Source organism: Ictalurus furcatus, chromosome 17 (genome assembly GCF_023375685.1).
Source record: "Ictalurus furcatus strain D&B chromosome 17, Billie_1.0, whole genome shotgun sequence".
Lineage (NCBI taxonomy): Eukaryota > Metazoa > Chordata > Actinopteri > Siluriformes > Ictaluridae > Ictalurus > Ictalurus furcatus.
Genome location: NC_071271.1, coordinates 23,565,739 through 23,637,827, shown reverse-complemented (window position 1 = coordinate 23,637,827; position 72,089 = coordinate 23,565,739). Strand labels below are relative to the sequence as shown.

Here is a 72,089-nt window from a genome sequence, read left to right as displayed (position 1 = left end):
CTTCAGAGACTGAGATACTTAGTCCTTGTTCTCGTATCCCATCCGAAGTTAGACTTTTTTTCTTTTCCTGGAAGAGGGACGAGTTAATTTATGGTACGTGACAGCTTTATTGTTCGAGTTGGACGCACATCTCTATCCGTATCACTTCATTACAATTCATTACTTCGAATGTTTGTTATGTATCTACGTATGCTGTAATACCGACCCGTGATTTATTGCTTACAGTGCACCTCATAAGTAATTATAGAGTAACTACAGCTTTACAGCGTTGGCTCGGCACTCCAACACGATGGATTTGAACAAAACAATGACCATGTGATTAACGTGTAGAATGTCAGGTTTAAATCAAGGGGCTTTCCATCGGGATTGTGTGAACCAGAGTCAAAATCACTAGCACAGCCGGCTATGATTGCTATGTGGTTTCCGTGCTAGCGGTTTGTCTCGGCATCGTTATTTCATGCACAAATGAGAATTCTCAAAGGAGAATTGATTTTTAGATGTAGCCTTAGGGTCTGTGTATGTTTCATCCAAAGCAGTTTGATGTATCAAGAAAAGTTAGGATGCGGAAAACAAAGAAACAATATTCACAATTAAGCTTCTTATGTCCCCCCCCCCCCCCCCCCCATTATTAAGCATGTAAACAACATTAAAAAATACATAAGCAGTCATTTCTTGATGTGAATTTGAATCTTGTTGTTTTTATTTCTGTAAAAGCCGTGCATTAGCAGACCTTCTCAAGAGCATGTTGTTTTCCTTCATGGTTTTTAAAGGAAATATAAGAGTAAACTATCATATAACGAGGGTTAGGACGGATGCAATCGCAGTTAAGAGCTTTATTGAAGAGCGTATATTCCAGAGGGGAAGGCAAAAACAACAACAAAGACAGGCAGAGGTCAGGCGATCAGAAAAACAGGCTAGAGAAGGTAAGGCAGAAATCAAGGTCAAGGGTGATGCTGAATCGTTACCAGAATAACAACATAATAGCAAGGCTTGGTAAACGACAGAGACAATAACAACTGAGCGTATTACTTCGGAAAGACCACCGTGCTTCACAGTTGGTATGAGGTGCTTCTTCTGAAAAGCTGTCGTTAGACTGAGCCAAACATGTCTGCTGTTACTTTGATTCATCTGTCCAGAGTACATTATTCCAAAAGGCCTGGTCTTTGCCTGTATGCTCATTGGCAAACATGCAAAGGCTTTTTCCTGGCACGCCTCCCATGAAGGTCAAATCTGTGCAATCTGGTGACAGTTTCATGGGCTCCCAAGGCTCACTGATGATCGTGAGGAGCGAAGGCTAGCCCGTCTGGTCCGATCCCATAGAAGACCTGTTGTAGCACAAAATTGCTGAAAACGTTTTGCACTCAAGTCTCCATCAGTGAAAAGTTGATAGCGTCAACCGAATAGACTTCCTGTTAAAACTGTAATGAACTTCCTGATTACACAATGGCACTTTTTGACCATGTAGTACACAGTTATAAAAGGGAATTACTTATCATTGCACTATTCGTTGTCGCCCAGATGACGATGGGCTCCATTTTGAGTCTGGTTCCTCTCAAGGTTTCTTCCTCATATCGCCTCAGGGAGGCTTTCCTCGCCAACGTCGCCTCTGGCTTAATCATTAGGGGTAAATTCGTACATTTAAAACGTATATCCTGAATTGATATATTTCTCTAAAGCTGCTTTGTGACAATTTCAATTGTTAAAAGCGCTAGACACATAACATTACATTGAACCGAATTGTTTTGTCTGCTCTGTTTAATTGAATTCAAAATAAAACATTAACTTGGGCTTTCATCCACAGATATGTACTACATCCAACAACTTCCAAGAAAAATAAAGGTCTGTAAATGTTTTTTTGGAATGATTTGGACTTCAGGTTCCTAGAAAGCGATCTGATCTTAAAAACGATGCCTGTGTGTCTTAATGAACAACACATTGCCTAGTGCTTAAGCAATAACTGTTTTGAAAAATCAGGGTCAATGCTGTATTTAGCAACTAGTCAAATCTTTAAACTGTTGCCTAGAACTTTGAGCAAATTCTTTCATTTGTCTTGCATGTTGATTTGGAGGTATTTTGGCCCAATTGCCTACACAAAGCTGTTTCAGGTCCTGCATTTGAATGAGACTGACGTCAGGACAAAGTACCCTAAAATACACCGTTTCTTGTTTGAGCCAGTCTGTGGTGGATTTACTGCTGCGCTTTGGATTGGTGTCTTGTTGTATAGGACTCAACGTACTTGTTTCCAGCGAACACGATCTTAAACATGACTTTCTGAAGTCTGAGACTCTCTGCCATCTTCCCTGTGATGGTCTGTTTGGCCTGTCATGTATCCCTTTTCACTTCCTGCGTCTTTTTCGGGGCTTTTTGAAACACATACTGTACTTATTAGGGTCCAAAACCTTATGATTGCTCCAGTGAAGAACATTTTAGCCCCCCAAACCGTCCAGATATCTTTTTGCAGCATCTAAAATTCAGACATTTGGTTGGATCTGAGCAGTGTAAACACTTCATAACTGATTCTGCTGCTGAGGTCTGCTGTCCGACCCTTCAATAAACATGACTGGTCAGATATTTCTGCCCAAGCAAACATGCTTCATATGTTTTAGGTCTCACCCTCTTAGAAACTCTTTGTATATATCAATTCTTTATTTCAAAGTTATTGTTACCTCAAAGTTGATTATTTTCCAATTATACCAAAACAATCCCACAGAAATTGACCCTTTGTCCATTTATAGTTACATTTAATGTTGTATAACAACACTATTTGGTCTCTTTAAGGTTCTTCAGTTGTCCTGCTCTGGAAATCCTAGAAATCTTCAACATTGTGTTTTCCTATCAGAATTTATTCCAAGTACAAACCTTCTAAGAGGTTAAGCACCCTTGATTATCCAATAAACCCTTAAAAGAACCACGAATAACCCATTTTTCTAAGATTGCACCAAGTACCAAGACAGTTTAACAAAATATTTAACACCTGACAGGTTCTAGGCATTTAAAAGAAAATAAATACCAATAATTTGGAGTCTAACCCAAAACATAACCAGTTAATACATATATATACATAATATAATATATACATAATATAATACATATATTTGCTACAGCCTTACATTTAGAAGCTTTAAGGCGTTTCCTTTGAGCCAATAGCAAATAAATTGTCTTCTAAATATACGTCGACGTTTGAGTTTCACATTCGTTTGCTGCTTACGTATCAGACTCTGCTATTTTTATGAGGTGCAGAGGGAGAATGTCTCGCTTTGTGTGCTGAATATTGGGCTGGCAGTAACAGGTAGAACGTCAGCAGGTTTTGATGACAGGAAGGAGTAGAGTGTTTACAACTCGCCAATCAAAGTGCTCTTTATGGAGCAGCCCTGGTGCCTGGCGTTGTGGTTCGAGAGGGTCATTTAAGTTCAGAAATAAACCTGTTTACGCGTTCAGGGAATTTAGCACTCGCCTTAATGGATGTTTGTTGGTAACTTCTAGTAACCTCTGCCTTAACATTGCCTTAACACTGCCTGTATGTGCTGTCAGGATTACAGATTTTCCTTGTTGCTCTGTTGGAAACAATTCTTAAATCACACATCACTCAAAACACTGTATGAGGTGTCCTTATGAATAAGAAATTTCTTAAAACAGTAAGTATTTCACATTGCTCTCATACTGGCATTTAATATACAGTATAAATGCGCTTCCCTTTAATCGAATCGATTTTTGCATAAAATCACAACAGGGTTAAAAAAAGAAATTTGCAAAAGAGTCCAGGCAACATAACCCATCTAATTTGTGCATCGTCAGATTGAGTACGAGCACAGACACTACTTATACTGCATTTGACTAACTTCCGACCTCTGCTCGGGAACTCACGAAGGTCTACTCAACTCCGAGTTCAGCAAGTGACTCAAATCAACATGGCTGCTCACAGCATCAGCAGAGTTATGCCATATATACTTTAGTATTTGCTTTAGATCAATCAAAATACATACATATATATATATATATATATATATATATATATATATATATATATATATATATATATATTCGCTTGTTAAATCTATAACACTGACTAAACAGTTCGCCGTTTCGAGGACGTAAATGTGCATTACTCGTTACATCTAGCTGGATTAGCTTGTTGCTAACAAAAAGAAACATGTAGGTGTCTCTGTTTTTTTCCCACTTTGTAGCTCGAATGCAAGGAGGTTGAAAAATGACATAATTCCTATCTCCAACTTCCCCCTTCTGAGGCAAGTCAAATGCAGACTTAATAAAAATGGGTATTCCGTATGCCACGCCCCTCCAGTAAAAAGAGACGATCGCTTTGTGGTAAAGATGTAAGCAGAAAGTGCTCGGCTTGTCACACAGTAACAATGATGCACAGTTATATGATACTTTGTTTCGTAGTTAAAGAGAGACAAGCATGAGCAACTGAAAAAAAAAAAATAAGTTTGGGGCTAGATTTGTCCAATTTAAACCACCGTCTTATAAATCCATGTTTGAAAGATCTTGTTTATCGATATTGGGTTTATGGGTCTCTCCACATGTTTGTACAGTATGCCTGAGGGACCCAGGGAACTTGGCCAAGATGGCCGCCGAGTGGACAGACTATACTAGGAGGACTCTAGTGCTGTTGTAGCAGTGGAAACAGTAAACTTGCGATGCAAAGACTGAAGTTCATTCTCCTGTCATTGCAACTCTCCCATGTGTATGATGGGGTGAAACTGACTTCTAGCTGCTGCAATTTCTGAATATGGAGCAGGCCGATATCAGAGATATGCTATTGACAGCTAGACAGCAGTGTGTGGATGGAGAGTGTGGTGATGGAGAGGATTTACATTCTTTGGTTGTCATATTTTTTTAAGGCAATGTGAGGTTTTTCTATTTCTATTTTCAATTTTTCATGACTGCTCCTGTACCATTCTGTGTTTATACTCTGTCATACTAACACAGTTCTTTATCCTTTTGATTTTCTTGGTTTAACCATTGATAAGGAATAAAACACTTGGGCATGCTGTTATAGGAAAATAATCAATGGACAGGATGGTGTGATAATTCGATTATTGTCCAATAATATTGACATTTTAGGGCATTTGGCAGACACCCTCATCTTATATTCATCTCATTTTTATACAACTGAGCAGTTGAGGGTTAAGGGCCTTGCTCAAGGACCTAACAGTGGCAGCTTGGAGGGATTTGAACTCATGACGTTCCAATCAGTAGTCTTAACCACTGAGCTACCACTGCCCACATCCATCCATTTTCTATAGCACTTATCCTACACAGCCTGGACAGGGGGCCAGCCCTGCAGGGCACAATCGCACACACATTATGGATAATCTGTAAATCCCAATCTGGCTACAACACAAGTCTTTGGACTGGTGGAGGAAACCGAGTAGAGTACATCCCCAAAGCACGGGGAGAACATACAAACTCGGCGCAAACAGGGCGGAGGCAGGATTTGAACCACCAACCTTGGAAGTGCAAGGCGAACGTACTAACGTTCGGCTAAGTCATTTGGACATTTTGTTTTCATTCGTGAACGAATGCCATGTGGTACTTTTTATCCACGGTGGTTACCTCACTTTCTGTTGAAGTTAATAAAAGAAGGAAATGCGGCTTGGTGCATAGAAATAAACTCAACTAAACTAAACACATCTTCCACCATGTAGACTTTCCTGTGTCGGAAAACTTAAAGTTACTTAAAGCTTTTTCTCAGACTGTTACAAAGCGTTGACACTGGAGACTCCTTCCTTGACTGTTACTCCATACAAATCCCAATGAATGAGCTGTTACTATAGAAACGATAAAGTCAGATAAAGCAGCCGAAACTACTGCCAGAGCCACTTGTATATGTAATACAAAGCGTTATGAAAACAATCAGAAGCGAGAAATCATCCACAGTGTGGTTTTAAATGAAATTATACCCTCGACTTGACGACACCTTGCAGCTCTGCTGTTTTTAAGGCGAGCTCTCGCTGGAATGTGGACCCAGACAAGGGGCTGGAGAAGGGAGAGATCCGGGCGTCCCTCCAGAGTGTAGCTCATGCACTCTTTTCAACACCACATTAGAGCTAATATTTTGCTAACGGCGATTGTATATTGCATCTTGCCCATTTGGCTTGAGGACAGTTTTACAGTCTTAAGGTTATTGAGGTTGTATGTGGGCTTGGAGCGGGAAATAAAGAAAGCAATATCGTTGCTCTCAAAGAGGAGAATAAAGCTGTAGTTTTGGACCAAGTACGCATGAACATCTTAGTCTTTGTGGTACATGGAGCATTGCAGAACACAATGAGCCATTTATGAAGCAGATTCAAAGCAGATTCAAAGATAAATGGCGCGGCTCGAGTCTCGAGCGTGTTTTGACTCGGGCACCTCGAGGCAACGGATGTCCCTGTGTGCGTACTAAGAATCCGCTAATGTCTTCGATGTTTGTACCTGACAAATCCGAAGACAGATGCTATTAGAGATGATTGATAGAGGATCGAGGGATGGAGATGTTAAAAAAAAAAAAAAAACGAGACGAGACAAGCGAGAACGCACGTGATACGATATCGGCAAGGTCTGACCCCGGATTTGCATTTTAATACCTAATTTATTCTGTAGCGTGTCATTCTTTTGAAGGACAAAATAACTCACGTGTGGCATTGTGTAAGTTATTGTTCGGAAACACAGAGCTGCATTCCAGCGAATCATAATAGCTGTATGGTGTGGAGAAGGTCAGTGTGTGTGTGTGTGTGTGTGTGTGTGTGTGGACAACCGGTGTTGTCTGAAGGTATGGATAGGGCTTTTGTATTGCTGTCTGAAGCCGTGTCTGGCTCCTTCCACTTCCCCCTGCAGCAAAGCTCAGCCTATTACCATTCAGCTCCCGTCACCTGCCTTTCCCTCGCTGGCACTGTGTACCGAGCTCTATGACAGAGAGATGGATGATTATACGCAGGAGGACACAGAGAACTGTGTCTCTGTCTCGCGCTGACTGCTTTCATCCTTACAAAACCCTGAAGTCATCGTTTTAATGATGTAGGATACTTCTAGCACTTAACGCAGAGTTAGCTAGATATCGTATTCATTATTTACTGCAGTATTTTAATCTCGGTTTGTTGAATTCTCATGTTGATTCATTTTCTACAACAGCAGCTCTGACAGACATTCTGGCTGCACAGGTCTATAACGACTTGCTTGTTTTAATTCGTTATCGTTTCTACAGTAACGGCATATTAATCGGGGCACCATGGTGGACGATCCATATAAGCTAAGACAGATTTTTTTTAAAAGCCGGAAAAAAATAATCGTTTGATGCGATGAAGTTTTCTGTAAGGAGTGAGAGGTTTATTTAACCATTCATGGAAGGAGTCTCCAGTGTCAGCGCTTTGTAACGGTCAGTAAGTTTTTAGATACGGTGATGGAGGATGGAGTCCGTGCTCGCTGTAGCGTCAGATTCCTGTTCTTAGCTGACACGAGTGGAAGCCGACGTGGTCGACTGCTGTTGCAGCTCGTATTCCTCAAATTTCAAGATGTTGTGCGATGTTCTGAGATGCTTTTCTGCTCACCACGGATGAAAAGAGTTGTTATTTGAGTTACCGTAGCCTTCTTGTCAGCTCGAACCAGTCTAGACGTTCTCCTCAGATCTCCCCGAGATCATATTTTCCTCCATTCTGATGTTTGATGTGAACTTCAGCTCTTGGATTTTATGCATTGCACTGCTGACACATGATTGGCTGATTTAAATTGATGATTGGCTATATTTCAATTTAAATAGTGAAGTTAAAGCCTATTAATTGAATTCAAATTAAATTGTTTCCTAGAACAAGTAGTGTTCCTTTAGAAGTTAGGAGAAGAAGTGAGCAGCATCTTAGGTTGAGAAGATCCCCATCATCAGAAACACTGTTAAAGCGCAACCTATTATGCTTTTGAAACGTGCCTAATTTTGTTTTAAAGCTCTCATACAATAGATTTACATGTATCCAAGGTAAAAAAAAAACTTTAATGTGCTCATAATTTAAACTGCAGCATTACCTTTTTTCCCAAATGTCACAAACGACTCCGTTCTAACGATTCACTCTAAACTCCTCCTTTCAGAAAGCATACTCTGCTCTGATTGGTCAGATGTCCCAGTCTATCGTGATTGGTCTACCACTGTCAGCGAGCAGCCGATGAAGACCAGAGGCGGGGCTTTTTGTTACAAACCTACATAGGTTAGTACAGGAAGTAAATTCTGGAATCACTAACGACTCGATTCAGCTCTTCAGAGCCGGTTCCTTCGTTTGGGAGTCGGTAACTCCGTTTGTCGTGCGCTTTGATTTTTGAAATTTTGCCGACTTTTTTACATTCGCAAACAGCTACGTATATAACGCACTACATGAAAGGTAATAATCGAAAAACCATAAAAGGTGCACTTTAAGAATCGAAAGCATAAATGTTTTGATTTGTTTTGCACATTTCTTAGTCACTGCGTCGTTTCATACATAAAAACATTTCTTCAAAAAAAAACAACAAAACATATTCTCGTACTTGGGACGTCTATTTCACATGCTATTTCCATGCTTTTTTGTGTGTGTGTGTGTTTTTTTTTTTTTGCCACTAAGCTGTCGTAAAATCTAACATTGGTTTTAAGAAATCCGATTTAAAGCACGTGTGTCCAGTGAACATTTTCGTTTTTGCCCCTCTAAGATTTGTTCAAGGGCCCCTTCTCCTTAGCATGCATCTAATAGAGAGTGTCTGGTTGTGTTTGGCAAGCACACGGGCAGGGACGAACTCACTGACCTCGCAGCTCATCTGTAGGGGGACGTGCTGAGTTTCACTTACACACGCACACACACACACAAAGGCAGCCTGCGAAGGAAACACACGGTGCTGTTTAAGCAACGGCTAAACACATACATCACCTAGAATAGCCCTTCGCCCGGGGCACTTCAGTTCAAACTCACTTATCCACTGTGTTAGAAGAAGCTTAGTGTTTTGGCGTTAAACTTGTCTGCGGTAAAGCGTCATCTTAACCGGCATCACGCTTAAATAAAGCTTACACATGTCTATTAAAGGTATTTTTCAGATAGATAAAAGTTGTTGGCAAACATCCCCTATAATTGCAGTTGCGGGCAAGGCGGGCCAGCGCGTGTAGTCAGCACTTAAGGGAAATATGTTGGCGGGAAAAAATATGGCCTTGCGGTTGGGAATGTAAATGCAAACAATATATTTGGCCCGGGGAAAATGATGAGGTGTTCTGAAAAACACATTTATTCAAGGTCATGTTTATTCGGTGATTTCCAATCGAGGCGTTGTTGAAGTAATTTGGGGTTGGGGTTGGCGGTTGTGTGATTTCAGAGAGTCGTGAGGCGCTGATCAGAGTTTAGAGAGCTGTAATCATCTGCATCAATATCCTAAAACAGCTGAGAGGGTCAAATCGAGAGTCTGATGCTGTGTGGATCAGGGTGTAGAGCTCAGTGCTGGGGTTGTTCAGCAGGGGGAGCTGAGGAGATACACACTTACACACTACCAGCATCAACAGTCTTCTCTTCTATACTGATCTATAAACAGGTTCCTTCAGAACAATCCCCAGTCCCGAGCCCAGGTACAGCACCCTCGCTTTATTTTTTACTCACATCACAACGAGACACAGTGAAACCTGTTTAAAGTAAACAAGACGATGTTTACATTAAAATAGTTTTTTTTTTTTAATGCATTAAATATTCATATTTGGCAAGTGATCATTAAATATGTACTAATTTGCATGTTAAACATTTTAATACATTGATTTAATGCTTTGTTTTATTATGATTGCACACGCGGTCAGACTTTCACAGAACGGTTTACTATAATACTGTGATTATAGTGAATTTTTATTGAGAAGTCAAAAGTAATTACAATAAATAAACAAACAAACAAATAAATAAATAAAGCAACAAACTAATAATTTTCACAATCTATAAACAGTGATAATAATAATAATAATAATAATAATAACAATAACAATGATAATAATAATAATAATAATAATAATAATAATAATAATAAAAATAACAACAATAACAACAACAATAATAATACAAATTAGTATTATTGTTACTATTATTATTATTATTATTATTATTATTATTATTATTATATCTTTGGTTTTTAAAATATATGAACCAGAGTGTGAAATTCTGCAAGCAAACAAACAAACAAACATACAAACAAATACCAACTGCAACATCATCATCAACAACAACAACAACAACAACAATAATAATAATAATAATAATAATAATAATAGTAAAAATTCTGCCTTTCAAACCTTTAGGACCAATATGTGACAATACATAAATAATAACAAAACAAACCAAGCAACAAATAAAGATAGATAGATAGAAAGATAGACAGACAGATGGCCAAATGAATGAATAAATAAATAAATAAAGGCCTGATGTATTAAAAAAGTTCCTAATTTAAAAAAAAAAATGTCCGACAAACATAACATCAGAACCGGCAGAAGTCCAAGAAACAATGAGGCGTCCTCAAGATCATCAAAGCAAATGTCTAGATACTGTATGAACTCCATTATATCTTAGGAAGAGGCTTTCCAAAATTCTACAAATAAAAATATATAAACTTACAGCTCAGAGTATACAAATATACAAGATTAATGGAGTTAACTGAGATAGTGTCGACAATTATACATGCAGAATATATGAAAATGTTCAAACTGAATCGTTATTTGTGCCTGCTGTGCAAAAAGAAAATAAAACGCATCTGACGAGTTTAAACCCTGGCCGTAAAACAAGGAGAGAGAAAGCATGAGTCTTCTCCAGTAAAGCAGTGTGAAATCCCCGTGAGACAGCGCCGGTGTGTTTTATCTGCTGCAGTAAAGTCCTGAAATTTACCGAGCACTCACACGCTTCTTATTTGGAGACGTGAACACAGAGCAGAGATTAAGAGGAAGGAGTGAAAGATGAGAAGAGATTTCTTGTGAAATAATCAGACATCACCCGACACGAGTGTTTAGCTGTATGCGTGTGTGTGTGTGTGTGTGTGTGTGTGTGTGAAAGCGAACCGGTACTGCGTCCTTATTTGACTCTCATTTAAGGCATGGAGACACTAAATGTTCTGTTCAGCACAAATCTTTTTCACAAGCATTATCCCCCCTGACACATCGCCAGTGAAACGCTTTCCTTCACCTTACCATCATTTAAATACACACTCCAGGTGGCTCATGTGCCGGTGCTGCACTAAGAAAATCACTCTGCACTTCTAATCCTGCTTCTTTACTCACCGGAAAACCTATTTCTGACAACACTTTTTTACATAAAATATATTTTAATTTAACACTGTGAATTTAACTTTTATGGAAGGAGTCTCCGGTGTCAGCGCTTTGTAACAGTCAGTGGTAAAGCCGTAGCTGAGATTTCGGGACAGAGGGGTTTTCGCTTTCCGGGTTATTTGGAAAAATTTCTCAAATCTAGAAGTTTTTTTTGTTTTTAAATTATTATTTCAAGACAGAAGCTGCTGATGGAAATGTTTATAGCCGCTATAACGTAAGCGATAACCTTTTTTTTTTCCCTCCGGACATTAAATGGAACTATAAATGGATCAAATAAGCATGATGGTTTTTTTTTTTTTTTTAGTTTTTGGCAAACTGCTGTGGTATGAGTAACAAAACGATTCGGGACACGTTGTTATAGGAAAACGATCAACATCTGGGAGGTAACAGTGGCTCATCTTCATCACACCATGCTGCCATTGAGTCATTTCCTATAAAAGCATGACCCTGAATGCCGGGGAGGACAAAGTACTGAGAAATTACACTTAACTGATTGTATTACAGTAGATAATAAACAAAAAGAGGAATTTTCCAGCCAAAAAAGTCAAAAGTCGCTACTTTTAAACGTACTCGAGCATTAAAACGTGAAGGTTTTTAACTGATGAATTTACACTAGTGTCATGGTTTCCTGTGAAACGTCAATTTTATTACTTATCTAAACATGTTAGAAGATCATTCGACCTCAGTACATTTGCAATATTTCCCATTAGCTAGGATTTGACTTGCTGTCTAGCCAATTTATGTTAGCTACTGGAATCGATGCTCTGGCGTTAGGAAAGACAACAGGCTCGCTTTTAAAATATTAATGCAAGTTAATGCTAGCAAATTAGTAAACCTTACCTCAACATGCTTTTTCAATTTAGATTGAGTCTATGCCTTCTACAGCAGTAAGGGAGATGCCTGTTTTCATATGGGACTTTGTTTAATCCAGTATACAGAAACATTTTGGCTTAGTGGTTAGCATGCTCACCTCACACTTCCAGGGTCGGGGGTTCGATTCCCACCGTGGAATCTGTGTGTGCGGAGTTTGCATGTTCTCCCCGTGCTGTGGGGGTTTCCTCCGGGTACTCCGGTTTCCTCCCTGAGTCCAAATACATGCATGGTAGGCTGACTGGCGTGTCTAAAGTGTCCATACTGTATGAATGTGTATGTGTATGTGAGTGTGCCCTGCGATGGATTGACGCCCTGTCCAGGGTGTACACCAGCTTGTGCCCCATGCTCCCTGGGATAGACTCCAGGTTTCCCCGTGACCCTGAAAAGGATAAAGTGGTATAGATGGATGGATGGATGGATTATACATATTTAACCCTTTCTCGCAGTACACTGGTGTTCCGGTCCGCCCAGCGGAATGTGAATCGACTTATCTGACATTTTCAATCAGTATCAAAGGATGAGTCAGGACACTGTTGGATTTCTGTGTGTAGAGTATCTTTACGTTGTGTTTAGCTGAAGGTGAGCAAGGCGATGGGAAACGGGAGGGATGTGAGCCTTCTGCTGGGCCAACAATTCACTCCTCTCCACGATAACACTGGTACAGAGATGAAACAGACAGCACGACTCAAGCTTTTCTGATAGTATAACACTGTGCACAACTGCCACAATAAAATTATAACACTTCAACCTAGGCGACCAGGTAAAAAAAAAGAAATACTGCGAAAAACTGCAAATCCCTTAAGCCTCGAGTGTCTACTTTCATATGAGCCGTTAACCACTACTGTGGAACGTGACATCACAAATAAATTCAATGCTGAACGAAGGAACGCCCCAAATCAGGTGGAAATAAAATGGTAAAAAGCGTTAAATACACATGGGGAGCTATAGTGCTAACGATATTGTGTAGGATGAGAAGGTCACTTCAGATGACGTATTAGAATGATTCTTGATAGCTTTCTTCTGATATTGATAAATATGGATAGTAAAGTGAAACTGAGCTCTTTTAATTGATATATATCATGGGAATATGATGATATATCATGGGAATATGATGATATATATCATGGGAATAGGATGATATATCATGGGAATATGATGATATATGTCATGGGAATAGGATGATGTATATCATGGGAATAGGATGATATATATCATGGGAATAGGATGATATATATCATGGGAATAGGATGATATATATCATGGGAATATGATGATATATGTCATGGGAATAGGATGATATATATAATGGGAATATGATGATATATATCATGGGAATAGGATGATATATATCACGGGAATATGATGATATATATCACGGGAATATGATGATATATCATGGGAATATGATGATATATCATGGGAATAGGATGATATATATCATGGGAATAGGATGATATATATCATGGGAATAGGATGATATATGTCATGGGAATAGGATGATATATATAATGGGAATATGATGATATATATCACGGGAATAGGATGATATATATCACGGGAATATGATGATATATATCACGGGAATATGATGATATATATCATGGGAATATGATGATATATCATGGGAATATGATGATATATCATGGGAATAGGATGATATATATCATGGGAATATGATGATATATATCATGGGAATAGGATGATATATATCATGGGAATATGATGATATATATCATGGGAATAGGATGATATATGTCATGGGAATAGGATGATATATATCATGGGAATAGGATGATATATATCATGGGAATAGGATGATATATATCATGGGAATAGGATGATATATATCATGGGAATAGGATGATATATATATATAATGGGAATATGATGATATATATCATGGGAATAGGATGATATATATCATGGGAATATGATGATATATATCATGGGAATAGGATGATATATATCATGGGAATATGATGATATATATCATGGGAATAGGATGATATATATCATGGGAATAGGATGATATATATATAATGGGAATATGATGATATATATCATGGGAATAGGATGATATATATCATGGGAATAGGATGATATATATCATGGGAATAGGATGATATATATCATGGGAATATGATGATATATATCATGGGAATAGGATGATATATATCATGGGAATAGGATGATATATATCATGGGAATATGATGATATATCATGGGAATATGATGATATATATCATGGGAATAGGATGATATATATCATGGGAATATGATGATATATATCATGGGAATAGGATGATATATGTCATGGGAATAGGATGATATATATAATGGGAATATGATGATATATGTCATGGGAATAGGATGATATATGTCATGGGAATAGGATGATATATATCATGGGAATATGATGATATATATCATGGGAATAGGATGATATATATCATGGGAATATGATGATATATATCATGGGAATATGATGATATATATCATGGGAATATGATGATATATGTCATGGGAATAGGATGATATATATCATGGGAATATGATGATATATATCATGGGAATATGATGATATATCATGGGAATAGGATGATATATATCATGGGAATAGGATGATATATATAATGGGAATATGATGATATATATCATGGGAATATGATGATATATGTCATGGGAATAGGATGATATATATCATGGGAATATGATGATATATATCATGGGAATATGATATACCTCTCACCCCCTATATGAGATATTGGGGTCCCTGAGCAGCTCCATCAGCAGCAGACTGCTGCACCCTCAGTGCAAAAAAGAGCGCTACCGCAGGTCCTTCATCCCTACACCAATCAGACTCTTTAATGTAACAACAACATAACGTAGCACTTCTAGCTGTTTTGCATCATCAATCTAAGCATTATTATTATTTGTTGCTCACCCATCTATTGTTAACTGTGCAATAATCCATTTATGTATATAAACAAGGTGTTACTCATCTGTATATATGGAAATGTGTATTCATCTGTACATACACTGAGGTGTTCATAGAGTAGATATTACCATTATTATTATTTTCTTACTACTTTTTATTCGTATTTTTCTATTCCTATTGTATACATTTTTTAGATACTTCTTTTTTTCCCCCCTCTCTTCAATTCTATTCCTATTTAATGTGTATTCTTGATCTGTTTTTGGTGTAATTGAGCTGCTGTGACGAGGGAATTTCCCCAGTGTGGGATGAATAAAATTTATCTTATCTTATCTTATTTTATATTGCGTACTGTCATTAGCTGGAAGAGCGAAGAAGAGAACTTCGATGTGTGTAACGAGTCATTTGAAAGTCTAAATAAATATGCAAGGGTTAAAAAGTACGTTTTATTATTTTTTTCACCCCGAACATGTAATTAAGTAAGAGTACAAGTATCCAATTATAATAATACTTGAGTAAAGTGTCAATTTGCCAAAATAATACTTCAGTACAGCAGTGAAGTACAATTACCCCTGTGTGTATTATTAAGTGTTTCATTCCATACGCAGTGTGAGCTCTATGCAAATGCAAATTAACATGGAGCTTGATAGAAATGAAATGTTTTTGTGTGAAATGTATGTATATATATATATATATATATTTATATATATACACACTTATTAAACTTTTGAAAGGTTTTATGTTTAATAGTTTTACATGATATGAAGATACAGAATCACAGGGAAACATTCATTTACAAAAAAAAAAACATACAAACAAGCAAACATTCACTTCAAAGACTCATTTTAATTAGCACTAGCCGTCCTAAAGATTACGTTTATTCATTTTGATGTCAGCTCACATTATTGTTATTTTGTAGCATTTCGACGTACGTACACGCATGCCGCAACCTTTAAGCATCCTGTGTTTGTTCCTGTTAAAACATTATCTGATATAATTTCCTGCCTTTTTGTCACAGTGCTAACAAGCTACAGTACATGTGTAAATACTTTCACCTCTGAGCTTTAGCTCAATCGATTGTCTTCATTCAGCGGGGTTTTATTAACATGGAAAGATGAACAAAAGATAAATACATAAATAAACCAATTAATAATAAACAAACAAACAAACAAACAAATAAATAAATAAAGGCCTGATGTGTTAAAAAAAAAAGTTCCTAATTTAAAAAAAAAAAAAAATGGCCGACAAACATAACATCGGAACCAGCAGAAGTCCAAGAAACAATGAAACGTTCTCAAGATCATCAAAGCAAATGTCTAGATAAGAAAATAAAACGCATCTGACGAGTTTAAACCCTGGCCATAAAAAAAAGGAGCGAGAAAGCATGAGTCTTCTCCAGTAAAGCAGTGTGAAATCCCCGTGAGACAGCGCCGGTGTGTTTTATCTGCTGCAGTAAAGTCTTGAAATAAAAAAAAAAATTGTAAAAAGATTTTAAAAAGTGCAATTAAAGAACTATTCTAGATTTAACTTTTTTTTTTTTTAGGATTAAAGATAGGTGGATGGATGGATTTAACTTTCACATAGACAGACAGATAAATAGATGGATAGAGAGATGGATAAATATTTTAATATAGACGGACAGACAGATAGATAGATAGATAGATAGATAGATAGATAGATAGATGGATAGATGGATGGAAGGATGGATGGAAGGATGGATGGATGGAAGGATGGATGGATGGATGGATGGATGGATGGAAGGATGGATGGAAGGATGGATGGATATTTTTATATAATTTTTATTAAGACAGACAGATAGATAAATAGATAGGTGGGACGGATGGATAGACAGATTGATCTGACTTTCAAACAGGTTCAGTTGTAATCAAAATGATTCACCTCCCTTTGCAAATCCAGACTTTCAGCTGTTTGAAATGAACAAATCAAACAAAAGCAATTGAAATAGTTAAACACAGTGAATGCTTCAAGTAGTTTCCCCAAATTCAACTGAAAATGCAACTGATAATGATTTCTCCAGTCTCAAAATTATTCAACCCCTTCATGGCGAGCATCTTTAGTACTTAGTAGAGCTCCTTTTGCTGTTATGACCTGCTGCAAATGAGATGCATAGCTTCTGGCAGTGTTCCTGAGGAATCTTATCCCAGTCCTCATGAGCAATGGTCCAGTTCAGTAATATTCTTGGGTTTGCGTGCTGCAACCTCCTTCTTTAAATCAGATTTTCACTGGGGGTCAAGTCAGGTGACTGTGACGGCCCTGTAGAATCTTCCAGGACTTCTTCTGTAACCAAGCCTTGGTGGAATTTGAGGTTTGCTTGGGATCGTTGTCCTGTTGGAAGATCCAATGACATCCAAGCTTCAGCTTCCTCACAGACAGCATGATGTTTTCTCCTTGGATTTCCTGATACTTCAGTGAATCCATCTTGTCTTCCACATGCTGTAGATTTCTAGTGCCAGAGGATGCAAAGCAGCCCCAGAGCATCACCGAGCCACCACCATGCTCGACTGTGGACAGAGTGTTCTTTCTTCATTCTTCTTCCTCCAGACATACCGCTGATCCATGCTGCCGAAAAGTTCCAGTTTTATTTCATCGCTCCACAGAACAGAATCCCAAAACTTCTGTGGTTTATTTATATGATTTTGAACTGACTTTTCTTGTGCTTTTGGATCAGTAGTGGTGTACGTCTTAGCATGGAAACCTTCTGCGTTTAGTACGCGCCTTACTGTGCTCACTGAACCCTCAGTGCCTGTTGCAGGTCTTTTGCAGTCACTCGAGGGTTTTTCACAACCTGCCTCTCAGAAATCTGCTTGCAGCCATTAATAACTTCCTTTTTCTGCCCCGTCCAGGTATTTCATACATTTTCTACCCCTAGCCAGTTCAGGTATTTCATGTGTTCCAGCTCAAGCACACCTGCTGCAACTAATGAAGCGCTTGATTAGTTATATCAGGTGTGCTTGAGACAACATCTGTTTTGCATATCTGTGCTGTTGTGAGGGATTCTATTCAGGGGGTTGAATAATTTTGAGACTGGAGAAATCATTATAAGTTGCATTTTCAGTTGAATTTGTGGAAACTGCTTGAAACATTCGTTGGGTTGAACTATTTCAATTGCTTTTGTTTGATTTGTTCATCGCAAACAGCTGAAAGTCTGTACATCTTGACAATAAACCTGATTTACAATGGGGGTCAAACAATTTTGATTGCAACTGTAGATAGATAGATAGATAGATAGATAGATAGATAGACAGACTGATTTAGCTTTTAGTTAGACAGACAGACAGACAGATAGACAGACAGATAGATAGATAGATAGATAGATAAATAGATTGATTGACAGACTGATTTAACTTTTAGTTAGACAGACAGACAGACAGATAGATAGATAGATAGACAGATAGACAGATAGATAGATAGATAGACAGATAGACAGACTGATTTAGCTTTTAGTTAGACAGACAGACATACAGATAGACAGACAGACAGACAGATAGATAGATAGATAGATAGATAGACAGACTGATTTAACTTTTAGTTAGACAGACAGACAGACAGACAGACAGATAGACAGATAGATAGATAGATAAATAGACAGACTGATTTAACTTTTAGTTAGACAGACAGACAGACAGATAGACAGACAGATAGATAGATAGTTAGATAGATAGATAGATAGATAGATAGATGGATGGATATATAGATAGATGGATAGACAGGCTGATTTAACTTTTAGTTAGACAGACAGATCGATAGATAGATAGATAGACAGGCTGATTTAACTTTTAGTTAGACAGACAGACAGACAGACAGATAGATAGATAGATAGACAGACTGATTTATCTTTTAGTTAGACAGACAGACAGACAGATAGATAGATAGATAGATAGATAGATGGATGAATGGATAGATGGATAGATAGATGGATTTAACTTTTATATAGATAGACAGACAGATAGAGCCACTTGACCCCATTATAATTCCTTAACTGAGAGGTCAGGCTGTGTTTAATAACTGTACCTCAGTTCTTACAGTTTTTTCTGTAAACTCTCTGTGCTTTAAATCCTCTCCTGTGTAGTCCATATGTTCTGTTCAGTGCACTTTAATGAGAACCAAATGTCTGGCAGCGAATCCTCTGTATTACATTCATATTACATTCCTGTAAATTCTTCTTTTAACACACTTCATGCTGCATTAGTTTGCTTGTGAAAGAGTCACAAAATCCATCTCTGGTTACAACAACTACACCGCCTGTATGAGCTCTAACCAGAGAGATGCTCGACTGATCACTCTCTGAATAAACCCATGTGTTATGACTAGAATTCAGATTCTTGTTCTTGTTGAACCCTTGACATTGTTTATAGAAGCTGCCGATCGATAACTGGCGTTTTGCAGCGTATTGCTCGTTACAGTAAATCTGATAAATATCTGATAAATATCTTCTGTCTGTGTTTTGCGTCCGGCTTGTGGTCGGCGTCGCTGAAGCCCTCCACCCGAGCCCCAAGTCCCAGACCCGTGATTTTTTTGGAGAAACAGCTCACGAGTTAGGGTCTCAGGGAACAGGAGAAAGGCAGACGTGAGCGAACACACGTTCATCCGCCGTCGCTGAGGCTGTCTACCAAGCCAGGAGTCTTCGTCTGGTCTGTGACTGCCGCACTCGTCCTGTGTTAAAAAGAAAAGAGGAGATGGAGAAGAAAGGGAGAATCATCTCTTTTCCAGACTTAATGCTAAGAACTGTTGAGATGCAATGCACCAAATGGAAGAATAAAAATGAAAGAATACCAGCAGCTGGATTTAGTCTAGCCTTTTTCTTTTCCAATGTTCCAATCCGAATGATGATGTCAAGCATGTCTGTGCAGTTAAAGGTCTGCAGCTAGAGCTTTCCCATCACCCCATCATCACCCCCACCCCCTTTGCTTTCTCATTCTCCTCCAGACGGCCAGTCCTTCCCTTTTGTCTTCTTTTAATTCGTCCTGCCCTCTAACCCTGGTCTGGTCACATCCACCAGAAGCTCAACGTGAAATCCGTCATTGAATCGTCAAGATTAAACAAGGGTGACCGAGGACACAGAATCATCATGCGCTAACGCATTTTCTTTTAAATCAATCCAAACTCTACGAGACGTCTCGAGTTGTCACTGCAGGTGCTGGCACTTAGACAACCAATCAGACAAGGTAGTACATACAGCTGTGATTAGCAGCTGCTCGGATTTAAGCGACAACCAAACCCCCCCCCTCCCCCTCCCCCCACCACTTTCCCCCACACCACCACCACCACCACCTCCAAGCTATTCCATCAGTACTGCTCAATTATGCTCAGAAATTATGCTCATCTGTAACAGCGACCTAACCAAAACAAAAGTGATGCTATTCTCATCACCTCTCCAGCTCCTCCCCCTTTACCCTCTGGCCCCCACAGTCTTATGGTTTATACTCCCCTGAGGCTCAGCGTGGTGACTCTCGATGGAATGACCAGATTATCGTCAACGTATCATCAATTTACCTCTGGATTCCTGACCGATTTACGAGACGCCGTTGTCGTCATCGTCAGCACATCCGTCTTTCAGGGACTCGGGTTTGGAGGTGAGCGCTGGAGCTGGAGCTGGTTGCTGAATCAGACACAGTCTGGTCTGATGATCTGTTGGGGGGGGTGTCGGGGGGGTGGCGTAGACGGTGGACTGAGCAGGTAGTTCCCACCCCTTCGTCTGCAGCTATTGGCTCACACGAGCCATCCATCACCCTGTCCTGCAGCGTCTGGAGGTTGCAGCGCGTCGGCGAGACACGAGCTGCTTCTCAAACACAGGCACGCGTCGCATAAAAAGCCAAGAGCATCTGTTTCATAAGCTCTTTTACACCTTCTTGGATTTTTAAAGAGCTTTTTCTATGAAGACTGTAACAAACTCCCTTCTCAATCTATATATTCTGCTTTTTGACAATCACACAGATTTTCCTCTACGTCCAGATGGCTCAGGAGAGAGTATGTCTAAATGACAAGAAATGATAAATAACTTGGAAAAAAATTCTTTTCTCGCTGTTAATTATGAGAACTTATTACAATTTCGTTTTCGTCTTGTGTCGTGTGTCTTATTTAGGTTTGGTTGTTTAGTTATGGTTAGATTTATTGTTGGTTCATTTGATTAAAAACGACCCCTACTGAAAAAAAAAAAATGAAACCTAGAAAACTAGAAATTTCCCCCCTTAATAGTTTCAACCTTAACATCCACTTACACCACAGTGGTGTTCGAGTGAGTTCTCCACACTGATTGGTCAGAAGGTATTGCGTAATTTTCTATAACAGCAGCTGTGACAGTAGCGTAGCTGCAAATCACAGGCTGATAGTAATGTTCAGTGTGCATTTAATAATGGTACTCTAGTATGCACACATACACACACATATACTCTAGTATAAACACACCCACCTGACGGGTTTTTGGTGGGGCATTATGAGGTATGCTAGTTCTAGCTCACTAGCATTATATTAGCCTAACATTATTCAACATGACAGTAACAGAAGGTTTTTTGGGGTTTAAAACATTATATATATATATATATATATATATATATATATATATATATATATATATAGAGAGAGAGAGAGAGAGAGAGAGAGAGAGAGAGAGAGAGAGAGAGAGAAGATACTACTAATAATAACACTGCTACAGTCAATAGCATTTAATAATTTAATCATTGTGTTATTTATTTTTTATTTTTTTAAATAAACCAAAACAACAACTTGTCTTTGTTCTTGTGGGTTTTTTTTAATTTTTTTTTTTTAAACTTCTCCAGTCGCATCACATCAACCACCAGATCCTTCAGGTTTCTTCTTCCTAACATCAGAAGATTACAACTTTTTCTGACTACATGATGTTTTCAACTTTTTAGACAAGCTCTAGGTATGTCTACACTACTTCATTTCTCTATTTCAAGATTTCTTCTATACAGAGCATTCAGAACAATGCTCAATTGGGTTATAACCTCCCAAAGTTCTCGAGGTCACCCCACTGAAAGAAAACAACAACCCTTTTTTAGTGCAAAACACGCTCACGTTAAGCATCGACTTGTCATTATATAGTACGATTCAATTAATTCTCTGCTTCATGTGCCCCTGAGGTATACAGTGTATAAAGTCCTCTAAATGTCAGTGTGTAATTTTCACAACGCCATGTGACATAACTCAAGTCCAAGTTCATTTTCTTCCAGCTTGCACAGCCTGAAGTCTCCACAGGGGCCAAAGGGAATATTAAAGCAAATGAAATCAATATGAGCTTTAAACTAGTTGCTGTAATCAATCAACTCTATTATTGCCTCTGCCTCGATGTCTGGAAGTCTCTGCCCTCATCTTTATACATTAACGGTTCATTGCATCATGTATATTTCAGTTCTACCCCCGTTTTCACCTCTGAGTTGTATTTCTCTGTAGCTTTTCCATAACTACTTGGCCTTGCATAGCTTTATATACTGAAATCATTAACTCCATCAGTCAGTTTTCTTAAACAGCTCTCTATCGATACCAGGATCTCATTTGCCAAATTTGACCTGGCGCTCGTCTCGTCTCCTTGTGCGGTCGACTAGAGTTCAAGGTACCAAATGTGCAAGTGTGTGCTACAACCTTAAAATCAGAAAATGATTTGGAGCAACAGAATGGAAAGGACTAATGCTAAATTTCATCTGTGTGTAAGGCAGGAAAGTACACTGGAAAAAACCTCAACGTACTGGCAAGACATCATGTTAAAATCCCTTTAACGATGATTTTCTATGACCTGCTGCAGAACTACTAAACTATCTGCAAAATGTTAACTCACAACACCGCCGAAATTCAATTTCAGTCTAATTGTTCTTATCGCAAACAGTTTGTGTATTCGCACAAAACACGCCTTTTTTCTTACTTATGGTTTTATTGGATCTTTACGGCGTCTGTTTGTGTAGGTCAGCGTGCCGTGACTAATGAAACGGATGAAAACGGAAACCTTGACAACGCTGTACAATTTATTTAGTTACCACAACTGTTTAGGATTATTTACTAAATGATTCATCTTTTTATTAGTCTTGATGTTTTATTACATTCAGGATTCATTAAAAAAAAAGAAGTTAGTAAGCATTAATCAGTTAGCCATGAAACAATTAATATAAGATTACTTACTGCACTTTTGTCATGTAGTCATTAGTAATTATTGTAATATATATAAGAATGATCAGTAGCTATGGTAACACTTGGTTATGTACTAGTAATTAGTAAGCACTTAAGCATTAATTAAGTAAAGTGCTACTGATAAACTTACTAAGTAAGCTTAGTAATATTGATGTTGAGCTATATTCTATTCTGTTTTTTTCTTTTCTCTTTGCCATAAGAATTATATTTCACTGTGACAATAGTGAACCTCCTCTTGAGCGACTCGTTACTCCAAAATATTGGCAAAACGCGCAATAGTTCAGCATTCTGCGGCATTACTGGCAAGTTAATAAGGTTAACATTGACAAGTTTTTGGGGCTGAATTACTCCTGCTTTAAAGTATTATGTTAAGGTGAAATTTGCTGTCGGTGATGTGTGCTTCCACTTATAACCTTGTTGATCCCTATAAGTAACCAATTATGAGGTTTTCTATTATGTCTATTATTTGTTATTGCTTTTATTCTTTTTAATATCAAGAAATGTGTCAAATTACTTGGTACATTTATTTATTTATTTATTACACACAATAATTACCCAATATTAGGGGTGTTACACCACATATTTACTGAGTTACTAGCTAAAACTATTAGCTATTAGCTGTGTGTGTGTGTGTGTGTGTGTGTGTGTGTGTGTGTCTGAGCTTAGATGAGGTACTAAATAAATGGTGGTGTAGATCGTAAAATCATTCTTGCACCAGAGACCCTGGACACTGTTGCACATGCACAGTTACAACTGGAGCCAGTGTATTATTTCTTTCTATACCACAGCGCTGTTGAATTCTCAGTTCTGATTGGTCAGAAAGTTCATTTTCTATAGTTGTAGTTCAGCAGCTAATCACAGGTTTGAAATAAATGCGCTTGTTTTAACGTGTTATCTTGGGTATCTTCAGTACTAACTGATACAGAAATGTATGGTAAGACTTCGCAAGCAAACACAGAACCAGCGGTGTATATATAAATAGACAAACTAATTAAGGGCTAAACACCAAGCAGGTGCACACAGTTCGAGAGCAAACTAATGATATGACAGGGATGGAGCCAGGAGCAACCAAGTTACAACCAAGGCACATGGGAAAACTGGAAAGGAAAAAAACAAACAAAAAAAAACTCGGGGTAAACTGGCGAGCTGTATTACTTTTGTCTTATTAACTCGAGAGAGAGAATGAAAGAGACGCTGGTGAGGGAATGACTATTTAAAACTGATATAACGTAAGTGATAACAGACATTCCACAACATTAAAGATGACTATATACTGTTTTTTTTGTTTTGTTTTTTTTTTTTTTAAAAAAAAGTATTCTTTACTAAGTAAAAAAAAAAAAAAAAAATCTTGGCAAATTGCTGTGGTATAAGAGGAGTAAAACACTTCAGGATATTCTGTTATTGGAAAAGAATAAACTCGGGCTGCATGACATCACCTGCCATTGATTTTTGTCCTATAACAGCACCTTCTGAAGCGTTTTATTTTAGCCTGCCAGTGGAAAACAAACGTCCCCCATGCAATCCCAGTTACTGCAGCACACATTGGCGATACGCAGGTGACTTCCAAAGGCGCTGCCCAAGATTTAGCCAGAGCATGTGTAGACTACCAATGCAGAGATGAAGTCATAAAAATAACAAATCCCTGTCTCCTTGCCATTCTCTCAAAAAAAACAAAAAAAACAAAAGCAAACCCCTTTCAGTCACAGCAGTCTTCAGGCTCTAATAGTGTTCAGCCTGGTCACATTAAATGCCCTGCCATTCTATCAACTGAGCCAAGATCCCTCCAGCTCAATCCAATTGATTTATTTGAGAGGTTAAAGGGCAAGTCTACATTGATCTGTGAAGCTTTCTGACACAGCAGCAAAAGGTCTCGCTCCAGACAAATCGATGACACCTCCGAGCCGCCCAAACATCTCGCTTATAAAGTGAAAGTAACGCGACTCATCTGAACAAACGACCCTCTTACAAACCGCACAACTTTCAGTAATAAAGGACAAATGTGTCAAGTTCACCGGTACAATGTTTCAGAAATACAATCTGCTGAACAGCTTTATGCACTAAGCGGATGCTTAATTATCTAACTTTTCGGGGAGAAATGCTTCTTGTTTGGTTTGGTGTATGTTAATTAACCTTAACAACAACAACAACAAATTTAACAACAATAATACTAATACTATTACTAATACCACTACTACTAATAAAAATATAGATACATTCATACTGATACTGGTAGTTTTGTAAAGGTCCGATACCGCATTTGTTACTCATACTTGTAAACCATCTGATCAGGACGTATTTAAGGATTAACGATCAAAAGGAGGAGCTACAACATCTTCCAATAATGCAATCTGGTGGTCTTTAAACAATATCTTCAATAAAGAACGCCATGAATTGCCCAACACAGATGTATTTGCAGGCATGGAGCAGTGAAACTAGCGTGCAGAGAAACCGTTGCATGAGCACTTCATTTCAGCGAGCACTGAGCACTTAAGACATGCGCACTTCATTTTAAAGATACTGTTTAAACAACATATCATCTTAAACAAACAGAAACAAAAGCACAAGCAATACATTGCTAGCCAGAAAATGCAACTGATTGCGTAATACTAAGTAGGTTAGTCATGTTTGGTATCGACAAGTACCAAAAAACATGTTCGTGGTCTGGATTTTTGCTGTAGTGAAGTCTACTTACAGCTACTGCTATATCAGACAGGTACAGTACATTCAAGGTAAAGAAAGTAAATCTGTAATTATGTATATATATATATATATATATATATATATATATATATATATATATATATATATATATATATATAGTTGCCAGAAACAGAAGGAATCCAAATATAATAGTCTTCATGTCAGTCAGTTTATAAAATCTATACTTTATTACATTTGAGTGCAAAAGTTTGTATCCCCATAATATAATTTTAAGATTTTAAAAATGAAATTTGCGTGTCTCCAACAACAAGATCCAAAAATATAACACAAAATCAACAGACAAGTCATTTGAAAAGATCTATCTCATGGCCCTGTGAATCTCCGGTCCTGATCTGAAAAAGGTAACACCTGACCGTCTGGCAGAGTTACAAGAAAAAAAAATGTGCAGAATTTTACATCTGAGAGAATACGAAAGACTTTAAAGGCAGGTATAAATGCCCAGGAAGGGCCTGGAGGTTATTTGCGAATATCTGATATTATTTAGATTTTTTTTTTTCCACTAGTAACCTGTCTAGTACTAGTACTAGTAACTAGTAATTTGTTTGTGTTTGTTTATCATGACTTCCTGTGACCACTGAGAGATCGTTTTCATAGATGCTCGCCAATAAGTAGGAACTAAAACACTTGGGTGTGTGCTGTTATAGGAGAATAATCAACGACTCACTGTTTCCACCTCAATTAAGTTTCAATTAATCCAATCAATTTCCATGTCTCATAACGTTTTATTCCTTTTATGAAACAGCAATTTGCCAACGATTATATTTTTTTATTACTTAAACAATGACATACTTTTTTTTTTTTTTTTTTTTTTTTTTTTTAATCTGTTTATATTGACATTTAACGTCCTGGAACATCCGTGAAAAAAAAGTTAGTACCCCTTACCACTTACATTATAAACAGCGTGAAGTTCTCTGTCCTGAAATCTTTCCTGTTTCTGAAAATGTAGTGTTATGAAGCACTGAAATTGGAGCTCAAGCGTTCACCGTCACTATATCTGAATAGCAGGAGAAATTCATACAGTACCGAACTACACTTGGACACTATTACATTTGCACAAACACTTATAACCATAAATGAAAAATGCTGCATATATTTACACTCCAACCAAGCGTTTGTTTTTCCACTGTCTTCTTCGCTGACTTTAGTGAGCTCCAAGGAAAGCTAGAAGGTTGTACAGTTAACTCCCAAGGTATCATTCGAAACCATACAACCTACTACCTCAACCCGGATACACACACTTCACTCATGATCACGTTCTGTTGTGTGTTTCTGTATCACATGTACTGTAGGATTAATGCGTGCAGCTAAAAAAACATCTGAGTGAAACGTAAATATATCCCGTTTCGTGGTCTTTGGCTTACACTAGTGTGGCTCACCATAAATGAAAATACATGAACTGTTTTAAGACGTATATAGAAAGACACGAGCCAGAAGCTGGTCTACCACAGAGACAGGGACCCATAGAGACGAGCTTGCGTTGTTAAGTAGCACAAGATCGGATCTACGGGTTAATGACAAGTGGCTCCTCACTGACTTCAGATTTGAAAATTGATTGAAAATGAATAAAATTGTTTCAAAGAGATCAAACGTGAAGCTCAGTGAGAACTGGCAGAGATATAGGAGAGAAGTCAGTTCTGTGCTCAGTGATTCATTTACATTAAATAAAGATAGGCTTGTGAAAAAATGAAAATAATAAATAAAATAAAATACCCAATAGAAACCATCACAGAAATTCTAATGGTTTCCACTATAAATACCATTACAAACCATCAGCTAGACATTAAAACCAGTACCATGTACCGCTAGACATAACATGCTACCCATAGAAGGCACCAAATTACCAGTACAGACCCACAGGGACAATTACAGTTTCCATTAAAACCAATACAATTCCCATTAAAACCATTAAAACCATTACGAATTCAATCAGGGTTTCTATTGTATTTTTTCAGCAGGGGTGTGTGCACGTATGTTGTGCGGTTTAACATCGGTATACGCCAGTACGAGTTATTACTCCAAAAATACGCCAGGCATTGTCTCTAACTGGCATCGCCTTGAAGCCCCGCCCCCGTCCCGCCATCTTAAATGCTCTCGACGGGGCACGCTCGATTTCTACCAAAAGAAAAAAAATGGAGAATATTTTGAGTTCATTCATTAAAAAATAAATAAATAAAATCTATAAACGTACGTCTGACCTAGCTAGCGTTAGACAAGCATGTATTCAATATCAGTTCAATTATATTTATTAGAGATGGCAAAAATAAATAAATAAATAAATAAATAAATAAATAAATAAATAAATGGCTGAAATTCACCACAACATCAGCAAGCCGTTCCCGGCTGCACAGCTGGTTATACAATATCGTGGATAGTTCGAAAAAGGATCAACACTTACTTGAAGATCAGGTCTTACCATTGTCTCTTACGTGATCATCTCTCGAACCTGAAAGAAAAGGTCAAAGTTAACACATGAGTGTCGATCTCCTTATTGTGGCTGTAAGTTCTCCTAAACGACAATGTGATTAAATGGAAAGAAAAGACAGATTTCTGTTTAAGTCTCCTCTCGCACAGATACCTCAGATTAAAAGAACGAAAAACACATAAATACAGTACTCTCAAACACCTCACACTGTTCTCACATCTGTCAAGTTAATGACGTGCCAAGTCCACTTAATACAGTTTACTACAAGCATACTAATGTAGTATATTTGCAGAGATGTATAGTTTACTTTGGGTATACTGTCATGTTTAAGTATACTTATGAAGTACACTACAGTATTTTTGATGTGCTAGTCTAAGTATATTGGAGAGAAGTACGCTAGTGTAGCTTTTATATGCTAGCGTTTGTAAGTATACTTGGGTAGAAGTACGCTAGTGTAGCTATTATATGCTAGCGTTTGTAAGTATACTTGGAGAGAAGTATGCTAGTGTAGCTATTATATGCTAGCGTTTGTAAGTATACTTGGAGAGAAGTACGCTAGTGTAGCTATTATATGCTAGCGTTTGTAAGTATACTTGGAGAGAAGTACGCTAGTGTAGCTATTATATGCTAGGGTTTGTAAGTATACTTGGGTAGAAGTACGCTAGTGTAGCTATTATATGCTAGCGTTTGTAAGTATACTTGGAGAGAAGTACGCTAGTGTAGCTATTATATGCTAGGGTTTGTAAGTATACTTGGAGAGAAGTACGCTAATGTAGCTATTATATGCTAGCGTTTGTAAGTATACTTGGGTAGAAGTACGCTAGTGTAGCTATTATATGCTAGCGTTTGTAAGTATACTTGGGTAGAAGTACGCTAGTGTAGCTATTATATGCTAGCGTTTGTAAGTATACTTGGAGAGAAGTATGCTAGTGTAGCTATTATATGCTAGCGTTTGTAGGTATACTTGGAGAGAAGTACGCTAGTGTAGCTATTATATGCTAGCGTTTGTAAGTATATTGGAGAGAAGTACGCTAGTGTAGCTATTATATGCTAGCGTTTGTAAGTATACTTGGAGAGAAGTACGCTAGTGTAGCTATTATATGCTAGCATTTGTAAGTATACTTGGGTAGAAGTACGCTAATGTAGCTATTATATGCTAGCCTTTGTAAGTATACTTGGGTAGAAGTACGCTAGTGTAGCTATTATATGCTAGCGTTTGTAAGTATACTTGGAGAGAAGTATGCTAGTGTAGCTATTATATGCTAGCGTTTGTAGGTATACTTGGAGAGAAGTACGCTAGTGTAGCTATTATATGCTAGCGTTTGTAAGTATATTGGAGAGAAGTACGCTAGTGTAGCTATTATATGCTAGCGTTTGTAAGTATACTTGGGTAGAAGTACGCTAGTGTAGCTATTATATGCTAGGGTTTGTAAGTATACTTGGAGAGAAGTACGCTAGTGTAGCTATTATATGCTAGCGTTTGTAAGTATATTGGAGAGAAGTACGCTAGTGTAGCTTTTATATGCTAGCGTTTGTAGGTATACTTGGAGAGAAGTACGCTAGTGTAGCTATTATATGCTAGCGTTTGTAAGTATATTGGAGAGAAGTACGCTAGTGTAGCTTTTATATGCTAGCGTTTGTAGGTATACTTGGAGAGAAGTACGCTAGTGTAGCTTTTATATGCTAGCGTTTGTAAGAATACTTGGAAAGAGGTATGCTAGTGTGTCTTTTTTATGCTAGTGTTTGTAAGAATACTTGGAAAGAGGTATGCTAGTGTGTCTTTTTTATGCTAGTGTTTGTAAGAATACTTGGAGAGAAGTATGCTAGTCTGGCTTTGTTATGCTACCGTTTGCAAGTATTCTTGGAGCGAAGTCAAGGTCAAGGTTTCTTTATGAGTACCCGAGGGTAAAGGAGATTCAGCAATCCATAGTTAAGACGAATTCATAAAACATCGAAACGTACTTTAAAAAACATGTCCATCATAACATCAAAAGGGTAAAAATATAAAGACTCCTAAGAATGTCACGACAAAGTGCCTCTACACACACACACACACACACACACACACACACACACACACACACACACACACACTCACCCACCACCTCAAAAGCTTAAAGTGCCATGCATAGCGAAGTGCATCATCTCATACTATTTTTATTTAGTAGTGCAGTGGCTGCAGGTACAAAAGAATTCCTGTACCGTTTACTTCTCCACCTAGGGGCCACAAACATGCGGCAGGAACGAAGAGACTGCAATTCGTTATGAAAAGGACAGGAACAGTCTTTAGTAATAGAGCTCGCATTACGATGTCCCTTTTTACATACTGTCTCACAGCTTTTCTCGAAGTACAATCTGGAGTCTAGGACTGTCCCGAGATACCTGTAGCTCCCTGCGCAATCCACAGCCTGGACTTTAATGATCGTGGTATCGTAGATTGATGCATGAGTTCTAAAATCTATCATCATATCCTTTGTTTTGCTTTGTTTATGTCTCGCTCCAGGATAGATTCGTCACACCAAGTGACCAACTCATCAGTGACTGGGCCGTGGCTGGACTCATTATCATGTAGCAGACTCACAATGACTGTATCGTCTGCAAATTTCAATATGGTCCCATTCTTATGATTATTTTGGGACGTGATTGTGTACAGAATATAAAGTAAGGGTGAGAGAACTGTCTGCTCAGTTTCCCTATCAAGCTTTTCATTACCGGAGAAGTGATGGCAACTGGGTTAAAGTCATTAAAGGCCTTAGGAGTACTGCCTTTGGGAACCGGAAGTACACTATTATATGCTAGTAAATGGGAGTATGCAGTATTTGTGAGACGTAAACTAGGTGTCAGCTAAACTCTAAATAGGGCAGAACTTACAGAATCGTTTATCCAAACACCACCATGGAGTGAAGTCGACTCGGCCGTTTAACGTCAAACTTCCAGTAGAACTCCTGTACTATTCGACCACAGGGCAGTGTTACAAACGCGGCAGAGTCACTCGGTTCATAACGATTACTCAAACGTATGACAGGACTCATGACTCGTGCACTCCATCGCATTTCACCCAGTTAAAAAGACTCGGCAAGATCTGAATCCTATTAAAGTCACACGCACATGCAAAAATGAAAAATCTGGAAGATGCATCAGTCTTTTCCTAAACTGTCTGGCTCATAGCCACAAGCAAGGGGAAGGAAAAGAAAGAAAAAAAAAAAAGAGTTTGGACCTCTTTCATGACAAATTGAGAAAAATGCGTACGTAGGCCAGAGCCTGGATTGACAACTGGGTTAATGGGTTCATGTGGACTGTTCCAGGACTCGTTTTTTATTTCCCTTCACTCTAAATGCAATTTATTGACCCATTGTGTCTGAAAGGGACTGGAAAAAGTGCACGTCTGTCTCTAACTATCTTATACTGTATATATCTCTATCTATCTGTAGCTGAGACAGGAGAGATGATGGCAATGTTAAGACCTGGATAAAGCCCCATATTGAGCAGTGCTGCTGTCTTTTAATAGCATAAAACACAACAGAACCATTAATCAATAAATCATAGGGTCTGTATTATTATTACTATTATTATTATTATTATTATTATTATTATTGTGTGGAAAACAGGTGCATTTCTACATATTATGCCCTGAGGTAAACACGTGACATGATGTAAATAATATAACATCCGTTCACATGAGAAAAATAAAACATCATGTACTACATGTACTAAGTCATATTTCCTTCGATTTAGGTAACATGTAATACGCAACATGTATTTATTCACATGTGAAGTTTGCGTAAAGAATGAACTAAGTTCTGCTTTACGGTTAAGAACGAAAGATGTTGGTGTTTTTTTTTAACCTCGATCACTCGCTCATTTGCATTTGATTTTCTAATCCGACCCCAAAAAAATGATTGTTTATATCATTTTCCTAACCCAGATTCATTTGATTTTTGCTGTCTGAACATTTGCTTCAGTCTTGCTGCGGAGATGCGATGTAGCGGCAACGGACGTCCCAAATTCATATCTGGAACTGTCCATACCCTGCTCCATACCCTGTTCCTGTGTCCATTTCCCATCACACCACATCACATCACACATATACCGTCAGAGGCGGGTGGACGTACGTGTGAATCATGCAGTCGGAATAAGCAGAAAGTTCAACAAACAGGCAAACACGGAGATCACGGCATGGAGAAAGCAAAAACCTGGTGGCAAAACTTTACAATGAAGAGAACAGAAAGAGGTCCTTAAATACACTGACTAGATTGAATTGAAACAGGTGTATTAGAGGTCAGGTGTGTGTGAGTGTAGCAAAGTCCAGGATGGATACCGTGGTGTCTCATGGATCGGCAGTGAAACCGGAGGTGAAATATACTACCGGCCTGAATGAACGTACATTTCTTCCTTGTCTTAAAGATAATGGCTTCCATCTATCCATGCATCCATCTATCTTCTATACCGCTTGTCCTTCAGGGTCGCGGGGAACCACGGAGCAACGGGCAAAAGGCGGAGTTCACCCTGGACAGGGTGCCAATCCATCACAGGGCACACACACATTCATACACTACGGACACTTCGGACACGCCAATCGGCTTATCACGCATGTCTTTGGACTGGGGGAGGAAACCGGAGTACCCGGAGGAAACCGCCGCAGCACGGGGAGAACATGCAAACTCCGCACACACAGGGCAAGGGCGCGAATCGAACCCCGCGACCCTGGAGGTGTGAGGCGAACGTGCTTATGGTGTATGGCTGAAATTTGTTTTGGAGACTAATTCAAATCATGAAGAATCGAACAGAAATTGTTTTCGGGTTAAGGACATTTTAAACACAGGTAAAAACGTCCTTCATAACCACGTGCGTGCGTGCTTCAGATAAATCACGTAAAAAAAAAATAAAATGAATCAAACCTACAACATATTCAGTGCTTAGAAAACTGCACTGACCCTGCTCAGTATAAGTACGCTTTACCTTGAAACTCTAATTATTTCATTTCAGGCTTAACATATCTTTTTTAAAGTCCATTATAGGTTACGAAATGTACATTTTAATTCATTCAGTCCACTCTGTTCCTGAATGCAGTCACCCGATGGACTATTTAAAGTAGTTCAAAGGATCACGGGAAGAAGGAAAGGTCTTTCTTTTTAGTGTCTTTGACGTTCACATCGAGGGACGGGGTCACATTGAAAGTACGACCCTGTTACCCAAATTCTATACTATGCATATACACAATGCAGCAAATAAACCTTGTAGAAAATGGGAAATTGTTGCCTGACGTAGGCGAACGCATTTTTGAATGAAAATGATAATAATTAATAAAAGAATAATTATCAGTAATTATTGTATAATGTACAAAGGCATCCCAGTCAAATCACAGACCTGCCAAGTCCGAAGATGAATAACATGAAGGGACAGGTGCGGGGCTTAAAATGTAGTAAACAGTAAAGAAGTCCATCTTTCAAGCTGGAAAGTCAAGTCGAGACAAGAGCCCTGGCCGAAAGATAAGTAATGTTAGATAGGGGAATGGGGCGGGGCTTCCAGTTAATATAGGAGTGCTGAAAACACCTGCGCAGCTGTCAGTCATTCTAGTTTCATATGTCTATTGGCTCATCTGCCATTTTTAATGGGGGGAAAAAAAATGAAGACTGCTCTTTTGGCTCTAATAACTCATACTCATCAACACAAATTCTGTGAAGTTTCGCAGATATGGAATCACCCTTGATTTTTTGGCTGAAAGTCTCCTTTTGAATATCATCATACTAGAGTTCCGAAACCTGATGTAAACACAGGAAGGGTCTTTGGTCCAACCCCCTGCTCTGTGAAAAGTGACCTGATACCACAAACCTAACAAGCAGAGATTTGCCTGGGAGAGGAGCCAAGAAAGTGACATTGTTTGACCCAGCTGCCAATCAATGCCGCTGCACCATGCCAGACTAAACACGGTCACTATTTTAGCACGGCTTGTTGGCGGCAGCTGCTGGATTCGAAGCAGTGGGTTGAAGCAATGAGGGGAAAAAGTGGGGGTCCTTTTAGGGGGAGAGCTCGAACGGGCATAGCAAACACATAGCAACCTGTATCAGGCCTCACACACTCTCACTCTCACACACACATCGAGTAGTGCATCCAACACTGGGTTTGGGAGTTCTAGGAAATCTGAAAGCGCGGGATTCGGCTTAAGAGTGATTAAATGTAAATCAACACAACTGGGAGTTCGGGGATAATTTATAAGTGGCGTCCCACCCATAAGTGCTGCATTCCTTGGCTTTGGAGATAAAACTGTTCGGTCTAATTGCACATTGCGCTTTTAACCACTGGAGCATTTTTAAATTTATTTAATTTATTTAATAATAAATTGTGTGTAACTGATTCAACAATACATCGTGGATATTAGTGTATCTGCCTTAGGTTATCGTCTCTGGGTGATAAGGTTGATTTACTCGCCAATACTAATACAATGGCAAGGCTCACAGAGATAAATAACACCACTTCTGAGAACTGGTCCAGATCATTTAAGCACTTGCAAAATGCTGAATCCTTGAAAAGAAAAAGAAAAAATTATCTGAAAGATTTTTTTTTTTTTTTTTGCGCCAGGATCCAAGCTCTCATATTTTTCTTCTTCTTCTGCTTCTTCTTCTTCTTCTTTTTTTTTAAACCCACAAAAGCTTGGCCTTTCGAAAAGCACGTAGGATGAATTCAGGCTGTATTTTGGCTTAATAATATCCCCTGTCGTGAGCCGAATGCTGATCGACACGCAGCGCCCAACGTTAATTGCTTTCCAGCAAACGAATTTGTAGTGGAGATTTTTATCCCGTTAATACAGAGACGTGAGGCAGTGAGGAAAAGCGAGCGAGCGAAACGCAGGAATCTGACCTGATGTGAATGGAGAGGGAAGTCAGACGAGATCAGTCCATTTAGTGACGGTAATGTGATGGGATTAACAATATCAGATTCATTAAAAAGCAGTCTTTAACAGTTTTCACAGCTGAAGGTAGAACAGGATGAAAAAGGGATCTAAAGGAATAGTTTAGAAATAACTAAACATTTTAATGTGCCATTTTTTATGGGATAAAATATAATGATTCAGCTTTAACCTGGATCTAATCGATGTTTATCTAATCGTTCGAATCAGAGTTACATTTAAACCATCAATCAATCATTTTCAACGATACCTAGACTAATTTTACATGAAAACTCAATGAAATAACGTTACGTGCTGCGTCAGTTAACGTTAACAACGCACGAACGTCAGCATTAATAAACCATAGGTCATGTTAACAACGTAACCCGGTGTATTCATTGATGTTTGTTTTAATGTTTTAATGTTTATTCAATCCATGACCAAAATACTTAGTGGTTAGCACGTTCGCCGCACACCTCCACGGTCAGGGGTGCGATTCCCAGCGTGGCCCTGTGTGTGCGGAGTTTGCATGTTGTCCCCGTGCTACGGGGGTTTCCTCCGGGTACTCCGGTTTCCTCCCCCAGTCCAAAGACATGCATGGTAGGCTGATTGGCGTGTCTAAAGTGTCCGTAGTGTATGAATGGGTGTGTGAGTGTGTATGTGATTGTGCCCTGCGATGGATTGGCACCCTGTCCAGGGTGTACCCCGCCTTGTATCCGATGCTCCCTGGGATAGGCTCCAGGTGTCCCCGTGACCCTGAAAAGGATAAAGCGGTATAGAAGATGGATGGATGGATGGATGGATGGATGACCAAAATAAATCCACATAAATGAGCAAATAAAAAAATGTAAAAATTCATCACAGCATGTTTATAATGTAAAAGCTGTTCATTTACTGAACTGGAAATATTATTGGAACAGCTGCAAACTTGTTCGTTAAGATTTTGTTCATATTGGTCCATATTGATTTGGTTCATATTGTGGGATGAATTATGAACTAATCATTCATTTTTCATGAATGTAATTCAATATAGCAATATTCAATCATTTATTATTCTTTTTTTAAAAATCAATTAATACATGCGTTAGTTGCTTTGTTAATGTTACTGATGATGTATTAATGCTGATGTTCATAATGTGCTGAAGCAAACGGAGTTATTGACTCCTAAAAGAAGGAACTGATTCTGAACTGCTGAATCGAGTCGTTAGTGATTCCAGACTTTACTTCCTGTACTAACCTACGTAGGTTTGTGACAAAAAGCCCCGCTTCTGGTCTTCATCGGCTGCTCGCTGACAGCGGTAGACCAATCAGAGCAGAGTATGCTCTCTGAAAGGAGGAGTTTAGAACGAATCGTTTAGAACGGATCATTTAACGAGTCGTTCGTGACACTGGGGGGAAAAGGTAACGCTGCAGTTTAAATTACGAGCACGTTAAAGCGTTTTTTTTTTTTTTTACCTCGGATGCGTGTAAATCTATCGTATGAGAGCTTTAAAACAAAATTAGGCACGTTTCAAAACCATAAAAGGTTGGGCTTTAACATTTATGGAAAGAGTCTCTAGTGTCAGTGCTTAGTAACAGTCAGAGGTAAAGCTGTAACTTTCGGTTTTCTGACATCTTCAGGATGAGGAGTTATACGCTTTGTGGTTTCTCAGTAACATGACAAGCTGCTCTTTTAAAAAAAAAAAAAAGTCTTATTTACGTCGAGAGAGAGCGAGAGAGAGAGAGAGAGAGAGAGAGAGAATAGACAGGCTGGTTGTTTCAAAGATGTTACACAACGTTAAATGTAACTAAAAATGGATAAAAAGTTTGACGTGTTCGTTCAAATCATTGGTTACCAAGTCATCGTGGTATAAGAGTGATTAAGCACTTTGGGACGTCCTGTTATAGGAAAATAGTCAGCTTCGGCGTGTTGACGGTAATCCTGCGTCATCACACCACCCAGTGGTTGATTATTTTCCCATCACAGCACAGTTCCAAGTGTTCCTTAATTATCACACAGTGATAAAAGTATTAAACGACCAAAACACTTTCCTAATGTTCAGTCCTATTAGCTCTGATTAGCTCCGATCGCGATGAATAATTGAGCAGAACATCGCTGCTAGTTCTAGATTCATTTTCTCTGATAAATTGACAGCCATGAGAAGACGTTTCAAATACTATACTGCGAATATCCCAGAACAATCTCGTATACAATGTTTGCTCACTCTCGCATTCTAGCACGTAGCGTATTGATCACTCGCCCCTCAACGCCAAATGAAGTAAATACGATGGCTTGCAGCACCTAAAAGCATCCGTAATCATAAACTAGGTAAACATGTGCCACGAGTTATCTCTGATGCGTGAGATTATCTCCAGGCTTCCAGGTCTGCACTCAGTTGTGTTTCGTTTTGACCATGGGCACTTTAAAAAATAAATAAATAAATAAATAAATAAAACCCCACCTAATGAAGATGGGTAGGACAAGACGCAAAATGGAGACACGGTGGAGGAACAGCACATCCACCGCAACGCGCACCAGGCTAAATGAGCTGCTCCATCCCTGAAGGAGAAGGGCTAATGGAAAGCCTGCCGAAATGCATCAGAAGAAAAGCGCGGGTCAAGTAAGGGGAAGGATTCCTCGGGGGTGGAATCAAAACAAATAGCAGCGTGAAACTGATACTTTTCAGCTGCGCACATTTCTGCGGTCTGATACCGACCTCGGCTCAGAGAACCGGACTGTTCGGAAATAGATACAGACACCCGGGAGACCAAAATATGATATGATACAGTGAAAAATGAGGTGCGTTACAAATATCTATGGCTACTGAATTCACTTACATTCGCCTGACTCGTGCCAACACGCTGTTTAACGACTGACGCAGACTGCAGTTACTAATACAGTACAAAGCAAGTATGGAAATGCGTGATCGTATAGTGAATTCCGTTCCCGTTACGAGACAAAAATACAGCGTCGTTGGATTTCTGATTCTGATCGGTCAGAAAGTCTCGATCGAACAGGAGTTCCCGGCGAAAACTCACAAGTTTATATGAACGCGCTCGTTCTAACATGTTTATCGTCTCTATAGTGACCGCTTATTTACAGTACGGTGGACACTTTACATTTGTAAACGGATTTAAAAACGTGCAAGCGTTGACATGGTGAAGTTCTCTGTAAGGAGACCTTTATTTAACATGGACTGTAGGGAAGGAGTCTCCAGTGTCAGCGCTATGGAAGAGTAAGTCTTCACGACAGAGGAGTTTATGGCAACATGACAAACCTGTGGGGGGGATGGGATTGTTTGTAATAAATACCTTCGAGAAATAAAGAGAATATATATATATATATATATATATATATATATATATATATATATATATATATATATATATATATAAAGATATGTGATAACAGTAATTTGTTTCACAGACATTCCATAGCATTAAACGTAACTATAAATGGATAAATGGTACAATCTGTTCTTTAATTAGTAATAAAATTGGAATTGTTGACAAATTGCTGTGGTCTAAGATGAATAAAACACTTCAGCACATGCTGTTCTAGGAAAATAATCAACTTTGGGGTGTGACGCCTCTTCATCACAATACCTGTGGTTGATTCTTTTCCTATAACGGCATGCTTTGTGTTTTATTCCTTACTTATTTTATAGCAATAGGTGTATATCAAAGTGAATAAAGCAGTTATTTGGTGACATCAGCAGCTTAATTTAGCATTCTCATATTCTTACTTTGCCCATGTGACCTCATGTTCCATAATAATAACTTCTGTTTCTGAGGAAATCTTGTATCCGTATGACATTCAAATCTGTAAGAATATCTAGTTTAATCACCACCTACTCCATTTTTGGTCCTCCTTAATACCCAAAACCTGTCAGGCATTTTTATTATTATTATTATTATTATTATTATTATTTTTATGTGTAATTGAGTTTCGAGTCTACTTTGGACGTTGCACTGAAAACATATAATTACGAGCAGTTATTCACGATATTCATGATGTCTTTTATGTCTATGACTGTATACGTCTTGAGCTGTGACGCACGATTACTAATAAGCAGCTTATTAAAGAGGTCAGCTTATTAATTAGCTGGTTATTAAATAATGGAGCTCTCATCCCACTATTTCAAGAGGTAATACCTTATAAATGTCTTTATATGCTCCGTGCAAAAAGTACTTGGAAGTTACTAACGTAAAAAAAAAAATTATAATGATCCCAAATTTTGAACACATTGCACTGGACCACACCCTTTTTTTAAAAATAAATAAATAAATAAATGGAACAGATATGGCACAACTCGACCTAGAGAAGACAAAATCAAGAGCGGATTAGTCAGAGAAGCGACCAAGAGGCCGGGGGTTGCAGTACGCTAAACATGATGCTACCACCACCATGCTTCTCCATGAACACTAAACCTGCTAATATTGCTAAATAATGACTGTAGAGTATATAGAAATGTGGAAAATTTTACATTTACTGTTATGGCATTTGGCAGGCGATCTTATCCAGAGCGACTTACGTTTATCTCATTGACGCATTTGAGCAGTCGAGGGTTAAGGATCTTGCTCAAGGACCCAGCAGGTGCAGCTTGGCAGTGCTGGGGTTTGAACTCCCGAAGCTACTACTGGGAATGCTGGAAAGCATCTTATCAAGGAGATCGACTTATTAATTCGTTGGCTATTAAGAAAAACAGCAATGAGTACAATTTGTGAATATTAAATGAAGCACAAGTAAGTTTGTAACGTTGCCAAATAACCACTATAGTGTGTAGGAAAATTTGCAAATGATTGTAATTCTTAAATACAGCACAACTATGACCCTGCCTAGAGGCCTTCCTCTGGTGACAGTGCCCGGGTAACCAAAAAGCAACCAAAAGTCCAAGACGCTGAACGTGACGCTACCACCACCATGCTTCACTGTGAACACTAAATATAGCACAGCTAAGCTGTTAATGGTTTCAAATATTTTACTCTTTTACCTTTTATAATTATTTTCATCCCCCCAGCCAGAGCATACAAGCAGAGCTATAATTAACACACTGAGATGTAAAAATCTAATAATTAAAAAAATGTAGCTAAACAGTTCTCCATACAAGCACATTACTTCTCATAATATTCCGCATTCCGAACAGCTCCAGGAAAATTGGCTTAATTGTAAAAGATTACAAAAGGTAATCCAAGGTCTCGTATTCCTGAAACAAAGGCACAATATTTTCCCTCGTGATATTTTTTACACACACACTTTATGAAAAATAAACAATAATATATACATCTACATGTCATGTCCTAGCTCAAACACGCTTCATACAGTACAGGTTACATAAAGTTCACCGGGAAAGCGTAAAACCTTCGCGCCTGGTGTTTTCCGTGTTCTTCCCCTGCTGTGCTACATGGCCTCAGTTCCTTTTGTGTTACTTTAACCCAATAAATCCCACCAAAGTGGCTGTTCTCTCGAGTGCCATCCAACCCACGGCTTACTGTGACACGGCTTTGTTCTGAACAATAGGCAGAAAGGGGTTAAGTCACCGAGGGCGCTTCCCAACTTCCCTTCAGCTGCTTCTCACTCTCTGGACTTGTATGAATCACATGATCCACAGCACCGATCCCTCGCCTTTTATCTCGATACACACAGAAAAGATATGTTGTTTTGTATTTTAATGCTTCATTAGTTGTCCAAATAGGTTTTTATTAGAGGAGAGATAAGATAAGATTAGCGGTTTTAATGTTTTTAGTGTTTGATTAAGGAGCAACAAGCATCTACAGGAGAACTGTGGAAATGTTGTACTTACAAAAATTATAATAATAATAATTGCTGGCAGCAGTTCGATAAAAGAGATTTACTGTGATAACTTCTCCAGCAGCGTTTTAAAATGTTACTTTGCAGCAAAAGATACAAGAGCTGGAGTTTTAAAGTTGAACATCCTCACCATAGCAAAGGCTGACAATCCCCGAGGAAACCGATCAGCCAAGACATGACTGGTGTCCAAAATATTTTATTTATTTGGTATATTATTATTATTATCATTATTATTAGTATTATTATTACTGTTATTAATATTATTGTTATTACTACTACTGTTATTATAATTATTATTATTGTTGTTATTATTATTACTACTATAATTATATTTCACAATAATCATAATATAATTATAATAGTAATAACAACAACAACAATAATTATTATGATTATTGTTATTATGATTATTATTGTTATTGTTGTTGTTACTACTATAATTATATTTCACAATAATAATAATAATAAGTATTATTATTATTATTATTATTATTATTATAAAATATAATTATAGTAGTAATAACAGCAACAACAATAACAATAATAATCATAATAATCATAATAATAATAATTATTGTTGTTGTTGTTATTACTATTATAATTATATTATTATTATTATTATTGTTGTTGTTGTTGTTGTTACAATTATTATTATTATTATTATTATTATTATTATTATTATTATTATTATTATTATATGTAGCTTACCTATGGTAGCTTTTGATGCCACAGCACAGTTTAACATGAAATCTCCTGAAACATTTAATATTTGCAAGAAGGTTTTAACGTTAGCATTTTCTTCCCCAGAATTTCTGATAACAATATAAAAGAAATGTGCATGTATGAAATTAAGCCGAGCAATTTACATTAAAATCAGCATGGATTCATTAGAAATCTAAATCTAAATTCATGAAATCTAAATCTAGCTCTCTGTCCAGATGATTTGTGATTAGTTCTACACAAATTATAAATATACTATAATATACTATACAAAAAAAAACACGAATTAATAATAAGATAATATGAACAACTTATTATTTCTTTAATGAAAAAAAAAATGGAGCTTGATGTTAAGAATTTAATGACTGTTTTCCCCTCATTGTTAATGATTTTAATCTGCTGTTTTGCCTCAGCAATAGAGAAACACACTCTGTGTGTGTGTGTGTGTGTGTGTGAGCAGGTGAGCTGCAGTGAGTCCTGAGTTTCCCACGCTCCTTCGGTAAAGAGGCCGTGGATGAGCCATCTGTCTCACTCTCCGTCACCCTGTGTGTGTGTGTGTGTGTGTGTGTGTGTGTGGACATGTGAGTGGGAACCAAGCAACAATCCTGCACCAAACTACAGGAAATCACACAAGATTAAATTATAGCTCATTTGTTCAAACTCATAAAGTCTACAAAAATAAAAAAATAAAAAATAAAAATGAAGAAAAGAATGTCTTTGTAAGTAAACGTTGAAGATTTTTGCGTCTCTGTCCTTCGCTAATCTCACACGCAGTTCGCGTTTGCTCTGGCACGAAGAAAGTAACATAATATTATGAGCAGTTTGTTGAAGAAATCGGACCTAAAAAAGTCCCAGCCAACAAACGTCTCTTCATCGTTTCAGAAATAAGAAACACGTCAACGAACATTCTGGCTCTAAAAGTTATTAAAAGCACTAATAATGTCTGGGATTTTGATTTTCATATCTAACATTACTATCGTTTTTAATCCTTCACTGAACACAAAAACAAAGGGAAAATGACAGTATTCTTAATGTACATGACATGTATACAACATGTGTAGGAATATCTAAGCCAAGCAAATCAACATCCACATCAACATCTGAAGTTTATTGGAGTTTTTTTTTGTTTTGTTTTTATTTTTTTCAATTTTTGATACATATGTTGAACAGTCCCTAATAATGCCGGTATTGTAAATAGATTTATGGTGTTTTATATGTATACATTATATTTTTTTTCTAGCCAGGTAAAGGCTATGAGACTATTGTAGTGTCAGGAGACTGGATAAAAGCTCATTTGTTAAAAAAGAGAAAGAAATCAGACGTCAAAAGAAAGAAAGAAAGAAAGAAAGAAAGAAAGAAAGAAAGCAGATCCTGTTGTTTATAATACACCTAACCACCTTAAAACTGCACAGTGAATAAATGAATATGCAAATATATCATCTGGACAAAATAGCAGCAACAGCACTGCTTCGACAAGACTTTTCAAACTCTAACCCGTGAAGCTAAAAGTGCGACTATACTCGGGATTGTTTTTAGAATGGATTTTCCACAGAATTAAAGCCACAGGTTTATGCAACAAGATGCATTTAAAAATAAATCTCTACGGCAAAGTCGGGAAGTCATAAATTATTAAGCAATATATAAGAAACAATCTTTCATTACAGACCTGAGCAGCGTAAGGTTTAAGTTTTCGGTTAGAGGCGGGGTTAGTGGGGTTTTTTTTTTTGTCGTTGTTTGTTTTTTTTGTTTTTTGGGGGGGGGGGGGGGGGGGGTTCAGCTTCATTCATATGTAATAAACAAAACGCAAGTAATTTGGACACACTTTAAACCAGACAAATATAAACAAGGAAAAAAAAAAAAGAAGTTATATATAATATAAACGATATATAGTATTCGTCTCAGTGACTCGTGACTGAGGTGATGAGTTAGCGTTCAACCACACCGCCTCGGTTTGTCCGGGTAAATATGGGTAAAACTTTCAAGAGATAGAGTCGGTATAGGTAACAGGATCTATTTTTGCCGTTTTATTTGACCAACTCAGCACATCAGCACTCTTCCCAAAGAATCTATAGATGAAACGACGACTCGTTAATCAAATAAATCCAAAATTGGCTTACTCTTGTGAATTTTTAACACTTTGAATAACTCAATTAAATATAGAAAAAAGTTACAAAGGTCCAAGTAAATATAGATCATGAAATATATCCATGCTGCTATTTTTCTTCATGAGCTTATGAACTTTCACCATTGCATCTCTTTTTGCCTCTAATCTGTTCTTTCAGCTTTAATTGTATAAATGGTTGTTGTTTGTTTGTTTGTTTGTTTAAATCAATACACATTTCTCGTCCAATGAAATTAATAGGCTACAAAACTGAAAATAAAATGATACATGGTACTTTTCTTGACCAACTCTCGACAAATCTTTAGACAGCAGACTGACTTAAATAGAAATGAGGTACATGATAAAGTTCAAATTCAAGGGTTACGTGGGATACGTTTTATAGGTTGCTTTTTTTAAAAAAATTTTTTATAGAGTTCATACTTTTTTTCTTATGACTCGTATAAACCTGATCAAAATCCCACATAACAACACGCCTCGTTTGCTAGCTCGGATCTGCAGACGTATTTCAGGAGATCAACATTTAAAAAAAGATGCCCAAAAAAAAAAATGATACGTAATAAGTAAAAGTGCCAGAAATGGTTGAGCGCAATGCCTTAGAAGAAATATATCTGGTTCCCTGAAGATTCATTGCAAGCATGGTAGCATATACGGTGTATAATATCTTCTATTTTTCTGTAGCTCCACGACAAGGACACCAAAAATGCTTGTTTGTTTTTGTTTTTTTTGGTTAGAGTCTATGCCATTTTCCTCACTACGTCATGGCTTTCTCAAAGAACCTGCGGATTTAAAATAAGATATAAAAATTCATTCGAGTTAATAAAAAAAAGTCATGTGATACGCTCCCTCCACACCCCGGTCCCATTGTTCGTCTTTTAGCTGATATGAACCTCGTGCATGTTTTTCCTCCGTGCACATGGGCCAGCTGAGAGCATGAGAACGAAACCTCCTCAATAGCAGCAGCCTCATATTTAGTGAGTAACCATGGAAGCAAAAGCGCGCTGCCCCTACCCTCCTTACCTCTCCGCACCCGTGGGTCGTTCCCTCACTGAATAAAGGGCACGCCTCACTTTCTTCCTCCTGACCCAACTCGCCTTTCGCCTCCGCAAAGGCCAAAGCCGCCGGTCACCACCGGTCTAGACATGTCTGCATGGTCCAGCCTTGATGTAGAAAGTCCCTTCGCCTAGAGGAGAATGACGCGGGGGGACGAGAGAGACGACGGTTTGAAAAGGAGCCCAGTCTGATTTGGCCAGAGTGCCCATTCTATCATCGATCGGGTGAATATCGAACCTTCTCTCTGTATATGTGTGAAATGGATAGCTTAGCAAGCATTTTTTTTAATCAAGCTCATGTTGGAGGCCAACTCTCTCTCTCTCTCTCTCTCTCTCTCTCTCTCTCTCTCTCATCCTCTCTTGTCTCTCACATTCAATCTCTTTAATACTTTAGCACTTATCTTTTTGAGTTCTGTACACAGCATGCTGATTTCCCTCATATTAGTCCAATTTTATATTTTAAATTCGATTGTAATGATATTCCCCCCCCCCCCCGACTTCTATTGCCTCTATTAATGTAATATGCAGCACTTATTTTTTTCCCCTCTATCTCTCTGTTTTGTTCTTCCTGAGTATAAAAAATTGCATGTTTACCAAGAAATATACTTTTTCTTTTGCCCTTTCTTATCACCATTTCTCATCGAGGCGAGTCTTGCTCCAGTTCATGCTTTTCATAATGCGAATATAACCAGTACTAGTTTTTCTTCGACTGGAAATACGTCCATTTAATTTAAACATTCGACATTCGCGGTTTCATCTCCCTGCACATGAGAAGATCGAAAATCGCGCTCACGAGACACGATTTTAACGAACCGATACACGGACTCTGAATTTGGCGGGCATTAAAACGCATCAATTCGAATAATGTGTGTGATCTAAAAGCACTATCTGCCTCCCCCCCCCCCTTCCCCCCCATCCCCCCCCGCCTCTTTCTCTCTTTACCCTGTTGTCATGCAAAATCCAGGACAGTTTCGAGCAATAAATAAATAAATAAATAAATAAATAAATATATCAAATCCAGAGCTGCCATGTTAACTGAGACTTGCACTGACTTTCTGGAAGCACCGAATTCATCCACCTGATCTTAAAACGCAGCTTTTAATACAATGCACCAAAGGACATCTGAACATCTCCACTGTGACCTGTACGTAGAAACCTGTTTTTACGGTTGCCGCATCTCCACCGGTTCTTATTTACGATTGTAAATAAATAAATAAATAAATAGATAGATAAATAAATAAATAAATTGCACATTATTATTCGAGTCAAACTTCCGAACGACGTCTAAACCTCTTCACTCTAATATCCTGTCATAAATCTTTAATAAACAGTCCGAGCTTGATTTAGGTCGTTGGATGTTTTTAGGAAGACGTCCTATTGGTTCAGACAGCCTCGGAGGCAAACGAAGCATCAACACACACACACACACACACACACACACACACACACACACACACACTGTGATGAGAGCAGCCAGACATGCGAGTGGAGCATTTGTGTGTAGCCTAGAAACAGCAGCCAGCCGCCATCTGTCTCATTTTCTACTGCGTGGTACAGAAATACAAACTCGGCTTCACTCACATCCACTGATATAAAGTCTGCGTGTCTGTGATGATTATGTACTTAACATGTATTATAAGGAGAGGTAATCGATTAACATTGAACCCATGTAAATATTGAACATTGAGAGCAGTAACATCGAATGAAGGACATATTCAGAATACAGAGAAGGATATTGTTTTAAATTTCACCAGCAGTATCAAATCCTTGTATTTGTAGCATTAGCTTCTGTGTTTGCTAGTGTAAGATCAAACAACACTGGGTCTAATTTATATCACAAATAGACCAAAAAAAAAAAAAACCAACATGAACAACAAATAGAATTGTACTTGCAGTTTTCACTGTTGTGGTGTCCCTCAGGGTTATATCTTATGTCCATTAGTTAATATATTTACAAAGGGTGCTTGGACCCTGCAGATCACCGCTTGCAGTCACTTCATAATGAAGTTAACATGAGGGATTTCATTTATATTACAGACAGGAGAGTAACGGTACTAAATGGTTTTTACATTACATTTTACTCTTGTGGTATCCTTCAGGGTTACGTCTTATGTCCCTTTAGTTTGTATCTTTCACCTGAAAATCTAAATTGAATCTAAAGAATTCGATTATAGATTCAGTCATTTTAAACTGTTTTCCCTCTTCCAAGGAAAAGATGCAAAATAAAGATAAATAAGATGCCATTCCGGTTACAAGCAATGATAGAGTGTAGTAGCTATTTAGGGGGCCAGGCACTAATTGTTTCTTTCTTCTTTTTGCTATTATTATTATTATTATTATTATTATTGTAGTCTGATTAAACTTTTAGAGCAAACAGTACGTGTCAAAATATTCAGTAGAGGCTGAACTTCAATAATTATCAAAAACATTTTGAGCTTTGGACACAACATGGACTCCACATGGCAATCATTTCTTGCAGAAATCTACTGGTTGCATGGATTCATATGAAAGTTCATATAATGCATGTTCTGGATAAGATCGCAAAGGTTGGTGTGTGGTCGTTTATAGGAGCAGGGTTAGGTTTAAATAACTATCGTATAATATAGTGAAATATAATATGATGAACTGTAATTCCAATCAAGCTGAAATTTGGTGCCAGTTGTTTTTGTTCATCCATGGTGTCTTGAGTGTTCTTGGCAAGAACTGGCCACTGGGGGCACTATATGCAAAAGTTGCTTGGATCCTGCATATCACCTATTGCAGTTATATAACATCATCAACAGATAACATAGGGTATAATTTACATTATACACAGGAAAACAAAGGTACTAATTGGTAACATTGCTTGTCAGTGTTGTGGTATCCCTCAGGGTTATGTCTTATGTCCATCTGGTTTGTATCTTTCACCTGAAATGTGAATTGAATCAGAAGGATTAAATGATCAATTCATATCTATTTTAGTTATGCGATTTTCACTCGAACAAGGAAAATATATAAACTAAATGTAAATAAGACATAACGCTGAGGGATACAGTACCAGTCCAGTGACCAGCAATGGTACAGTTTAGGGGGCCAAGCACTAAGTGTTAGTGGTTTTTATTTGTTTTGTTTGTTTGTTTGTTTGTTTGTTTGTTTGTGTTTTGCTTTTTTTCTAATTAATATAAATTTTTTATCTCAACAGAAACTGATAGTCCAGACCAAACAGTAGATGTACAAATATATATTAGAGGTTGAATCTCAATAATTATCAAAAGAATGTTGAGAATTGTAAACAATATCATGAGCATATTTGAACCTCCTTGCAGGGCAGAGATTAATTTACTCTAACAGCTATAACTTATGATTGTTTGCATGGATTTACATGAAAGTTTGGGGTGTGGTCCTTTATAGAGGTTAAGTTCAGATGAATGTTTCTCAGGAACCATATGTAAGATCACGCTGAAATTTGCTGCCAATCAACTTTCAGCAGGCATTAACTTCTGTACCTTATTATCTTTGTAACTTGAGAAGAACTGGCCACTAGGGGTGCAATTAGAGAAGGGTGCTTGGACCCAGCAGATCATCACTCGCTGCTCTATTTATTTATTTATTTATTTATTTATTTATTTATGTATTCCCTGAAATTGTTGCTAAGTCATATTGAGTCTCAGATGCATTCTAGTAAAATTTTATTTTGACTCTTTACATTTTCATTTCCTTCCAAGTACTCAACAAAATAAGAGATTTGCCTGGCTACCGATCTAGTCAGTGAGATCTATATGGTCTTTAACTTTATCCATGAACAAATTCATACCAGTTTGTATGAATACAACAACAAGTCATCTCTGCAAAATAAACCGACTCGCTTGCTTTTCACACATTAAAGTAAAAAAATAAAAAATAATAATAATAATAAAAAGAAGCTCCTTTTTATGCAAAAAAAAAAAAAAACCCATTCATTCAATTAATTCACAAGCGGTTGGAATGAAGTTGTAAGAAAAAGTGTGAACACTAACTCCGCCCCTAATCCCTCCCTCAAACTTTGTTAACTTTTTATTGTAAATTTTGTACAATGTTGCAAATGTAAGTCAGGTTAAAGAGCAAAGCGTTACATTTATTTTTTTTAAATACCTTTCTGTCAGAATTCTGAATGTAAAACCGTCCAAATTGGGACTTCAGTTCGTAGCGTTCCAGCTCTGAGCCATACTCAAAACAACTCAAATGACGTTACACTGTTACAGACGAGAGAGCGCTAATAAGGCAGCTATAAGTCTGAAGCCAGCAGTAATGACTTTGAGTACATGGGATTTTACTCTGGTGTCATAGACATAACAACACGTAATGGTTTAACCATAACGCAGTGTTTTTGACTTGGTGACAAGCGTTAAATACGTCCTTCAGGATTTGGCCAAATGTGTGACTCAGAATGGGCCCTAAAGCCAAGAGCAGTTGTAATTTTCCTGCGGGTCCAGGGTTGAGTCTATACTATGCATTATTTATAGCGCCATCAGTAGATTAGGCAGAAAGCAGATGCAGAGATCTGCCTAAAGAACGATAACAAAGCCTCGCGACCTGTTCACGCTGAACGTGATTAGATTTTCAAACAAAGGTGCGTGGCCGTAAGGTACGAACGGCCGTAAATTAAGACGAACCGCACATCATCTGATTTCTGATGCAACTGATCATAATATAGCTGAGTGCAAAAGTTTGCCCCCCCCCCCACACACATGTTTTTAATGCTCTATTGTATTATTTATCGTAAAAAAAAAAAAAAAAAATTAAAAACAAAAAACAAAAAACAAATATAAATACAAATGTGGGCGTAACTGATATAATCAATGCTGCTCAGATGTCACAAAATCCATTGAAGTCTGTTAGACAAAGGATGAGCGTACAAGCTGTTTAAAGAACGTTTACATTACACACAAGAATGGAGGGGACGTTTATAATGATATCGTTTTGATTTTTGAACGAATTTCTTTCTTGTCAGAATGACGGCGTGTTTGTGAATTCCAATAAATGAAACTGCTTGCTGGTACACGTCTCTGTCTTTCTTGTTTTGATCTAAGGCTATGCAAACTTTTGCACTCAACCGTGCTGTGCGGTTAATAACTCTTAATATGTCAGAGCACAATGATGTATTACAAATGGCGGAGCAGCTACAAAAACACGCTCCTTTGTGTCAGTCCTGAATAGGAGTAAAACGTAAACAGTGCTTTAATGCGTTCATTAAATGGACAATATTACGGCACAGCGCTGTTGAATTCTCGATTCTGATTGGGTCAGAAAACAAACCACGGGTGTATATTAATTATGTTATCTTTGTAATAGTAACAGCTTGTACAGGGACTTGTATAGCAGATAAGTCCACATAAACACATTTTTAAAAAAAGTTTTCGGTAAGGAGAAGTTTATTTAACATGTATGGAAGGAGTCTCCGGTGTCGGAACTATCTTTCGAGTTTACGTTTTTTGTTTCTCGACATCATGTCAAGCTGCGTTTTTGCCTCATTACCTTTTAAGAGATTAGAGAGGCTGGTGAACAAGTGAGAGCAGGAACTAACTTACATCATGACACGTTCAACATGTAACTCTAAATCCTTCATTAATTAATCAACTTGGGAAAGTCTTCAGGACGGAAGAGTTTGCAGTTTTGTCGTTTTGCATGTGGCTACTTATGATTACTTCTAACCTTATATTAAATCTAAAGAATTAAACGTGTTGCACGTCCCAAAGCGATTACGATGTTGCAATATTGAAGAATAATACTTTTTATCCATTTATAGTTACTGCTATATCTAATGCTGTGGAAGGTCCACAACGCGACGTAGTTCCTGTTATCACTAACGTTAGAGCAGCTACTAACATGTCGTTATCATTATCATTCACAAGACTCTCTGGTTTTCTTTCTCTTAAACGTTAATAAGCTTGAAACGGCAAACTTATCTGTCCTGAATACTTATCAAGCGCTGACACCGGAGACTCCTTCCGTAAATGTTAAACGAACGTCTGCTCAAAGAAAACTTCACCGTATCAATGATTACACAGTTTCATTGGTTAAGTAATAGTAAAAAAAAATCATTCTGTTTATCAGGTTAATCAACACCTTCAAGAATTCAACAGCACTGTGGTATACTGGTCCTTATCAACTGCTTTTTAATTTAAAAAAAAAATATATATATATATATATATATATATATATATATATATTCTTTACCATAACCGTATGTGCATATTTGTCATTTTCAGTCGTTAATATAATATAGAAAGCTGCAGAAAAGGGCTGGGAAAAATATCGATATAATATCGATGTCATAATAAAGGATTACAAGATAGACTTTTCTGAGATATCGTCGGTAGGATGATGTATTATTATTTTTTTTTTTTTTTACGTTTTTAATAAATACAGATTAAATAGTACCGAATGGATGCCGTTGATTTGACGTGATTTTTTTAAAAGCTTAACCTGCTTTGTTTTTTGTACGCGTTAAAGAAAACTATCGTCAAATTCCGTCGAATGGGTTTTTGTTGATTTTGCTACCGTTCCGCAGACAGCGTGTTAGCCAAATGACATATCGTGATACGCATCGTGCGTCGCAGAAATGCCCTCAAGTATCGCGATATGATATTTTTTTGTCATATCGCCCAGCCCTACCTACTGCAGAATCTTTCACGGTTGGTCCAAAAAGAAAAAAAAAAAGAACAGAAAAGCCAAACCTGCTGTGTCATGACTGGCTATGCATTAGGCTAAAAAAAAAGCCTGTTCCAGTGATGTATCCTTAAACAAACAAGTAAAAACTACTGAAGGGCCACTACGGCTTGGATTACAACGAGAAGCTTTCCTGTGCTAACAAAGCACTTTTGTGCGGTTAATAGTTTGAGAACGTTTAAATGCCTTTTAAAGGATCTCTATGGCAAGATGCATCTTGTTGTAAAAGTGTAGGACAAACCAAGCCAACAAATGAAGGATCATGAAGGATCTCCTCAGCACACACAGCTTGTGTGGCCTGTGTGCTTTTTTTTTTTTTTTTTTTAATACAACTGCAGTCCCCAAGTCGACACTCAAGCAAAGAATACGTCTTTAACAGTAACATGTCCGTAGATGTTCTAAATGATATATGATTCAAAGAGGAGAGTTAAGACAGAAAAAGGAGGGGAGGAACGCGGTAACCCGAGAACACGCTGCTTGGGAGAAAGCGTCCCATGTTGGAAGAAAGACACCAGGCTTAGTGTATTATTCTCTGTTCTCTAATGATCGTTCTACTTTGTACTCTGCAGGAATGTGCGTGCTTTTTATTTCAGCATTAAAGTCCATCCCATCAGGTCCTCGCAGGCAGGATCTTACGCTACAAACACACACGTGTTATGCCAATAAGCCGCTCCTGCTTTGCTGCTGATCCTCGTCTGAATTCTTAATAAAACAGCTGCCCTGTGAGAAAGAAAAAAAAAAATCCCATCGATGAGGGAAATCAAGGACGAGAACTCCAGCCGAAAAAATGGCCTCGCTCAGACTTTCCATAACCTAACTGCATCTCTAATAAAACCCACCTGAACCCCAAACGTCTAACACACACACACACACACACACACACGGAAGTGAGAAATTCTCTAGAAGAATAATGCTGTAGCTAAATATTTGCCGAGTCTACCGATAACAGGCGTCAGGATAACAAAAGCATACAGTTTCCTGGAAAAAAGATTTCTGGAATGCTTCCAGACATGACAGCAGAGACAATACACCGAGTTTCTAGTCTGTTTAGTTATTACATCCTTTAAATAAACGTTCCTCAAGGGTTCTTTGGGTAGTTAAAGGTTCTCTGTTTCTACATTGGACCTTTAAGAGTCTCCCCAGAGGGTCACAGTAAATGTACAGGTATAACAGCTAGTCCTTTTGGAAGCTACAGTAGAACCCTTTGAGTGGAGTTGTGGCACGATCAAGGGCTCTTTGGGAGAACCTTTAAGCGTTTCCCTATCAGAGTAGAACCCTTTAAGGAGGCTTAGAAGCATTAATAATCCAATAAAGTCTCACTGTAAAACCGGATAAGTTCATATAGCTCAAAAAATCTGAGGAAAATAATTACCTCAAACTTTTTAAGTTGATGAATCAATTTCATTAAGCCAAGTCCACTTAAATATAACAAAAGTTTAACTCGAAACTTTGTAATTTAAGTGTATTTGGCTTAAAGAAATTGATTTATCAACTTAAAAATTTCGAGGTGCTTAGTTTCTTCAAATTTTTTCGCGTCAATTGAACTTATCCGGTTTTTGTTAAGGCGCTTGGACTTGAGGGCTTTTCCGAAAAGGAACGGCTCGGGTGAAATTTTCTACATGGGTTCTCTTAAAGAGGCAAGCACTCGGAGCCCTTTACCGTGCTAGACTGAACCTTTCTCTTGGGTACGACATCAGGACAGCGAATTACCTGTTAAGTGTCATATAAACATGTATGGTTTAAATAAGCAGGTAAGTAGGTAAATAAACAAAAAAGCAAAATCAATAAACAAACAGATAAATAAGTACGTCAATAATAAGTAAGCAAATAATCGAACAAATAAGTAACCTAGTATTACACCGAAAATAAACAAGTACGATAGTAAATAATTAAGTATGTGAGTAAAAGACGTGAACAAACAAACAAACAGGTGAAAAACAGGTGTGTAAGTAAGTAGACAGACAAATACATATGTAAGTAGGTAGGTAAACAACGGGAAAAAAAACCTAATAAATTGGGAAGTAAATAAATATATAAGTAAACAAACACATATTCAAGTAATTAAGTAAATAGGTATGCAAACAAACATAAATAAGTAAGTAAGTAAACACGTAAACAAATACATAAGTGTAAGCACATTTGGCAGAATTATTCATATTAAATTATACTTTGTTTGTTCCTTTATGTGTTCTTCAGCCATCCCTGCAGGAGAACCTTTAAAGCCTTCAGTTGGGCCCTACTGCAAAGTGTTTTCTTATCAGAAAACGTTCCAAACTAGAACCCTACTAAGAAGAAAACTATACAAAGAACTCTTTGAAGCCCCTTTATTAAGTGTCTAGTCAGCTGTTTGAGTGAGGAAAAAGACCATGTTTGATTTGCAGGTCAGCGTAATTACAGAGCTGAATAATCAGACGTCAGTCATGGTCAGATGACTTATTCAGGAAGCGTCAGGCTGGAGAAGTAAAGCAAAGTAAAGCTGCTCGACTCTGTGCTGCAAAGTAAATCATCCACAGGAAACAGAACTCTATCTGGGTGTCATGCACTAATTACAGCGGATTGTTAAAGTGTGCCGTGACCCTGACACTTTCCCTTCGCCTCACTTACCCAACAGTTTCCCCCTAATCTCCCATCAGCCCCTGCCAGAAGCAGCCGTCAGGCTTTGATAAGAATAAGAAAGATGAACACCGGGGACTTCCTGTTCTTTTTGACGATGGTGGAGGACCAGGTAATGGAGACAGATCATTTACCATTATTCTAAAAAAAAAAAAAAAAGTGTAAAGTAAGGAATAAAACCCTGAGGGAACAATGAACTTGATTATTTTCCATTAACGGTACATCCTGAACTGTTTTATTCCTCTTATACTTCAGCGATTTGCCAGTGATTACAATATATATATATATATATATATATATATATATATATATATATATATATATATATATATATATTTTAATTAGAGACTGACAGATTTTGTCCATTTAGAGTTACATTTAATGTTTCGGAAGTCAGCGAGCTCCTATTATCACTTGAGCCCTCCTCTTTCTCGGCTTGCCCTAACGGTAACGAGAAACCGGAACTCAGAACCAAGCTCTGTCCTGAAGATGTCGGAGAACATAACGTCACAGCTTTACCGTTATTATTATATATTATGTTAATATGTTATATTATGGAGACTCCTTCCCTAAATGTAAAATAAACATCTCCTCATAAAAAAAAAAAACAACAAACCCTTCAATATATCAATGATGACACATTTTTTATTACTTATGTTACTATAGAAACGATAATACGCGTTAATATGAACCTGTGATCTGCAGCTGCACTGCTGTCAGAGCCGCTGTTATAGAAAATGAACCATCTTCTGACCAATCAGACCTGAGAATGCGGTATTGTTTTGACACTTTAATTACTAGCTATGTTAACTCACTATTAATGTTCATTCAACAACAGAAGTCGTTGTATTTCATCACATCTGAATGGATTATTTCATTTCAGTGTTACTAAAAGTACCTTTTCGTTTACTCGAACTCGAGCTAATCTCAAACATCATGACTCGAATATTTTTTTCCTTTTACCTTTTACCAGGCGTTTTTTTTTTTTTAATGGGATTTGATACCAGCGTTTAAAACATCCGATCAATGGCAGCGTTTGCAGCTTAGTTTGTACATGTGAAACGACGACTCGTCTGACTGTTTCAGTTCAAATAAATAACTGCTAACTTTCAAACGTTTAGTACGTTCAAATGTGATCTTTTGTTCCAGTATACTTGAGTCCGCTTGTAAGTAAGATTAACTGAGATATAAGTGTTAAGTATAGATTTCTGTACTTTCTGACGTTATTTCACGAGACATTCGGACAAATGTCTACAAATGTGCATGGATTTTGTTCAGTTTCAGTAATAAAAAAAAAAAAAAAGCACAAACATTAACCTCACCTCAGCGTGAAAGACTTTTTATATAAGTGAAGCTGTGCAAATTGATGTAAATTTACAAGCCCAAGTCATTAACGAGGAAAAAAAAAAAAAAAAAAAAAAAGAGTCATTTTAATTACAGTTGAAATAAATGACTTGTTATTTTTGGTCAAGTTTAATTTTGACTCGCTGCGTCTGTTTTAAATTTGAATTCATCGATGTTAAGTATGAAAGAATGAAATGCATTTTATCAACACTCTCCAAACAGGCTCCCGTGAGATATTCGCTCAAGTTCAAATGAAGAAAAACACATTTTCGTTCAACTTTTCATCCAATGTAAAACCGGATAACTTGAGGAATTGATAATTTGAGGAAACTAGTTACCTCGAAATTTTTAAGTTGATAAGTCGATCTCTTTAAGCCAAATACACTTAAATATAACAAGTTTGAGTTCAATTTTTTGTTATATTTAAGTGTATTTGGCTTGAAAAAATCGATTTATCAACGTAAAAATTTCGAGGTAATCACTTTCCTCAAATTTTTGGAGTTAAACGAACTTATCCGGCTTTTTACAGTGTTTGAATTAATCACTGTTAACGAGGATATAACTCTAAAGTATGTTATTTTTCTCCAATGCTTTCCCAGAACAATCTCATGAGACGTTTGTTCAAATTCAAATGAACAAAAACACATTTCAGTAGAAAGAATGAATCCAATTTCAGTAGAAAGAAAAGGTACACACATTAACTCCGCCTCTAAACCTGACCTTAACCCTTGAGCTTTATTTTTTTATATATATATATACAAATTGAGTCGTCCAAATTGGTACAAAGTCGCAAGACCGTGTTAAAAAAAAAAAAAAGAAAAATGCTAATGTATAATTTCAGTTAAATAAAGTATTTTTATTTCTTTTAAATCTTTTTTCATTTCCGTTGCGGTATAACTTTGACCTTCATTTTTCATTTGAATTAATCATGTCAACTAGGATATGACTCTAAAATATATATATTTTTTCTCCAATACTTTCCCAACACAACCTCGTGAGATATCTACAAACACAAATGAACAAAAACACGTTTCAGTAGTAAGAAAAAATTCAATTTCAGTACAACGACAAGGTACAATCATTAACTCCGCCCTTAACCCTGACCTTAACTTTTTAATATAATGTTGTTGTGTGTTTTTTTTTAAAATAAAAAAAAATTGTTACAAATTTGCAAGAACACGTGAACGGTATACTGTATAATTTCATTTCAAATCGAACATTTGTTACTTTGAAATACTTGAAATACTCTGTATTTTATTTTAATTCATCACCGTTAAGTGAGATATTCAAGACGTTTTCTCCCGGTGCTTCAACGAATGATCTCGTGAAACATTCCTACAAATTTAAACAAGCAAGAATAATTCGTATCAGAATTTTGACACCCTACATCCACTTCAAATTTAGTACGGTTTAAGTATTACTTATACATTTTGTTTGTTTGTTTGTTTGTTTGTTTGTTTGTTTATTTATTGCTGCTTTCTGAACATCATCTCGTGAGACATTTATTCAACAAATGGTCATAAAGAAAGGCAGACACGCTAACCACGCCCCGCTCTCCCCCAACCCTAACCTGGATTTGTAAATGTGAGATGTCTGATTAAGACAAATAAAGGCATCATCACATGACTGGCTGAAGTGGAAATGCGTCATCTCTGAACCCTGGCTCTGCGGTGGTGCCACAGCGTCCAGCTCCACAAACACACAAGAAGAGCATGACATCAGCTCTCGGTCATTTAGAGGATCTATTCGAGGCTTACAGTAGGGCTTCAACTTTGGCCTGGAGGAGATGGATTCCACTGAAACCCTAGCTGGTTGTTTTCTCCCTCGCTTTTTCAGCCAAGTATTGATAGAGAGGACTGGCTTAAAGAGCGAGCATGGCCGTTATTATGCTCAGCTCTTCTTACAGGCCAAACTGAGCCTTCAAACCCTCAGGCACTGACTCCGAACAGCGACACCGTAACTACACGATCACGTTACATCCAAACTCCGTGTTTACAATGGCACACAACTGTAGATAACACTCATCTATACATGCTGGAGATACACCGAGGCGGTGATTTCCTGAGAAATAAACCCTAACAAACCCTAATTTTCTCTTTTCTACAAATATACAGACATCCCCATGATCTCTTCCTCTACATTTCACTTTTAAACTTTCCATAATTACCATAAGGGATTTCATGACAACCAGATTTTAAGACGTAAATAAATCTGGATTTTGGTTTACGTTGAAACAGTCCTGCATGTTTCCTCCATTCCAGTTTCCTCACGTACACGTGCACAGACAAGGCGAGACCAGAAACACGTCAAAAAGTAAAAATAACGTCATCTTGTAACGTTTAAAGACATTTTGACGATACACGATATGCGTGAGAAGGTTTCTTCCGTATGTCACCTCAACGTTCCTCCTTATACGGATCTAAATCTACATCCGGTAGATTTGCGGTAACGTCTACTGTTAAAAACGTCATAGGAGTTATATTTTGAAGAATTGTATTGGGTGTGGGATTTACGAAGAATAGTTCCGTAAAAATTACGCAAAGACATTTTTTTTTTTGTTTTTTTTTTGCATGTGCTAAAGGTTCAGATATCAAAGAGACTTCCCCAGAGTGTAAATTGACCTTAAAATTCTAATATATTGTAGTGTGGTGTATTTATTATTATATTTCAAATTTAAAATACATTTTATATATCTTATTTTCCAATAAATCAAGTACTAACAAATCCAAACAGTTCCTTAAGGGCTCTTTGGATATCTGGATATATTTCTTATGCAAAGCTTTCAATAAACCTATATATATATATATATATATGATTCTTAAAACTATTTCTAAACTTTTTAAAATAAATATCAAGCTTGAAATAGTCATGTTCGCCTGGCAGATTTTTTTTTTTTTTTTTTTAGATTTTCTAGTAAGAAGCAAAAAGACCTGCCAGTAGAATCTGAAAATATAAAGCTTGAGTAAATGAGTAAAAGCATTTTTAAAACAAGCCGCTTAATCTTATATTTGGTTTATAATAATCTCATAATAAAAAATAGTACATACATTGGCCCATATTCAGAATATTTTCACTTGCTAAAACCATTTTTTTGCAGTGTAGGACTGGCATCTGATAACAACTGATCCATTTTTGTAAAGAATATATTTTACAAACACTGGTCAGTCCCTGGAGGATTTAGCAGTTGCAGAAATGAACACATAACCAAGGAATCCGCGCAACATTCGCAGGAGTTTTCAAAATTACCGCAGATTTTCCGCAGATTTGGCCAAGACGCATCAAAAGACGGCGTCACGACGCGCATCCTGCTCGTGGATTCACGCGTGTCGAACATGAGTACAGCTAAAAGGTCTCATTTACCAATAAGAATCACTGTGAAACACCGTGCGGAGCTATTTCATGCAATTGCAATTTTAGCAGCTCAAGTAGTTTTTAATTCACGTAAAAAAGCACAACACAAAAAAAGTCTGTATGTCGCGTCGCAGATTTTGATAAAAGGAGCAGCAAAATCGAGCATTTTTTAGCTGCAACGATCGCAAAAAAACTCAGCGAGATCCTGTACGGATTCAACAATGAACTGAAGAGATGAAGTGGTTTTCTATATCTATAGCGTTAACAGAGAATTGAAACAATAAAAGGAAAGAATAAACGAATGAAAAGAAAATAACATTGGTTGATTTGTGAAAAGAAGAAGAAGAAGAAGAAAAAAATGCTTCTCGGATTTTCTCGAAAATTTCCCACAGAAGCGTTCGTGTAATTCTCCTGATCCAAACTTCTGAATCTCAAAGCCTTTAAGAGCTGACGTGAAGGAAATTTTATTTTGTATTTCGCCGTCGACTTGGAGCTCACTAGGACCTAGTGATCATCTTTAAAAAAAAGTAGTGGTTTGGGAAATCTGCCAAATCCAGTGGCAGGCCCATACGAACGCTGATGCTGATGTTCAGTGTGGAATGATGTCACCGTGCTTCTGTTAAAGGAAGACTCCACTGTGACTCCACTAGACTGCATCATTTCTGATGTGTTTAGCATCTCGGGTGCTAATTTGCCAGCTGGTTTCATTACTCCTGTGAGAAGGTAGCACGGATGTAGCGCTGATGTGACAGACATTATTATAGCTAGCGTAGTTACATTGGAGTCTAAGAAGAAAAACGTTTCGGGAATCTGAAATATGCAGTAAGGTTCATAGATAACGATCGGGTTAGCTCCTCGTGTTTTTAGCTGCTGTTAGACTTTTCTCACTCACCACTTTCCAGCGGTGTTCGGCGTCATGTTAACCCTTTGTAGCGAAATCACAGTCAGTTCAACGCTCTTTTTAAACGTGAGGAAAATATAAGGTGCAAATCACATCCGAATCATCTGAGAATATTATTATTATTATTATTATTATTATTATTATTATTATTAGTGGTGCTTGAAAAGCACCGCTATTGTTAATAATAAAACTCTCAAAATTATTGGTGGCCTTAGCGTCCGGCTCTCAAAAGTATTGGCACACTGCCCGTCTGGCTCTCGAAAGTATTGGCACCCTGCGCTTCTGGCTCTCGCCACGTCCCGGTTTCGCCACGGCAAGCACCACTCTTTCTTCAGGAAATGTACCAGTCTAGTTATTATTATTATTATTGTTTTTATGTATAACTTTTTTACATGAATTTAAAAAAAAAAATACATAACAAACAATTAAAGTAAAATTTTTTATTTTTTTGCTAGACTCAACTGATTTTTTTTGTTTGTTTGTTTTAAACTAGTGTTTTTGGGGTGGGGTTAGAGGAATAATTATTCATATTCATATTATTATTATTATTATTATTATTATTATTATTATTATTATTACTACTACTACTACTACTACTACTACTATTATTTATTTATTTATTTATTTATTTATTTTGACATTTTTGCATCATGCAACCGTCCTAAACTGTGTACATGATAAAACAAATCCTCACAAATAATATTTTCTAACATTGTTGTCTTCAGCATTACATATTTTAGACCTGAATGTAATAAAAAAATGTAGACATTGGAGGTTTTTTTTGTTTTGTTTTGTTTTGTTTTGTTTTTTTACTTTTTATTTAATTTTATCTCAAGCATGCCGTTTTAGCCCTACTCATGGACAATCCGTTTACTTTTAAAAACATTTGACATTTAGACAGAATGAAAATTCAAATATCTTGCAATTTCAAGTTTTAAAAAAATGTCAAGCTAAAGAAACTTGTTATGAGTATAAGTCGTTTACCCATAAAATGTTTAATGAGAAATTCAACCTAGAAGTAGTGGCGATGTTGGTGCGAACGCTGGATTCCGTGTCCCAGAATGCAGTGCAGCTATACGACGCAGTGCAGACTCGCCTCCGCTTAGTCAGTCATCTACGAGTTGGCGATGACGCTGACACTGGGATTAGCATGAAAGGTTTGGAAGCTGATCTGTTTGAGAACAGATGAGGAGGTGAGAGACCTGGACAGGATAAAAGACTAAAGTGACGCTGCATCACTCCCTTTAGGTTGAGAAGTAGTCCCAGGTAGTCCCATCAGGTAGTCCTGGGTAATGTAGGAAAGTTAACACAGGTGAAAATAGAGCAACACTCTTCTGATGAAAGAAGAACAAATTGTGATTGATGATCACATGATAATGATAAAGATTAACATGGACGTCTTTCAAGGTGGAATTTCTTCCTTTGACATTCTAATGAACTGAATCCTTTTATTTTCGACGTCAGGACTCGCCACGTTTTAGCATTTCATTCTAACGTAAAAACTCGAGCTTGTAAAGCTGCAACGCACAAATCTTCAGTCTTTTTATGCCATGTGTCTACGTGTAGTCATTTCTCACATCGAGTAAATATTGTAAAAATAAATAAATAAATAAAAAAACAACCACAAAAAAAATAAAAAAAACCAGGAACTCTGTCTGTCTACTGACAATTAAACTCCCAACCCAAAGTCCCTCAGCCTGAATGAACATCCGAGGAAGAACAAGAAGCATGTTTCCTGTGGAAATCAATGAGGCAACGTCGACACTCTAACACACTATGTGCTCCTGTCAAGTCGTTTCCTCCAAACATCCGTTCTGCGAGGTTAGACAAACTTTGTAACTCCGGCGGCGTTCTTCAGCACAGCACGTTCATTGGAGTGGACAGATGACTGTAATTAGCACTAGTCTGGCCTCATGAGGCTGTTATTCAGATAAAATGAGTTTGCCGATTATGCTTTACATATTTTTAGCATGACATTAACCGATCAAGATTGTGCCACTATTAAATACACTGTCAAAGAATATATATTTTGTCTGAATATTCTATTCTAACTCTATATTGTGTTCTAATTATAGATTAATTCAGTAACAAGTTGCCAACAAATGCCATACGTATAATAACCTAAAAATACATATGTTATAATATATTTATAAGGCACAATTTATTTTTTTATTTTTTGCTGAATTCTGGGTTGTAATTTGTCTGAAGGTGTTGATTCATTTTCTATAACAGAAGCGCCGACAACAATACTACCGTAATTCAAATCACTGTATTAATAACAACACTCTTTTTACACCCGGTCATCTTACTGACCTGCTGAGAATCAACCTCCAGCTGTTTCTTTTTACTAACACTTACTTTTCCAGACTTTTCTTGCCCCCGGTCCCAACTTTTTTGGAGACGCGTCGCGGCCGTGAATTTCAAAATGACCTTATTTTATTCCTTAAAATGATACATTTACTCGGTCGAAACGTTCGATGTGTTTTCCACGTCCTATTGCGAATAACATACGGGTTTATGAGAATTGCGATTCATTGCATTTTGTTTCTATTTACATTTATTTACATTTTACACCGCGTCCCGACTTTTTTGGAATCGGGGTTGTCATACGTTGGCGTTTCTATAGTAACAACTCATTCTCGGGGACTTGTACGACCATTGCTCCACATAATCTAGTAAACTGATTTAAAACACGGATGTTGTTGTTGAACAAATTAAACTGTATAATCGTTGACGTGGCGAAGTTTGCTGTGAGGAGAGGTTTATTTAACCTTTACGGAAGAAGTCTCTAGTGTCAGTCGGTATTTTTTAGAAAGGTATCTCAGAGACATGAAAAACTGTGTTATTTATTATTTTACTGCAAGCAAAAGGAGGGAAAAAAAAACAGACGTTGTTGAGGGAACGACTGTTTATAGCTGTCATAGTGTAAGTCATAAGAGAAACGGACGTTCCACACCATTAAATGTGACTGTAAATGGATAAAAGGTATGATGTCATTAATTTATACATTACAAAGTATAATATACGCGTATAAGAGGAATAAAACACTTCAGGATGTGATGTTATAGGAAAATAATCAACTTTGGTGTGGTAGCAGTAACTCTGCTGCACATCTGGCCACATCACCTCACTCTATCCTTAGTTATTTTCCTATAACAGCATGCCCCTGAGTGTTTTCTTCCTTACTTAACACAATCTAGCATCAGTGCTAAAGGTTCGCGTAATGTATAACGCTACAGAGATACCGTAACAAGTTCATGAATGCGCCTATATACAGTACATTTCATTTATGACTGTAGATTACTGACAGGCATAAGGCACTATAACCTAACTATAATCCTTTATAAGCTGTTACTGTGAGCTTCTGAAAATAACAAAACGGAGTTGGATTTGTTTACCGTTGGCGAGATAATGTATTATAATATGTTATAAACACTGCTTATAAAGAAGGATGTACAGGGTGTCCCAAAAGTCTCCACACATAGGGGAAATTAACACTTTTAAAATCTTTCATACTTAGTTTCAATTATATATGGATGTATATTTATATATATATATATATATATATATATATATATATATATATATATATATATATATATATATATATATATATATTTCAGACAGCCTTTAAGAACACCTTTGAAAAAGAAGAACGTATTGAAATCATTCTCGTTGCTGGATCGGGAAGCTGCCGCAAGCTTTCGATGGATTTTAACAGGAATCATGGCGAGCACATCGAACACGGTACTGTCGTGTTGAAGACCGACCGAGACGTGGACGTGTACGTACGAACATCCGCCGGCGAAGGCACAACCGACGTGGTGCTGACAAACATAATCCCCTATGTATGAAGATTTTTGGGACACAAGTAAATTCTTAATTTAAGGCTCATCAACAAATTTCCAGATTGACGTTGTAAAATTCAATAATTCAGGGTTTTGTTTTGTTGGTTTTTTTCCCCATCAGAAATGTCAAAATCATTCACCCCCCCCCCCCCCCCCCCCCCCCAATTGTGAATATTTATGAACATAGAGCAATGTTTAAAGTTTAAGATTTAAGAAAATGCATTAGCTACATCGCATTCCATATCGCAAACGATGATATCTTAGCGAGTACGTCTAAAACATTATCTACAATGAAGGAAAGGTTATCTGATCTTTCTCACTGTGAGATTATGATACAGCGCATGTAAGTCCGTGACGTCTCGTTCTAGACATAGTCGTTCATTTCGATCTTGAAATGGTTCTGTTTCATTGTATTGTCAGACAATTTTTGCTTCTTTTCAGAAATAAATGCTTGAAAGAAGTTCCTAAATCATCCGCCAGTAGAATAACTTACATTGCTAGCTTGAAATGAGTAAAAATAGGTTTAATAATCTAATCCCGTAATCTGTAATGGAATCATTTATGAGAAGCAGCTGAAATTGTGTCATTTGCATTATTTTACTTCGATGCTTAAATGTGTTGTCACGCCTCGTGGGCACTCGGGACACACAAAGAAAAAGTGCTGCAAGGCTACAAAGTCTACTCGTCATAGAAAAGAGAAAACGCACGCATTTCAAACCATCAAAACATGCAATAATTTAGTATTTTTAGTATTTTCATACAAAAAAATTAAAATCTTAATATTAATATTACCGTAGATCTGTATCTTAACCCTTACAGACCTTCACAGCCAAAATTAGAGCCCGGTCCTTTCCAGCGTCGTTAAATCCATCATGGATGACAGGTTCTCAATTTCCCCGTGGATCAAGTGCTAACGAGTTCATACACACTTGTTTCTTGGCTTCTCTAAAAAGTCGACTTAAAGCTTTTAAGAGTTTTCCCAGAAAGAACAAGCCGAAGAACCGTTAAGGTTTCTTTCTAAAGTAAAAAAATTTTTTTTTAAAATGCTCAAAGGAACATACTACATAAGCGGTGAAATAAGGTTTTGTTATTTGCTTAACGAAGCTCAAATTAGACAGTAGTAAAAGGTTTATTCATTATGTATTAGCCTTTATTCATCCCAACCTGTATCGCTGCATACCTCGACATCTGTTAGGTGAAAAGGAGTCATTATTGCATTATTTATTAATGCGAGACTTTATTAAAACCTTGTTACGCAAACTATTGAGCATGAATTAATCACCTGGACGTCCATGCTAAACTCTGAGGTTCTCTGTTGCATCAAGAGACCAGTTTGTTTGTTTAAGAGCTAATAAGACCTAAATAACTCACTCAAAAATGTAACGTTCTCCATAAACTATAGGAGAATTTTAGTTAGCAGTAATTACGGACTGAAACGTATCACAAACTACAGAAGAGTTGACGCTATCTAGGGTCTAACACGGACGTTTAGGTTATTAATTCACGCTCAAAGGAGTTTTACTAAAGTGTTTGTCGAGAAACAGTAATGAAATTACGAGTCGTTTTTTTACATAAGAGATGTCTAGTTATGTAGCACTACGGGTTGTTACGAATAAAGACTTGTACATAGTCAGTAAAGTGTCTATTCAGTGTCTAATTTGAGTTTTATTAAAGAAATTGCGAGATGTTTATTAATCCCATTGTATGTGTTTCTTAAGATCAATTTAAAAGTTCAAACAAAAACTTTTCCTTTTTTTTTTCTTTTTTTTTTCTCTAATCACACATTCATACAAACGCTAAAGAGCATCTGGATTCATCAACTGAAATCCGTGGCATTTCATCACATTTGTATATTTAATTTATTCTGAATTTTTTACAAGACTTGTCAGAAGAATGCTACTTTTTGTTCTGTGTGATTCCTTGCGAAATTGTAGCTCGGAAAACATTTTCGATTAAAATGAACAGCGGAACGGGAAACCCTCGGGATTGCTTTTACAGCACTATCAACAAACCACTGTTTGTGTGGCTGAAAGTGCATACCGGGGTGCGTGAATATTCTCAGTTCATCGAGCTACGGAAAACTCAACCCGGAAATATCTTGGAATAACCAAGGATTACAAGAGGCCAAAAAAAATTCCAGTAGAGTGTAATTGGTCAAATGAATGGCTTTCCTGCTTTACCCTCAAGAGACCTTTGGTGTTGAAACCTACAAGACATGTGTGGTTGTAAAAAAAATTTAATAAATTAAAAAAAAAAAAAAAAAAAAAAAAGGAGAAGTGGGGGAGGGGGGGAGGGGTGTAGATTTCCATTTCGAGCTTGAAGCCATTCATGTGCCGTTCAAATTGGCATGACATATGATTTAATATATAAATGAATGAAACTTTGTAGATTTTTTTTTTATTTTTATAAGGAACACATGAGTATATTAATGATTAACATCTGCCTTTGCACAACATAGATGTATAAGGCACGTGTGGTTAGAAGATTTTAGTTTCAAGCTCGGGGCTATTCACGTGTGGTTAATATTCAGCAGTGTATGACGTACAATTTCGTAATTTTTTTTAACATATTTAATATTATTTGCAGATTTTCTGTTCATGAGAAGCACACCACAATAGGAATATTGTGGGATTGGACATGTATAAGGATGACTTATCATTTAAACAATTCCAACATTCACATTTCCAGCTGAAAATCTAATCAAAAGGTGATGGGTTAGTCTGAACTTTAAGTGATTGGAATACTTGATCATTTGGCTCAACTGTTAAAAATTTTTTTTAATTTTTTATTTTATTTTTTTTAGAAGGTCTTCAAAATCGGATCCTTCCTACGTATATATAAAAACGCCGAAACTGTTCCCAGGTCAGAAATTTCGACCTGTGTGGAACTCTAACACAAAGCTGTGTCTAGCAGATAAAGCATGAGCGAGTGTGTTTACAGAGCGCAGAAAGACAGCTCAGCCAGGCGCTCGTTAATCAAGTAATACGTTACAAAAGCAACGGTCGGGGAACCTTCGTGGAACCTTCACGGGACGCTCTCGCAGATAGATACAAACCTGCTGCAGCATTAAAACACTTTGGTGTTTATTAGCACAAAAAGTTCGGAGAAAAGACGTTTGCACTTACCTCACCCAGAAACACTGCAGGACTACTGCATGAGAATAAGCATCCGTTTTTAATCTTTCACCTTTCATGCCTTGTGGAATCTTGAGAAAGTTCGATTAGGTGTACGAAACCCACGGTGTCTCCATCCACAAGCGTGAGCACGCGCCCGTGCACCGGCTTCAGCACTGTGCAGCTCGACTGCTTCCCTGTGCTCCTCTCCAATGAGAATGCCTAAGCCTCTACCACATGACGTGAGCCAAAAAAAAAAAAAAAGAAAAGCAACCCGAAAGCCAGAGACTGAAGGGGGGGTGGGAAGGAGGGAGAGAGAGAGAGAGAGAGAGAGAGAGAGAGAGAGAGAGAAGGAGAGGGGGGGGGCTGGATCCAGCTGGAACAAAGGCTGAAAAGCTGAGTCCACCTGAGGAGGTGGTTCAGGTCTGGATTTTCGGCGCAGGCTGGGTTTATGGAAGCAGCAGAGCGAAGAGAGGGAATAAGGGAGCGAGGAAGGGAGGGAGAGAGCAAGAGAGCGAGAGAGAGAGAGAGAGGGAGGGATTGTAGGGGGGTTGCAATGCAAAGAAAGTGCGCATAATCCCTGCCCTGCAGAAACTTCCTCCCTTTTGAATATGAGACGCAGCCCCTCAGACCAGCGCTGGAATGCAAAGGCCAGGATCCCAGAGGCCCAGTTAGGCGAGAGCCAAGTCGGACTGAGGTCTTACAGTCAGCAAGGGCAAGTGTGTGTGTGTGTGTGTGTGTGTGTGTGTGTGTGATTCAGTTGTTCAGAAACTAACCTTAACACTATCGCCTCAGAGCAAGAAAACTTTGTGCACACTGAAGTTGGTGAAAGTGAGAACTTTCTTGAGGAATTTAGTCAGTGAATAATGTACAACCTTCTCCCAACAGCTACCATCTTTCTTCTTCTCCCAGAGAGAGAAATCGGAAAAAATAAACAAATCAAAATCAAGTATTCAAGACTGCAACCGAACTGAAATCGGATTATGTCGTCCGGCATAAAGAGCTTGTGTTTAATTCCGAGATTATTTTGGGATTATTCAAATTTAAATGTCGTCTTTACTAATGCGCATTAAAATAAAAAGAAGAGTTTAATCTTACTTTAATTCGGTTTAAACTAATATATCATTGTGGCTGTGCTTTATTTCTTCATTGATCCCCTTTATTTTACTATAAACATCTATCTGTCTGGGGTTTTTTTTATTATTATTATTATTTCTTAATTTGTGTTTCTTTCTTTCTTTTCAGACTGATGTTATTTTATATACACAATGAAAATATACTTAGACAAAACACGAGTGCGCATGAGAATCTTTGCTATCCGATATAACCATCTTACATCACTTTTGGAAAGTTCCCCTTGCATCACACTGCCCTGAGCCAGTCATGACGCTTTTGGACGCCTCGTGATGTCAGCACGATGACTGTAGCCAACAGGAACACGATAAGAAATACGTTACAGCTCCTTAAGGCAAGCTGTGAACTTTCAGACTTTCACAAGCAGCTGCTTCGGGTTTCCACATGAGCCGTTTATCCGTAATCACGGCTCGTATTGGGAAAAAGTTCAAGCCCATGTGATCGAGACACGCTTCCTCTGCGTGTTAATGTGCTGTCACAAGACGTGAGTTTGCTCAAGAGTGAAGCTGAGCGGAGGGAGAGCGCGACAGCCAGCTGTAAGAGATTCTTACACAATTTCGATACTTGTACATTTCGGCAGTTCGAACTTGGATGAAAAGATGTCGAGGGAGGGGCTGAGTGTTCACCCCGTTTTTATTTTAAAATGACCGATATCGAACCGAATCACCCTTATTTGTTTAAAATTCAGAACAATTTCCAATTCATCGACGTTTCCCGCGGAGACCTACTAATCCACAAACATCAACCTTACGGGAAAATAAACTTTGTTTTTGAGAATTGTCAAAACCAAAATATCTCGACTATGAAGGAAAAAGGGGGGGGGGAGGATGGGGGGGAGATGGCAAGATAAGTCCTGACAATGTAGAGCACTTAAAATAGAACTAAAGGTTAGATGATTCTTTAATTTATTTATTTATTTATTTATTAACTAAAACCATTTATTTGAGATTACTGAGATTATATTTAGGCTTAGATTTAGGATTAAGTATAAAAAAATTACAAGGAAGTTACGTACATACAAACAAATCCTATTCACCCTGTATATCCTATGCACAGAAATCTCTCTCTGTGTGTGTGTGTGTGTGTGTGTGTGTGTGTTTATGAATCCTAGATTTTTGTAATGCATTATAACATGTTATACAACATACATAATAGCTTATAATACATAAGCCTGTGCAACTGCTCATAAATAGTGATAGGTATACCGATAAGTGCAAAACCTGTTTTAAATAAACATTTATAATGTGTTATAAAGCATACATAAACTCCGATACAGCATATAGTATCATTTCATAATGTCAGGACGCGTAATGCATGAGCCTGACCTTTTTTCAGTTTGTCCCTGACCAAATACTGTCAACACTTCCTATGAATCAGGTCATTATAACGCATTATAAACGCACTCATAACATGTCATACAGCATCCGCGATACCTTATAACGCGTGAGTATGTGGAATTGCTCATGAATAGCTAGAGTTACATGCATAACACTTGCTAAAGAATGAGGATACAGTATGACAAGGTCAGTTTACATTATAATGCATTATAGGTTCATAAGAACATTGTAGACACTAATGCGATATGCTACGACATTAAAACACTGAATTTGAGACACCGATGGAACAAAATTGGAACGAACAAATCTCAGAAACACTTCCTTTGAGATCTGAATTCATAACATACATTTATAACGTGCTATATAACATAAATCAGACCTTATAATGCCTGGACCAAGCCTGTGTAATTGCCAGTAAACAGAAATAGTTGCATGCATAACGCCTTATAAAGCACGCGTATACAGTATGACATCATAACGTCGGGTTACGTTATAACAGTATAATTACATTGGAACTGTTGATCTGTGAATCCTTTATTCATAAGTTATTAATTTATGCAATATTATATAGCATACACAACACTTTATAATGCCTGGAATAAGCTTGTGTAATTGCTCATAAATAGGTAGTGTTACACGCATGACATTTGATAAAGAATCTGTATACGTATATGGATATGTATAATGCATCATGATGCCTGTTCAAACGGACATTGTGACCCACTATAACACTGTCCTGAGACACCAGTCAACTAAAACTGATTCCGAGCAACAAATTTGGAAAAAAAAAAAAAAACGTCATAAGAACACACTATTCACAACGTACGCATGTGATATAGCATACATAGTACTTTATAATGCTTAGCAAAGCTGTGTAATTCCTCACGAATAGCGATAGGTACACGCACTTTACAAAGCCTGAGAATACGGTATGACTTCACATTGTCAGGTTCAATTATAATGCATCATGCGTACAGGATGACTTAATAATGTCAGGTTAGAATTATAATTAAGGTTATAACATCGTCACGAGACCATTATAAAGTGGAATCATATACTTAAGAAGGGTTATAAAGTCTTCATGCAATTCGTATTCGTAGATGCGTTATAGCTATACGTACAAATAGCTATAAAACGTAATGTATTTTTTTTATATAATTATATGTGTATAACATCTTAAATGCATTATAACGTGACATGAACATGCTCAGTTTATTATAGATGTGATCTTTATTGAAAGTGCTACCATAGCTAGTTTATAAGTTATGTATAAAAATAATTAATAATAATAATAATAATAATAATAATAATAATAATAATAATGATGTGTATTATACCTTACAAATGCTATTACTACACATGATTGTGCTCATAGTTTATTATAGACAAGCCCTTCATAGAAATGCTACCATACATATGTTATATCTGTATATACAAATAGGTATAAAGTGTAATATTTTTGCCATATGAATGCATTATAACATGATATGAATGTGCTCATAGCTTAGTCTAGATATATGACCTTCATTAAAAAAAAAAAAAAAAAAAAAAGTGTTCCCATAGCTACATTAAAGCTATATTTACAAACAGCTGTAATATATTTTATAAATAATAAAATTGTGTATAATGCCTCACAAATGCATTATAACGTATGATTGCGCTCATAGCTTATTATAGATATGACCTTCAAGGAAAGTGTTATCGTAGCTACATTATAGCTATATTTACAAACAGCTGTAACATATTTTCATGAGTACTTGTAACAATGTGTCTTACGGATGATTTGCTTGATTTGTAACATTATTTGAATATGCTCATGGTTTATTATAACTACACTACGACTTTCATAGCAAGTGTTACAGTGTTATCAGTTTCTCTTCCTAACCTTCAAGCTACACCAAAACAAAGCCGCTCAACCATACAAGAAGTCTTCAGAGCAAACTTGCGGCCGTTTTCAATCAGCGTGTGCCGGAGCCTTGTTGCGCAGCAGCTGGTGTAGTTTGTAATCTGATCGCAGGACCACACAAACCCTTCGCTACACCGCCGCAGCTCTGCACTTCAAGCAGCACTGAGCTTGTCGTCACCGTGCCCTTTTCCAGAATTATTCAGGAGACTAATCAGACCCTGAGGAGGGGGTGGGGGTTGGACAAGAGTTGGACCGTGGAATAGGCTTCATCAGATCTCCATTTGGACTACAGCCAGCATCAAAATGATGATTAGTGACTGTTGGACAAATTGTCACTCCATATATATATATATATATATACATACATATGTATGTATGTGTGCGTGTGTGTGTGTGTGTGTGTGTGTGTGTGTGTGTAAGTCATATTTTTCAGTGTACAGGCTGACAGAATGACCTGAAGGTCAATGGGTAATGATTTATATGAAGGGTTTTATGATTAATAATGAAACTACGTGCTTTAGCATTAGTAAACTATATAGAATTGTAATAATCAACATATTAATTATTAACTAAATAATAAGAAGAAATAAAACACCAGTCGCTCTACTTTCTCTCTCTCTTTCTCTCTCTCTCTAAAATATAAACTCCTTCCAAAATTACAAAATAAACGTCTCCTTTCAGAAGACTTCCTTTGAATTCTGTAATCATAACATCCATTTTATAACATGTTATATAGCATACATAACACCTTATAATGCCTGGACCAAGCCTGTGTAATTGCTCGTAAACAGATATAGTTACATGCATAACGCCTTATAAAGCACAGGTATACGGTATGACTTCATAATGTCAGGTTACATTATAATGTGTTATAACACATTAAAGA

General features: G+C 37.3%; 1 long non-coding RNA gene across 1 annotated transcript; it reads right to left on the bottom strand.

Moving 5' to 3' along the window:
• Nucleotides 1-26,768: 26,768 nt before the first annotated feature.
• LOC128621227 (uncharacterized) lies at nucleotides 26,769-67,077 on the bottom strand. Its single transcript, XR_008388250.1, has 2 exons — nucleotides 66,839-67,077; nucleotides 26,769-28,422 (listed from the first exon to the last, which is right to left on the bottom strand). It is a non-coding gene; the product is annotated as an uncharacterized LOC128621227 (long non-coding RNA).
• Between the last annotated feature and the right edge of the window lie 5,012 nt (nucleotides 67,078-72,089).